The sequence below is a fragment of the Mauremys mutica genome, unplaced genomic scaffold (assembly GCF_020497125.1).
Source record: "Mauremys mutica isolate MM-2020 ecotype Southern unplaced genomic scaffold, ASM2049712v1 Super-Scaffold_100089, whole genome shotgun sequence".
Classification (NCBI taxonomy): domain Eukaryota; kingdom Metazoa; phylum Chordata; order Testudines; family Geoemydidae; genus Mauremys; species Mauremys mutica.
The window spans coordinates 927,525-997,216 of record NW_025423261.1 but is presented as its reverse complement, the minus strand read 5'-3'; the positions used below and the strand labels follow the sequence as shown (position 1 = coordinate 997,216).

Sequence of the window (69,692 nt, the reverse complement as noted above, 5' to 3'; positions counted from 1 at the left end):
AACTGTGATTTGCTAAAAGTAGCTCAGTGTAGTGAAAAGAGCAGCAGCTTATCTGTTGGGAGTGGCAATGTGCCTGGTAGGGAAAGTTTGGAGGAGCCTAGGCAGCCTTGTGAGCTGATGGCTTTGTCTAGTCAGCAGTTTGGGAAGGGAGGGATAGTGGAAGATGAGTGTCCATATCCCTTACCTGTTTCCTGTGTGGAGAAGTGTGACAGTGAAGGGAATGTGCCTGTGTCGGTCAGGGGTATTGACTTGCCTATGAAGGAAGCTATCTCGGTCTCCAAGCAGTTGTCTGTGAACAGCCCTGTGTGCTGGGACAAGGGAAGTGAAATCCCAAGCTGTGTGCCTGGTGAAGGAGAATGTGTCTCCGGCTCTTCTGTGTCTGTGGAGCAGACAGAAGGGGCCTTTCAGCCTGTGATGGTTGAGGGTGATTCAGTTGTCTCGAAGTTGGTTGTAAATACAGCTAAAGCCCAGGAAGGGAATAGTCCTGAGTTTGTGTCTGCTGGGGAGAATGGCACTGTGACTAGGTTGCATCCAGTTAGTGTCTTAGCAAAATCCCAGAGACCAGACAGTTCTGGTGCTTGTAGTTTGCCAGTTGCTAATGTGTGGTTGGAAAAGGGTGCAGCAACTCTGTCTGATCAGGGTGATACCCTAGCCAGGGCACAAGGAGACCATGAAGGTGATTTAAGTGTGTTACCTACTGACAGTTTGACAACTTGTAGCAAGAAGGAAAAGATTCCTGAACTTGTTCATGGCCAAGGGAAGGAGACTGCTTCGGACCTGTTATCTAGAAAGTCTGTAGGTGTGCCTAAAAGGGGATTGTGTAGAAATCCGCCTGTGGGGCCTGAAGTGAGTCTAAGTGTAAGTGAGACCCAGAAAGCGGCTGTGGTTGCTCAGGGAAGTGTTCCTGTAGAGCAAGCCCTAGGTGAAGAGGGGAAGGGCAGAATTTCTGTGAGGGGTGAATTGCTGCTTAGAGAAGCTCCTAGTGAAAGGAATCCTCATGGTAGCCTGTGCAAGCAGTTTACTGCAACTGAAGGGTGTAAAAGTGATTTAATCAAGGAAGTTTCAGTTCCTAACAGCCAGAAATTTTCTGTTGTGAATGGATCCACTGACTTTCCTTTTGAGAGATCCAATGTGGGCAGCTTTGAAAAGGTCTCAGGTGGAGTAGAAGCTGTTAAGGAAGTGGAGCAGCCCTATAACCACCTGGCTGTGTGTAGCCAGCTTGTTGGGGAGACAATGGTGGTGGGACAGGAATGTCTCCATGCTGAATCTGTAAGTGAGCAGTCTGTGCTTCAGGATCTAAGGACAGATTCAGTTACTGGTGTTTCAAAGCAGAACAGTTTTATGGCTGAATGCTTGAGGAGGCAGGGGAGAGCAAGCCAGCTCTCACCCTCAGACTCTTTGGATTTGTGTGGTATCTCTGTAAGACAAAGTCCAGCCGTGGAATCCATAGCAGCTAAGAAGTTAAAAGCTAGTGTTTGTGTTGATGCGAATTACTTGGCTGGCAGGGAGAAGAAAGACTTGCTAATAGCTGTTAGCACAGAGGGCCCACCCCATCAGCCAGTGATCTCTGTTAAGCAAGAGAAATCAGGGTTTAATCCTGAAGGACAAGAAGGAAAGAGAAGACTGAATTTTGCAAAGGGAACCCACAGGTTAACCCTAAAAGGCCCAAACTCCAATGGTATTGAGCCAAGGGTGTGGCATGACAAACATGTTTGTAGATGGACACTTGCAATCAATTTGTTGTTATTGCTAATGCTAACTGTAACAATGTATAATGTGCCTAATCTTTTGGAAAATCCCTTGAACATGTTGAAAGGAATACATGAAAACACACTTTATGTTAAAGGGCCTTGCTATACTGATGTTTCACAGTTAATGCCTGTAAACAGTGTTGGAACTTTTCACAGGGGAAAATACATTCCAGACCTGATGTGCTGTATGAAAGGGGAAACTGAGGCACACTACCATATTGCTTTCATGGCTAAATGCCAAAAGTCCTGTACTATGAACAACATCAATATCTACTGGTTTAATGTTAATTGGGTTCAAAACATTGGCCAAAGCTGGTATGGATAAAGTAGCTGTTTTCTTTAGCTCTTGGCAAGATCACATGAAACATACAGGAACTATGCTGCAAAAGCTAACCAAGTTATACCTTAAGTTTGTAAAGTGATCCATTCATGTTATTGAACATGACTTTGATAAACCATTTCGGTTATACACTGGTACGGCCTCTAGCCCAACACTAGCTGTAGTGAGACAGACCCAAGGAAAGGGGGCTCTTGGGATGCAGTCAGCGATGTTTTGTCATCCCTTCCTGCATCAATTTTGCGTTGGGGGTGTGACGTTATTGATATAAATGGGAACCATATAGAACATGGGTTGCAACCAAGGTCCTGTGGTGGCACCAAATCCTAAGTAAAGGGGGTCATATAAGGTGTCTAAGACCAGGTTCTGGGTTGCTGGTTATGGTTATGCTGTCTGTATGTCTGTGTATCAGTTTGTAGTTTAAGTATAAGTATTGGCTCTATACTGTCTATATTTTGTATTATGCTCTGCCTCTGGGAAGTGTCCCAGACAAAGCTGATGTTAGCCCTGCATAGCTGGCTTGATGGCCCATTAAAGGGCCATCAGCTACACAATTGACCCATGGAGAGAAGGCAGACACGCCTTGTGACTCAGCAAAGTATGCCGGGACTGGCCCATGTGACTCCAGACTCCATATTTTTGCTGTAAGTTTCCACCGTGAGGACAAAGGGATTCTTACACCTGGAAAAGTCTATATCATAGAATCATAGAATCATAGAATCTCAGGGTTGGAAGGGACCTCAGGAGGTCATCTAGTCCAACCCCCTGCTCAAAGCAGGACCAAACCCAACTAAATCATCCCAGCCAGGGCTTTGTCAAGCCTGACCTTAAAAACCTCTAAGGAAGGAGATTCCACTACCTCCCTAGGTAACCCATTCCAGTGCTTCACCACCCTACTAGTGAAAAAGGTTTTCCTAATATCCAACCTAAACCTCCCCCTCTGCAACTTGAGACCATTACTCCTTGTTCTGTCATCTTCTACCACTGAGAACAGTCTAGATCCATCCTCTTTGGAACCCCCTTTCAGGTAGTTGAAAGCAGCTATCAAATCCCCCCTCATTCTTCTCTTCTGCAGACTAAACAATCCCAGCTCCCTCAGCCTCTCCTCATAAGTCATGTGCTCCAGCCCCCTAATCATTTTTGTTGCCCTCCGCTGAACTCTCTCCAATTTATCCACATCCTTCTTGTAGTGTGGGGCCCAAAACTGGACACAGTACTCCAAATGAGGCCTCACCAGTGCTGAATAGAGGGGGATGATCACATCCCTTGATCTGCTGGAAATGCCCCTACTTATACAACCCAAAATGCCATTAGCCTTCTTGGCAACAAGGGCACACTGTTGACTCATATTCAGCTTTTCGTCCACCGTAACCCCTAGGTCCTTTTCTGCAGAACTGCTACCCAGCCATTCGGTCCCTAGTCTGTAGCAGTGCATGGGATTCTTCCGTCCTAAGTGCAGGACTCTGCACTTGTCCTTGTTGAACCTCATCATATTTATTTTGGCCCAATCCTCTAATTTGTCTAATATATAAGGCTGAGGCATCATCTCCATCTTGTCTTCAATCCTGCTTCTGACCTCTGGAGGAACTTTGCTACAAACTGAAGCTCTACACCAGGGACTGAGGGCCCATCCCAGCGGGGGATGCATTCCAGAGACTTAAATTGAATCTGCAGTTTACTCCAGCACTGCTGCAAGCCTGAACTAAGAACTTTGCCATTACTGTATGTAATTGATTCCATTTAACCAATTCTACCTCTCTTCTCTACCTTTTTCCCTTTGTAAATAAACCTTTAGATTTTAGATTCTAAAGGATTGGCAACAGCGTGATTTATGTGTAAGATCTGATGTGTATATTGACCTGGGTCTGGGGCTTGGTCCTTTGGGATTGAGAGAACCTTTTTCTTTTTTGGGGTGTTGGTTTTCATAACCATTTATCCCCAGGACGAGTGCACTGGTGGTGATACTGGGAGACTGGAGTGTCTAAGGAAATTGCTTGTGTGACTTGTGGTTAGCCAGTGGGGTGAGACCAAAGTCCTTTTTGTCTGGCTGGTTTGGTTTGCCTTAGAGGTGGAAAAACCCCAGCCTAGGGCTGTGACTGCCCTGTTTGAGCAATTGGTCCTGATTTGGCACTCTCAGTTGGGTCCCGCCAGAATCGTTCCGTCACACAGCCACATGCAGATTCCCAGAAGCTGTGGCCATTTCCTGGAGAGGTTCCTTTCCTCAGGAATCAGGAGAGAGGCCACATCCACAGGAGCAGGTTTAGAAAGCGTAGTCTCTGGCTGCCAGGAAGCGCTGTGCCAACATAGCGTTCTCTACAATGGCACTTAGATCGGGATAATTTACGTGGCTCAGCACCCCCAGTTCCAGCACATCTGCCCAGGCAGCTCCCCCAGCCTGACACACACACACAGCCCCTGCACCTGCCCACCCCAGGTCTCCTCAGCCCAGAGGGGAGCCACCCGGCTGAGTGGGGAATCAGAACCCCCCAAAATTACCCTGGGCCCAGCATGATCTGCCTCCGCCCTGCCCTGCTCCGCATGTATTCGGAGTGAGTCAGTTTCCCTGTCCCAACGTGTGTCCTGCCCTGTGTCTCTTCTCCTCCCCAGTTCCCTCCAAACCAGCCCATTTCCCCTGCACCTCGGGCTGGGTCTCTGCCAACCCCCCTTCTCCCCTCCTGCCCCCAATATCTCCCTGCCCCTTCAGGTCTATAGGGCTGGATCCCTCCCTCCCCCCTTCTCCCCTCATTTCCTGCCTCTGGGGGTGTATTGGGCTGGGTCTCTCCCCTGCCATCCCCTCTCCTACCCCCCCTTATCCCGCTGCCCCTATGGGTCTATGGGGCTGGGTCTCTCCCCCCATCCCCTTATCCCCTCCCCCAATATCTCCCTGCCCCAGGCTGTGACGTGCTATGACGTGTGCTGGGGCTGTGACGTGTGCTGGGGCCAGAGCCAGCTCCAGGGTTTTTGCCGCCCCAAGTGGCAGGGAAAAAAAAAACTGTGATCACAATCGGCAGCAGCGCCACTGCACCACTTTCTTCTTCGGCAGCAATTCAGTGGCAGGTCCTTCCCTCCGAGAGGGACCGAGGGACCCGCTGCTGAATTGCTGCCAAAGAGCCCGATGTGCTGCCCCTTCCCCTGGGCCGCCCCAAGCACCTGCTTGCTGAGCTGGTGCCTGGAGCCGGCCCTGGCTGGGGCTGTGACCTGCTCACTCCCCGCGGGCAACTCACTCACTTGAAACCAGCAGGACAGAAGGTGTCACGTGTCCATGGGCGGGGCTATGCAGATGAGCAGTGTCTGGCGGCAGGATGGAGAGCAGCGAGAGGAACCGCAGGAGCCTGGCGGAGAGAATTCTCTGTGTGTGGACAGAATCCCACCAGTTTTCTCTGTGTTGTGGGGGCGGGGGGGCAGGTTTCATGATGTCACAGTCCTTGGGGGAGGGGTTTGAATCATAACTCCAAAGTGGGAGAACAACTCCCCCCACTTGTACTCAGTCTCCAGTAGGGGGCTGGGCTGGGATCTCTAGGGAGGGGAGCACAGGGAAAAACAGTCTCCCCTATGGAACCCAGGAGTCCTGGCTCCCAGTCCCCTTGCTCTAGACCCTCTCCACTCCCAGAGCCAGGGATAGAACTCAGGGGTCCTGGTGCCCAGCCCCCTCCCTGCTCTGACCACTAGACCCCACTCCCCTCCCAGGGTGGTACAGGGGGTCACTGGGTCTGTGTCCCAGCTCTGCTAAGGGCCTTGACGGATTTTCCCAAAGTGCTTTCTTCTAAATCCATCCAACGAAGTGGGGATTCACCCACAAAAGCTCATGCTCCAATATGTCTGTTATTCTATAAGGAGCCACAGGATCTTTGCTGCTTTTACAGATCCAGCACATCTGCCCCCCCCCCTTTGCCCGGTCACTGCCCACCCCTGTGTGGGGGCACCAGCACTGTGCCGGGTTGTGATGGGAAATTGTCTAAGCTGGCCCAGGAGAGACGTGTGTGTCCCTGCTGCCCCCTGATGGTGGGGCTGAGCCCTGCTCTGTGTGTGTGTGTGTGTGTGAGTGTGTGTGTGTGTGTGCGCGCACACATCTGTGACACTGTTTGTATCAGTGTGTTGCTGGGTTAACCAGTAGGAAATGGCTTTGCAGGACTTTGTATTCTGCAGCAAGTCTCTCTCTCTCTCTCTCTCTCTCTCTCTCTCTCTCTCTCTCTCTCTCTCTCTCTCTCTCTCACACACACACACACACACACACACACACACACACACACACACACACACACACAAAGGGACTCACACAATCCCAAGAACACTCACACACAACACACCCAGAGGGACATGCTAGCCCAAACCCCAAAGAGAGCAACAATCACCCCCCCAGCCACACTCACAATCACCCCCCCCACACACCATAATATTCACAATCGTGCTCAGCGATACAACTGCATGCAGTTCACTCCCACTGCTCCCAACACAAGGACCTCCTGCCCCACACAGCATGTGCCAAGGCCTGTGGAACTCACTGCCACTGGACAGCTACCAATGAGAATGATCCCCTCGTGCTGGATCATCTGCTTGGCCCCCTGCCCCCTCTTGGGGTGTGCTGTGCGGCGTGGCTGGGGATTCTGCAACGGCCCAGCACCAGGCAATGCACAACGAACACCACATGCCCTGCCCTGCCTCACCTGAGCTGCTCTCCAGGTGCATTGGAGCTCAGCACCCCACATCTTGGCACTGGGGGTGAGCTGCAGCCCCCGCCACACTCCGCAGAGGGGAGAAGGGTCAGGCCAGCCAGCCCTTGTAAAATGGGGAAATCACCATCGGGGTCAACGGTATGGGGGCTGTGACCTACGGAGAAACGGTTGTCACGCTGGCCAAGGGCAGCAGAGCATGCACACACACACAATTGCAAACATACACAAACCAGTGGTGAGCTGCAGCCGGTTCGCACCGGATCGCGCGAACCGGTTGTTAAATTTAGAAGCCCCCTTTAGAACCGGTTGTTCCTGGAGGGACAACTAGTTCCAAAAGGGCTTTTAAATTTAACTAAAGCTCTAGCAGCTCCCTACCCTTCCCCCAGCCCCAACTCACCTCACTCCGCCTCCTCTACTGAAGCTCCTCTGGCTCTCCTCCCCCTCCGCAGCTTCCCACAAATCAGCTGTTCCCGTGGGAAGCCTGGTAGGGCTGAGAAGAAGCAGCGCTTTCACCAGGTGAGCTGGGGCCTGGGGGTGGGGGTGCCAGCGGGAGGAGGGCTCCAGGTGGCGCGCTGCTCTGGAGTCATAGCGAGACTCTGGGGTCCGGCAGCTGGGCTCCTGCCCCCAGGGTCCAGCTGCGACCTCGGCCGAGCAGCATGGCTCCTCCCCGGGTCTGGGCCGGTCGGCGCGGTTCCTGGCCGCCCAGTCCGGGCCGGGCGGCGCGGTTCTTGGCCGCCCGGTTCCTGGCCGGGCGGTGCGGTTCTTGGCCGCCTGGTTCCTGGCCGGTTCCTGGCCGCCCGGGTCCCGGCCGGGCGGCGCGGTTCCTGGCCGCCCGGGTCCGGGCTGGGTCTGGGCGGCGCGGTTCCTGGCCGGGCGGCCCGGGTCCGGGCAGCGCCGTTCCTGTAGGTGAGCTGGGGCAGGGTGGGGCGCGATGAGGACTCCAGGCGCCGCCCGGCCCTGCTCCAGCCACTACCTGGCCCCAACTCTGGCCGCATGGCACGGCTGCGACCCTGGCCCCGACTCCGGCAGGGGTAAGAGGCCAGGGCCGGGACTGGGGTGGGAGAGGAGGGGTTGGATCGGGCAGAGGTTCTGGGGGGGCAGACAGGAGATGGGGAAGGGGGGGTTGGGTAGGCGCCGCGTGGGAGTTCCTGGGGTCTGTTGGGATGGTGGTGGATGGAGTCAGGGCAGTCAGGAGACAGGGAGCGGGGCAAGTTTGGCAGGGGGTGGGGTCCTGGGGGGGAGTTAGGGTTGGGGGTCTTGGGAAGGAGTGGTCAGGGGACAAGGAGCAGGGCGGGGGGGGTTATGGGTTGTGGTTTCTGAGGGGGGGCAGGACGTGGGTGGGGGGTGTACTCACTGGGCGGTTCCCTACCCGGTGTTCGGTGGTGGGTCCTTCAGCCGCCGGAGCCGTGCCGCCAAAGACCCAGTAGGGAACCGGTTCCTAAGATTTTGGCAGCTCACCACTGACACAAACACATGCATGAATCCAGCCACACAAAGACACACACACACACAATTGCTAATATACACAGACACCCACACAAATCCAGCCAACACCAACACAAGCCTGGGAGCCAGGGGAGCAGAGCAGGCTGGGGCCGGGTCACTCCACTTCCTGCAGGAAGTACCCAGTCCCCCATCCCCCACGGAGGCCTGGGGCCCCAGCCTGCTCTGCTCCCCTGGCTCACAAACTTGGGGGAGGGGGAACCGCCCCACAGCACTCGCCGGCAGCGTGGCTGGGAGCCGGGGAGTGGACCAGGCTGGGGCTGGGTCACTCCACTTACCATGCAGTGAGTGCAGGGGCGGGGGCCATGGGGAAGAGCCGGGTAGCCCCCCCTGCAGCAGCTCCCCACCCCAGCTCACCTCTGCTCTGCCTTCTCCCCTGAGCTCACCTGCGCCGCTCTACTTCTCCCGCCTCCCAGGCTTGCGGTGCCAATCAGCTGTTTAGTGCCGCAAGCCTGGGAGGGGAGGAGAATCAGAGCGGGGGCGGCGTGCTCAGGGGAGAAGACGGGGCAGAGGTGAGCTGGGACAGGGTGCGGTTCCCCTGCACGCCCCCCCCCATTGCTTGCTGCAGGCAGCCCTCCCCCCGCACCCCTCCCAGCCCCCTGCCCCAGCTCACCTCCACTCCCCGGCCTCCCCTAAATGCGTTTTTTGGTGCCCCCAACCACTTGGCACCCTGGGCGGCCGACTAGTTTGCCTAGTGGTTGCACCAGCCCTGGCCACTGCCTGTCAGCAGGATTCCTTCTCCTCCTCAGTGGACCTGAGGTTGAAAAGGATCCTAAGAGGAGCAGGTAAGAACCCTTTGGTCATCCTTCATGTGGGAACGAATGATACTGCTAGATTCTCGCTAGACAGGATCAAGGGAGACTATGCCAGGTTGGGTAAGACGCTTAAGGAAATTGAGGCTCAGGTGATCTTCAGTGGGATCCTACCTGTCCCTAGGGAAGGGCGCCAAAGGGGTGAGAGAATCCTGACGATTAATAGTTGGCTGAGAGAGTGGTGTTACAAGGAGGACTTTGGGATGTATGGGCACTGGGACGCTTTTGGGGACAGACAACTGTTCTCACGGGATGGGCTACACCTAAGTAGGGAAGGAAGTAGACTTCTAGGAGGGAGGCTGGCTCATCTGATTAAAAGAGCTTTAAACTAGACACTGGGGGGAGACGGTTGGGAGAGGCCCTGGTGCACTCCACGCCAAATTTATACATTGGGAGTGAGAACAAGAAGATAACAACAGATATAGCCAGAGGGGGACGGTTAGGTGTAAGGAAGAGGGGGGGGACAGATACTAGATCGACAGGTCATACTGGTAGTATTGTGTCCCTACCGAGCGGGGTGAGAAGAGTGAGAGGAGCCCAACAGCAAAAGGTAGGATGTTTGTTCACCAATGCGAGAAGCTTAGGTAATAAAATGGAGGAACTGGAGCTCCTGGTCCGAGAATTGAAACCGGATATCGTAGGAATAACCGAAACATGGTGGAACGATAGCCATGACTGGAGTACAGGTATGGAAGGGTATGTGCTGTTTAGAAAAGACCGATGCAAAGGTAAAGGTGGGGGAGTAGCATTGTATATCAATAATGAGGTGAAATGTAATGAAATAACTAGCAATGCAATGGTTAATACGGAGTCTGTGTGGGCAATGGTCACATTAGGGAAGAAAACTACCAGAGCCTCACCCGGGATAGTGATTGGGGTGTGCTATAGACCGCCAGGATCTAGCTTGGAGACGGATAGAGAGCTCTTTAATGTTTTTAAGGAGGTAAACACTAATAGGAACTGCTTGATCATGGGAGACTTTAACTTCCCGGATATAGATTGGGAAACAAATGCTAGTAATAACAATAGGGCTCAGCTTTTCCTAGACGTGATAGCTGATGAATTCCTCCATCAAGTGGTTGTTGAACCGACGAGGGGGGATGCCATTTTAGATCTGATTTTGGTGAGTAATGAGGACCTTGTTGAGGAAATAGTTGTAGGGGACAACCTTGGCTCGAGTGATCACGAGCTAATTCGTTTCAAAATTAATGAGAGGATAATCAATATTGCATCTGAGACTAGGGTTTACGATTTCAAAAGGGCTAACTTTACTAAATTAAGACGACTAGTTAGGGAAGTGGACTGGACCAACATATTTAGGAATCTAAAGGTAGATGACGCCTGGGGTTACTTCAGGTTGAAATTGCAGGAGTTGTCAGAGGCATGTATCCCGAGAAAGGGAAAACGGCTCGTAGGTAGCAGTTTTAGACCGAGCTGGATGACCAAGCGTCTTAGAGGGGTCATTAAGAAAAAACAGAAAGCGTACCGGGAGTGGAAAATGGGAGGGATCAGCAAAGAAACCTACCTTATTGAGGTCAGAGGGTGTAGGGATGCAGTGAGAAAGGCAAAGCGACGGGTGGAGATGGACCTAGCGAAGGGGATTAAAACCAATAGCAAAAGGTTTTTTAGCCATATAAATAGGAAGAAAACCAAGAAGGAAGAAGTGGGACCGCTTAAAACTTTAAACGGAGTGGAGATTAGGGATAATCTTGGAATGGCACAATATCTGAATGAATATTTTGCCACGGTCTTTAATGAGGCTAATGAAGGGCTAAGGAATAGTGATAGAGGGACCGATGGGAATGAAGATATGGGGGTAGACATTACGGTATCTGAGGTGGAGACCAAACTTGAACAGCTTAACGGAAGTAAATCGGGGGGCCCGGATAATCTTCATCCTAGAATATTAAGGGAATTGGCGAGTGATATTGCTAGCCCGTTAGCGATGATTTTTAATAAATCTCTAAATTCGGGGATTGTACCGTTGGACTGGAGATTAGCTAATGTAGTTCCTATATTCAAGAAGGGGAAAAAAAGTGACCCGGGTAACTACAGGCCTGTTAGTTTAACATCTGTAGTATGCAAAGTAATGGAAAAAATTTTGAAAGAGAGAGTGGTTAAGGAGCAGGAGGCCGATGACAACTGGGATAGATTACAGCATGGATTTACGAAAGGTAGATCGTGCCAAACCAATCTGATCTCCTTCTTTGAGAAAGTAACAGATTTTTTAGACAAGGGAAATGCGGTGGATCTAATATATCTGGATTTCAGTAAGGCGTTTGATACGGTACCGCATGAGGAATTATTGGTTAAATTGGAAAAGATGGGGATCGAAATGAAAATCCAGAGGTGGATAAGGAGTTGGTTAAAGGGGAGACTGCAGAGGGTAGTACTGAAAGGGGAACTGTCGGGTTGGAGGGGGGTCACCAGTGGAGTTCCTCAAGGTTCGGTTTTGGGTCCTATTTTATTCAATCTATTTATTGCTGACCTGGGAACCAAGAGTAGGAGTGGGCTGATAAAGTTTGCGGACGACACCAAGTTGGGAGGTATTGCCAATTCGGAGAAGGATCGGGATATCCTCCAGGGAGATTTGGATGACCTTGTAAACTGGAGTATTAGTAACAGGATGAAATTCAATAGTGAGAAGTGTAAGGTTATGCATTTAGGGATGACTAACAAGAATTTTAGTTATAAGCTAGGGACGCACCAGTTGGAAGTAACGGAGGAGGAGAAGGACCTGGGAGTCCTGGTTGATCGTAGGATGACTATGAGTAGGCAATGTGATGTGGCCGTTAAAAAAGCTAATGCGGTCTTGGGTTGCATTAGGCGGGGTATTTCTAGTAGGGATAAGGAAGTGCTAGTCCCGTTATATAAGGCGTTGGTGAGACCTCATTTGGAGTATTGTGTGCAGTTTTGGTCTCCCATGTTTAAGAAGGATGAGTTAAAACTGGAACGGGTACAAAGAAGGGCCACTAGAATGATCCGAGGAATGGAAGGCCTGTCGTATGACAGGAGACTTGAGGAGCTCGGTTTGTTTTCCTTAACCAAAAGAAGGATAAGGGGAGATATGATTGCACTCTTTAAATATATCAGAGGGATAAATACCAGGGAAGGAGAGGAATTATTTCAGCTCAGTGCTAATGTAGACACGAGGACAAACGGATATAAATTGTCAGTCAGGAAATTTAGGCTTGAAATTAGACGAAGGTTTCTAACCATCAGGGGAGTGCAATACTGGAACAGCCTACCGAGGGAAACAGTAGGGGCGAAGGACCTCCATGACTTTAAGATTAAGCTAGATAAGTTTATGGAGGAGATGGTATAATAGGATAACGGGCTTAGTTAATAGGTCAATTAAGTGCCAAACTGGTACTTAATTGGGTCAAATTGGGTCAATGATATGATATTCTTAACCTCTTTCAGAGGGTATGGCTGGAGAGTCTTGCCCGCATGCTCGGGGTTCAGCTGACCGCCATATTTGGGGTCGGGAAGGAATTTTCCTCCAGGGCAGATTGGCAGTGTCCCTGGAGGTTTTTCGCCTTCCTCCGAAGCATGGGGCAGGGGTCGCTTGCTAAAAGAGTGGGTAGATCGGCTAATGTGGCCTGCATCTTGCAGGAGGTCAGACTAGATGATCATAATGGTCCCTTCTGATCTTGAATTCTATGATTCTATGATTCAGTGAGACTAAATCTCCCCACCTAGACAGCCGGTCCGTCCGCTGCACCCCAGTCCCCCATGCCTGAGCCTCCCTGCCAAAGCCCTGCACCTGGCTCCAGAGAATTAAGTCTCACATCTGGCTGGGAACTCGACTTCTTGTGCCCAGAGAGTCTCGGCCCCCCTCAGTAGCTGACCTGAGAAACACAGTGTCTGCAAAAGCAGCAAAGAGTCGTGTGGCACCTTATAGACTAACAGACGTATTGGAGCATGAGCTTTCGTGGGTGAATCGCCACTTCATCGGATGCGTCAGTGTCGGCCTTTTCCAAAGAAGTGCCTGGAGGGCTTCTTTTTTTTTCCTGTGTGACCACGTGGCCTAACGGATAAGATGGCACCAGCAGAGCTGTGAGTCTGGAGGTAAGGAGTGGGATAGCAGGGGCTGCGGGTCGGGAGTGAGGGGCACAGTCAGAGCTGGAGGGAGCCCAGGGGGCTGCGGGTCGGGAGTGAGGGGCACCGGCAGCGCAGTGACTGGGGAGCTCAGCAGGGAGCCCAGGGGGCTGCGAGTCAGGAGTGAGGGGCACCGGTAGAGCTGGGGGAAGCCCAGGGGGCTGCAGGTCGTGAGTGAGGGGCACCATCAGAGCTGGAGGGAACGCAGGGGGCTGCGGGTCGGGAGTGAGGGGCACCATCAGAGCTGGAGGGAACCCAGGGGGCTGCAGGTCGGGAGTGAGGGGCACCGTCAGAGCTGGAGGGAACCCAGGGGGCTGCGGGTCGGGAGTGAGGGGCACCAGCAGAGCTGGAGGGAGCACAGGGGGCTGCGGGTCGGGAGTGAGGGGCACTGGTAGAGCTGGGGGAAACCCAGGGGGCTGCGGGTCGGGAGTGAGAGGCACCGGCAGCTCAGTGACTGGGGAGCTCAGCAGGGAGCCCAGGGGGCTGCGAGTCAGGAGTGAGGGGCACCGGTAGAGCTGGGGGAAGCCCAGGGGGCTGCGGGTCGGGAGTGAGGGGCACCATCAGAGCTGGAGGGAACGCAGGGGGCTGCGGGTCGGGAGTGAGGGGCACCATCAGAGCTGGAGGGAACCCAGGGGGCTGCAGGTCGGGAGTGAGGGGCACTGTCAGAGCTGGAGGGAACCCAGGGGGCTGCGGGTCGGGAGTGAGGGGCACCAGCAGAGCTGGAGGGAGCACAGGGGGCTGTAGGTCGGGAGTGAGGGGCACCAGCAGAGCTGTGAGTCTGGAGGTCAGGACTGGGATAGCAGGGGCTGCGGGTCAGGAGTGAGGGGCACTGGTAGAGCTGGGGGAAAGCCAGGGGGTTGCAGGTCGGGAGTGAGGGGCACCAGCAGAGCTGTGAGTCTGGAGGTCAGGGCTGGGACAGCAGGGGCTGCGGGTCAGGAGTGAGGGGCACCAGCAGCGCAGTGACTGGGAAGTTCAGCGGGGAGCCCAGGGGGCTGCGGGTCGGGAGTGAGGGCGTGATGCAGTAGTATCTGTTTGTGTGGGGGATGGGAGAGCAGGGGGTGACTTTAGGTGATGGTCTGTATCTGAGCCTGTAACCTGAGTCAGGCAGGAGGAGTAAACAGCTCTGCTCGGGAAGCTGCACAAAGTGAAGAGAGCCTGCTGGAGAGGGTTTGGGTCAGTTTCGGTTTGGGGCTGGGTGGTGGAATTCAGGGAATCCCAAGCTGGGATCTGTGCTCCCTGAATCTCCATAAGGACCAGATTGAGGGGTCCTGGCTCTGCCCACAAGCTCTGCTGTAGCCTGTGCTCCTGTCTCCAATAAACCTTCTGTTTTACTGACTGGCTGAGAGACACTGTGAGTCCCAGGAAGAGGGGTGCAGGGCCGGACTCCCCCACACTCCGTGACAACTGGTGGCAGCGGCGGGACCTACTGCGCCCCGTGGATGGCGCTTCCTGCAGTAAGTGACTGGGGAGCAGCAAAACGAAGGGACGATTGCAGGGGCGATTAACCCCTGGGAGTGTGTGACCAGTGAGAAGGACTCTGCAGTAACAGGGTCCCCCGGGGGATTGCAGGAGCAGTCCCAGGGGCGGAGGAGTCTGTGGCTTGACCCTGGCAGAGAGATGGTGACCTCAAGAAGGGCTGGCACACTAGGGGTCTCCCTGGAAACCGTGGGGAGCGGTGAGCACCCAGGCCTGCGAGTGGCCAGCAGGGGATCATCCCGGTGCCATTTCTTCCTGGCCTGCACCTTCCTGCCCCATTCCTCTCCCTCCCCCACCTCTTTCTGTCTCTGCTCCTCCCCCTCCCTGCCCAGTGCCTCCTGCACCCCACTGAACAGCTGATCACTGGCAGGCAGGAGGTGCTGAAGGGGAAGAGGAGGAGCTTGTCAGCAAGGCCTGTAGTGGCAGGGCGGGGGGAGCTGGCTGCCAGTGGGCGCTGAGCACCTATTTTTTTCTCTGTTGGTTCTGCAGCCCCGTAGCTCCCATGGAGTCGCTGACTTGGCTCCTTTCGCACTCTAGAGAGAGGAGCAGAACCAGGACTATGGCTGATCTATGGGGCACCAGGTGAGTGGCAGAGGCTTCAGGCGCTGAGAGTTTGCCTGACCCCTCAGGGACACAGTGTGAGGGGGTGTCCCAGGGATCTCTATGAAAGGAGCAGAGCAGGATTTACTTGGGGTGGGGAGAGAATTGAGAGTGTCTCAGGGGGTTGTACAGAGATGTTGCCCGGGTGAGGGACTGGCTAAAACACAGGCCTCGCTGTGAGCAGGATTTGAACCTGCGCAAGGGAACCCTATTGGATTTTGACTCCAACACCTTAACCACTCGGCCATCACAGCTGTGAGCGCAGACCTGCCCCAACGCCAGAGAAGCTGGTAAAGAATCACAATTCCCAGGCGTGAAGTCATCTGAACTACAGAATTCCCACCGCAAACCTGGCTCCCAAAGCACAGGGGGGATTGGGGGTTTGTTCTCTTTGCTTAGCCATGTGCAGTCGCACAGAGAGCGCGTTTAACAGTCTCCCCTCCCACAGAGCGGGAAGGGGAAATGATTCTCAACTTGAAGCCTGATGTAGGGTGACCAGACGTCCCGATTTTATCGGGACTGTCCCGATATTTGCTTATTTGTCCCGTGTCCCGACTGATGTTTGGTCGGGACACTGGACAAACAAACAATTTTGCCCTCTGCTCCGGCACACAGGCAGAGCCCTAAGGGACACTCACCCCCCTGACTCCGCCCCCATCCTTCCCCCATTGGATCCCTCCCCAAATCCCCGCCCTGACCCTGCCTCCAGCCCCACCCTCTCACTGCCCCATTGGATCCCTCCCCAAATCCCCACCCTGGCCCTGCCCCCAGCCCCACCCCCTCACTGCCCCATTGGATCCCTCCCCAAATCCCTGCCCTGACCTTGCCAGGGACAGGTGCACACTTGGAAGAGGGAAACTGCTCCACACACTAGCCCGGGCAGCCGCCCATTTTCTTTGGCAAGTCAGGAAGGGCAAAGGTGAGACTGGAAGCACCTGGGGCTCATGCCCCAGCCTTTGTAACACCCAACCCCCAACTCCTTCCCAGGGCTCGAGCTGAAGCCAGAGCATTGGCCTGAGCGGCCAAGAAAAGGTTCCAGCCCTGAAGGGAGCAGGACTTGCAGCACAAAGTGAGCACAACCACGAGGGGACTCAAATCCTGAATCATCCGATCCACAGGGAGATGCCTCATCCTTTAGGCCACATGATGAGGGGGTCTAAGCTCTTCTTTGGAAAAGGCTACACTGTGTTTCTCAGGTCATCTACTGAGGGGGCCGAGACTCTCTGGGCACAAGAAGTTGAGTTCCCAGCGAGATGTGAGACTTAATTCTCTGGAGCCAGGTGCAGGGCTTTGGCAGGGAGGCTCAGGCATGGGGAACTGGGGTGCAGCGGATGGACCAGCTGTCTAGGTGCGGAGATTTAGTCGCACTGAGGCACAGGAGGGAGGAGGAATCCTGCTGATGGTCAGTGGCTGTGCAGAAAAAAGGGTGTTGATTTCCCCATCCTAAATGGGCTGGTTGGCTTGACCCTTCTCCCCTCTGCAGAGCCTGGTGGGGACTGCAGCTCACCCCTTGTGGGGCAGGAGGGCACAGGTGCAGGGCGCTGGGCTCCGATGCACCTGGAAGGCAGCTCCAGTGCGGTGGGGCAGGGCAGGGCCTGTGGTTTACGTTCTGCGTTGCCTGGTGCTGGGCCATTGCACAATCCCCAGCCACGCTGCACAGCACGCCCCGAGAGGGGCGGGGGGCCAAGCAGACGATCCAGCACGAGGGGGGTGAGGATGTGTGGTTGGGGGGAGGAAAGGCCTTGGGCTGCACTGGGGGAGCACAGAGCAGGGGTGACACCCCAGAAACCTGCAGCAAAGGGATGGACAGGTGGGCTGGGTGGATAGAAGAGGCAGTGAGCCTAAAAGGGGAGTGGAGTCTAGTGGTCAGAGCAGGGAGGGGGCTGGGTGCCAGGAGCTCTGGGCTCTATCCCTGGCTCTGGGAGTGGAGGGGGGTCTAGAGGTGAGAGCAGGGGACTGGGAGCCAGGACTCCTGGGTTCCATAGTGGCGGCTGATTTTTCCTGTGTCTCCCTCCCTACAGATCCCAGCCCAGTCCCCTACCAGAATTTGACTGGGGGGGTTGCCCTGCCACTCCAGACTCGTGATTTGAACCCCTCCCCCCATGGGCTCTGACATCACAGAATCTCCTCCCCCCCCCAAGTCAGAAAGTAGGAGCCCCTCCTCGCATGCGGAGGAAACTAGTGAGTTTCTTGGGGGTCTCTGGCAGAAGTGACAGCACCCACCAGACACCCACTCATGGTTGCAAGGAGACCCCCCTGCACCCCTCTGCACAGACCCCTGCTACGAGGGGCCGTGGGCGCCCAGCCAGGGTCAGGAGGTGAGATGGGATGGCAGTGGCAGGAAGGGGGCAGAGCCGGGGGTGGTGCCAGGTCTGGTGCTGGCTACATGGGGAAAAACCACACTGCTCCCCAGCAACACACACACACACACACACCCCTCCTGGTGTTGGGAGGGGAACAGGTGAAAGGACAAAAGAAGCAAGAGACAAAGAGAAAGGAGGCGAGGGATGGATGGAGGAAAAGGTGAAAGAAAAAGAACAAACCCTAATGTCCCCAGTGATTCTAAGGGACAAAATCCCAGGTGCAGAATAAAATTCTGCCTCCTTAAGCTCGTGGTTTCCATGCCTAGAATTCAACGGTCACCAGATGGATCAGAGTGAACAGGTTTCAAACCTCGAGGAGGCTTCAACCTTCTAAACAGGGACGGCTGTTTTCTAGTAAAATCAGGAAAAGGGGAGGAGAAAACTCAAAAGAGGCTCCTCCTGGCACTCACGTCCGTGAACCCGAATACTCTCTCAGTCCTCAAAGAGAGACCTGGAGAAGGAGACTTACTGAAGCAAAGCCACAGGGGTCTCTGAGGTTCCCTGGCCCCTCACCTATCCTGCCTGGCTGATGTCAGCATCTCTCTGTGAGGTCACCACCTCCCCACCTCCTTTGACCAATAGTCTGAGGTCCTGCAAAAGGCCTTTGTGATGTCACTGCCACACCCCTCCCTTGCTGTGCTAATGTCCTGCCCCTGCCCAGGCACTTTGGAGGTTTGAGCTACTCCCTGTGGTCACCCCACTCAAGGAGCGTTCGTTCTAGGCAGCAAGCCGGCTAGACAGGAAAACATCAGACGCTGCTCCCAATGCTACACTCAGTTTTTCAGAAATTAGTCGACTTTATGACCAGAAGAGACCATTAGAGCATCTAATCTGCCCCCCTGCATATCACAGGCCTCCTGTATGACACAAGAGCTACTTTTGGGGCAAACACATTCCAGAAAGGCATCTAGCCTTCATAAAATGACATCAGGAGATGGAGAATCCACCACTTTCCTTGGTAGCTTGTTCCTGTGGTGAATCATCCTCACTGTTGAATATTTGTGCCTTAGTTGTAATATGAATTTGTCTCTTTTCACCTTCCAGCCATTGGGTCTTGTTAGGCCTTTTTCCGCTGGATTAAAGAGCCCTTTAATACTCAATCTTTTCTCTCCATTAAGGCACTTCAACACTTCCTTGAAGTCACCTGCCAATCTTCTTTTGATAAGCTAAGCAGGTTGAGCTCTTTCAATAGCTCACTAGAAGGCATTTTTCTCCAGCCCTCAGAACATTTGGTGGCTCTTTGCTGCCCCAGCTCCAATTTCACAACATCTTTTTCAAATGAGGACACCAGAACTGGAGGCAGTATTCCAGTATCAGTCTCACTGATGCCGTGTCACCTCCTGTGACGTTATTGACATAATCTGTAACTGTATAGATCACCGTTGTGACCACTGTTCTATATTTGCAGCCAATATGGTAGAAAGGTTGTCGTGTAAGGGGTCTATGGAGAGGTTCTGATTGGCTGATTATAATTATGGACCAATGGGATAGAGAAACCTGCATCACTGAAAGTACAGCCATGAAGAAACCACACATCAGCCTTGCCTAGCTGGCAAGAATCAAATCTCCACAGAAAAACCCCTATGGTGTCATAGCCCAGCTCCCTAAGCCCTCATCACACCCACTTTCTACACTATGGCTCTGTTCTCACTGAAGGGTCATTTCCAATTGCTTAGACCAGCTTCCCCAGCACACTCACTGCTGTGCAGCTCTGTACGTGTGGCCATGGCTGAACAGCAAGAATTCCTGCCCATATCCCTACTGGCTGGAGCATGGCTAGAGTGTGTCTGTGGTTAATGATGCTGCTGTAGATTGTTCATTCCCTGCCTTGGCAATTCAGACAGTCCCTTTTCCCGTCGTATCGCCAGCACCTCTGTGAGTCCAATAGCAGGGCAGGTTTTCTCTGGGCACTGAGATTTTTCAGGGAGTTGGTGGCTCCTTTCTTTCCTCACCCTGGAGTAAACTCAGCTTTTCATTCCATCCTTGATGACTCATGGAATAACAACAGCAGCATGAAGAGGAGAGGGAATATCTCACTGCTGGGTGAGGAAGGTGGACGCATCCCCTCTGTTTGACCATTGCCATTGCAGGAGAGAAGGTTTCAATGGAATCGAATGCCCTGGCTCAGACAAGAGACACAGGGAGGTTTTGCTGTTCATGGATCCATGCAAAGGAAATTGTGTCTCTGTGTGAAAATGGGGAGGGAAATGAAACGCCCACATGGTGGTGCCTAAGGCAGAAGGGACCCCTATAGCATTAGAACAGGACACGTTCTCAAGCAGCATGTTTCTTACTTTGCCCATCTGTAAATTTTGATTATTATTGATGGAAATATTTTGCCATTGGGTCGTGTGTTTCCACAGAAATTGACATTTACCAACAAACACGTAATTCTTACAAGCCTGCCGAGTCTGCCCTTGGTGAGTTTAGAGGGACACATTCCCTCTTCCCACTCCGCATACCAGGCCTGGACTCTCCATGCTGCCCACTTCCCACACTGCTGGGATCCTTCCCTCATCTCCCCTCAGAGCTCTGCTCCCCACTCCCACTTCTGGGATCCCCTCCCAAGACTGTCTAATGCCCTGTTTCCAGGATCCCTCTCCATTCCCTTCCTCCCCTCTGAGCAAAAACTCTGCATTATTCCCACACTGGGAATTAAACCCAGGCTGTTTTGGTGAAAACCAGGAATCCTGACCACTAGACCCTATGGGACAGGGATTGGGATGTTTGTCTGCTAAGACAACTCCTCAGAAGAGCAGCAGCGCCACCCAGTGGGGGTTGCACACAGGGATGGATTAACCCTTCAGGTGCTGAGGTTTCCCTCTCTCCATTCCCAGTGCCTGTGATCAGGAAACAGACATCAGGGCTCCCAGGTGCTTCACAGACCATGACTGAGATCGGGACCCCATATTGCGCTAGGTGCTGTACAAACCCTGGCCAACACTGGGACACCCAGGGGGTTCCCCGCAATTTCTCTGAGCCTCTGCTGCCCAACTTCTTCTGACTCCCCCTGGATCACCCTCCCCCCTCGCAAAAAACCCACCTTTCCAAACAGTCCTTCTTTCCCTGCCCCCTAATTCTGCTTTCACACCCTGGGACCATCTACTCTCTTTGTCTCTCCCCCCTCAGGTAAAGCAGAGATGGAGGCAACTTCAGCCACTGGAGACAGCCCCAGCGAGGGCTGCAGCCCGCCCGGGGGCGGGGTGTGTTTGCAGACACAGGAAGGGAACAGCTGGGAGCGGTGGGTGCTGGGAAGAAGGAGGCAGGAGAACTAAGCCCAGAGATGGGACATTGGGCAGCTCCTGGGGGCGGGGCTCTGGCACAGACCGGGGGTGGGGCAGCTCCTGGGGGCGGGGCTCTGGCACAGCCCCGGGGCGGGGCAGCTCCGGGGGGTGGGGCTCTGGCACAGCCCAGGGGCGGGGCACCTCCTAGGGGCGGGGCTCTGGCACAGCCCGGGGGTGGGGCAGCTCCTTTGGGCGGGGCTCTGGCACAGACCGGGGGCGGGGCATCTCCTGGGGGCGGGGCTCTGGCACAGCCCGAGGGCGGGGCAGCTCCTGGGGGCGGGGCTCTGGCACAGCCCGGGGGGGGGCTGCTCCTGGGGGCGGGGCTCTGGCACAGCCCGGGGGCGGGGCAGCTCCTGGGGGCGGGGCTCTGGCACAGCCCAGGGGCGGGGCAGCTCCTGGGGGCGGGGCTCTGGCACATTGCGACGCGGAGCCCGGGCGGAGCAGCTGTTCCCCGGTGGCCACGTGCTGCCAGCAACGCTGGAGCCGCCCGAGCCGGAGCGGAGCCGCTGTTCTCCGCTGCAGCCGGGATCTGCCCCCGGCCCCGCTGGGCTCCAGTTGGGGACAGAGCCTGGGGCCCCGGGGTTCCCCGTTGTGTGGCTGGCGGGGGCGGGCGGGGAGTGGAGAAGCCGGAACTGCAGGCGGGGGAAGGGCAGTGGGGCAGGTGGGGGTTGAGCCTGCCAGGGGGAGAGTGTGTGTGAGTTTGGGGGGGGGGGAGATACCTGCATCCTTCTCCTGTCTGTGCCACTTCCCTCCCAAGTACTGGTGACAAGTCTCTCTGGTTCTTCCCCTTTTCTCTCCCCTCACCACACAGGACTATCAAACCCAAGGAGATTCCCTCGTTTTTCCTAAAATTATTTACTCTCTAGTCTCTTATTTTTCCTGATTTTTTTCTATAATTCTCAAATGTCAATTTAAATTCTCCTCATATTTGGGGGGCTTCCCCCACCCCCCATTTCATCTGCAGCAATTCGTCCTTGTTTGGGTGGGAAATTGTTGCCCTGAGTCATTCCCCAAAAGGGATGGGGGTTCCTGGGTGCTGTTTGGGGGAGCCCTGAGACACAGCTCCCTCTGGGGTGGAGATGGGGTGGCCATTCTCTGCCAGCCACAGGGCATGGCTGGGGCACCGGTGGGGAAGGAGGAACCAGTGTCCCCTATGGAGCCTGCCCAGCCCCTTTGGTTCTGCTCCTTTCTAGCATTTTGTCCAGAGAGTTTATTACTGCGGAGGCTGAAAAATGTCTGTGGATTTAGCCCTGGCAGGAGGGGTCAGGTCTACACTGTAATAAAGAGATCGAGCATTTCCCAGCAAGGCCAGGTAGTATATATTGTGTGGATTCTGCTCACATAACAGAGAAAGTTGCCTGTGCAGCTCACAAGAGTAAATAGGGTCAGATCAGAAGATATCTTCTTTCCAAGTGGGAATTGTGCAGGGATGAACAACAGACCTAGTGCAGCTGTGTTGCCACTGTCTACTAGCACTGAAATGGTTCACAATGCCTTGGTTCAAGTGGCACCAGTTCTAAAAGTAAGGGTGATTTAGTGCTGTGGTTCTCAAACAGGGGTATCCAATGGTCTTCCAGGGGGTACAGCAACTCATCTAGATATTTGCCTAGTTTTACAACAGGCTACATAGAAAGCACTAGCAAATTCGTAACAAATTAAAATTCATACACTGGTTTGTTTATACTGTTCTCTATACTATACACTGAAATGTAAGTACAATACTTATATTCAAGTGATTTATTTTTATAAATATTGCATCTGATTTTGTAAGCAAGTAGTTTTTAAGTGAAGTAAAAAATGGGGGTATGCAAGAGAAATCAGACTCCTGAAAGGGGTACAGCTGTCTCTAAAGGTTGAGAGTCACTGACTTAGTGCAGGTACCACCGGTAACATAGAACCCTGCAAAAACTTCTAGTGCAGATGAATTTGAGAGCAAGCCAGAGAGAAACAGCTGCGGAGCATGCTAGAAAGGGCTGACCTGTCCGCATTGTCTGTGCCTGACAAGCTGTCATGTGGTACAGAGGCGCCTGTGAGAGGTAGGGCAAAGCAAGAGGGTTTGATTGGTCGGTAGGAGCTCCACATGCTAATCAGGAGGTGTGTTTCTGTAAATAGCGACATAAACATCTTCTAATGGCCAGTGTGCTAAAGCTGCCTCGATTGTGCTTTAATGAAATGGGAACCTGGTTTTAGATTTTTGTTCTTTAATTCACTGGGGGTGAAACCCGTTGTATGAAAACATTCACCATGGGAAGAAAGCTTGTGCACATTAACCTGGGTGTGTAACTGAGTGCAGTATGTGGAGTGTCATAATCAATGAAGTTAATCTGAGGTGTGATTATTGCTACTTGAATGCTTTCAGGGATCATTTCTATAGTTTGTAACTAGAGAAGTGTGGTTGAAAGTGTCTGACCTTGCTAACCACAATGAGAAGTTAAAGTGTTCTCTTCTGAGCATGAAGTGTGTGGACAGTGTTGCTTTAGTGCATCTGCTGTCTGCTATTAATGACTGTTCTTGCTTTCCTTTTGGGAAGCTGGAAGGAAGAGAACACAGACTGAGTGGTTAGTCCTTATAAAGCAAGTTTAAAAATAAATGTTTTGGTTTTCTTTTCTGTCATCTGAATTTTTTTGAAGCTTCTGTGCAGTTCTGTTTAGTTGCAAGTCTTAATTTGATTTAGTAGAATTTGGAAGAGAAGTAAAGTTGTGAACATGGTGTTTTAAAGGTTTCTAGTTCAGTACTTACTGAAAGATTTTTAAAATTTCTTTATGCTGCTCTCTCTCTTTTTTTCTTGTAATCTATTTAAGAATTTAGGTAGGGTCCTGTGTCTGCACGTTCTCTTCCTTTTCCACTTGCTTTTCTCTTCTTCCCTTCCCATTTTTCAGGAAGCCCCTATTTTTTTTTACTTCTCCTGCTCTGGCAGGGGGCACTCAGTTTGCTCTTGGCCCCAAGCCCATCAGACAATCCACACAGGATCTGAGAGTTGCTGTCTCTTGGCCGTATAGTGGGTAGAGGGTTCTAAAGCTGTCTCAGGGTATGTCTACACTATGGGATTATTCCGATTTTACAAAAAACGGTTTTTGGAAACAGATTATATAAAGTCAAGTGAACGCAGCCACACTAAGCACATTAATTTGGCGGTGTGCATCCATGTACCGAGGCTAGTATCGATTTCTGGAGCGTTGCACTGTGGGTAGCTATCCCATAATTCCTGCAGTCTCCCCCGCCCATTGGAATTCTGGGTTGAGATACCAGTGCATGATGGGGCAAAAACAGTGTCGTGGGTGATTCTGAGTAAATGTCGTCAGTCAATCCTCCCTCCGTGAAAGCAACGGCAGACAATAATTTCATGCCCTTTTCCCTGGATTGCCCAGGCAGATGCCATAGCACGGCAACCATGGAGCCTGTTCAGCCTTTTTTTCACCGTCACTGTATGTCTACTGGATGGTGCTGACAGACGCGGTACTGCAAGTTAGCAAAGATGGTTGCCAGCCAAGCCATACCATACTATGCCATCTGCTGCTTTGCAAATTGACAATGACAGTTACAAGTTATACTGTACAGGTGAGTAGTCTCTTGGTCTATCTAAGGCCGTGATCAAGTGTCTTGGTGTTTTTGGTCTTTTGGCCTCAAGATGAAAACCTTGTCTGTGTCTTGGGAACCTTGAGGTAAAAAATTATCTAAGTTGTATCTGCTGCTGTCATGGGTGCTCTTGGCTAGCCTTGGTGAGGTCAGCTAGGGGTGCATGGATGAAAATGGGAATGACTCCCCAGGTCATTCTTTCCTTACATTTTGTCTAATGGAGAGTAAGTCCTGTCTAGACTATCAGGCAAGCCTACTAAAGACCCAGAGAGGCAAATGGTGGCTCCAGGTCAGAGCCCCAGACATCCAGCAGAAATGATGAACTGCATGTCATTCTAGGGGGTGCCCCTGCAACAACCCCACCCATTGCTTCCCTTCTCTCCCACTGCTTCTGGGCTAACATTATCCCCCATTTGTGTGATGAAGTAATAAAGAATACATGAATTTGAAACAACACTGACTTTATTGCCTCTGCAAGTAGAGCTCAAAGTGGGGAAGGGAGAACAGCCTCCAGCTACTATGATATTCCAGGCAGGACTGAATCTCCAGGAGACAAAGCTTAAAGAAGAGAATTACCTGGGAGTCATTCCCATTTTTGCCCAGGCATCCCTGGCCCACCTTACCAAGGCCAGCCAGGAGCACTCACAGGACGATGATGACAGATATCAGTCCTACTATAACGTCTGCCCTTGGGAAGGGAAGGAAAGTGGATGCTGTTGTGTAGCGCTGCTGCACTGTGTCTGCCAGCAGCATCCAGTGGACATACGGTGACGTTGAAAAAAGGCAAGAAACAATTTTTTTCCCTTCGCTTTTGGGAGAGGCAACATAACCCTGAACCACCCGCAACAATATTTTTGACCCTTCAGGCTTTGGGAACTCAGCCAAGAAATCAAATGGTTCTCGGAGAGTGCGAGAACTGTGGGATAGCTACAGTCGTCAGTCGTCCCTCCCTCCGTGAGCGTCCATTTCATTCTTTGGCTTTCTGGTACTCTTGTCTCAGCTCCTTAAGTTTCAGCACTGTGTTGAGTCCCTGTTGTGGCCTCTGTCTATCATAGCCTTGGAGATTTTTTTTCAAATGCTTTGGCAGTTTGTCTTTTAGAACAGAGTTCTGATAGAACAGATTCATCTCCCCATACAGAGATCAGCTTCAGTATCTCCCCTATGGTCCATGCTGAAGCTCTTTTTTGATTCTGGGACTGCATGGTCACCTGTGCTGATGAGCTCTCCATGCTGGGCAAACAGGAAATGAAATTCAAAAGTTCTTGGGGCTTTTCCTGTCTACCTGGCCAGTGCATCTGAGTTCAGATTGCTGTCCAGAGCGGTCACAATGGTGCACTGTGGGATAGCCCCCGGAGGCCAATACCATTGAATTGCAGCCACACTAACCCTAATCCGAAATAGTAATACTGATTTCAGCGCTACTCCCCTCGTCGGGGAGGAGTACAGATACCGGTATTAAGAGCCCTTTATATCGATATAAAGGCCTTCGTTGTGTGGACGGGTGCAGGGTTAATGCGATTTAACGCTGCTAAAATTGATATAAATTCGTAGTGTTGACCAGGCCAGAGAGAGCAGCAGGTTTCCCCTATTGTTTCCTGCTGTTGTTTTCTTGACTAGTTTCTCCTCTGCACCAACTTGCTCTTTTGCTTTGTGAGCCTGGCTAGCTCAGTTGGTAGAGCATCAGCCTTTTAATCTGAAGGTTCAAGTCCTGGGTCAGATGATAAATTACTCACCAAGATCTTAAAGTGTGTTTCTCACATCCTCTTTGATGTTACTTTTTTGTCTTCAGGATTTTCCCTTTCCTCAGAAGGGCCTTTTTGTGTGTGGGTTTGAAGGGGCAACTTCCTGACAGCCCCTCTGTCCTTGCAGCCTGGAGGAATAAAGGCCTCTGGGCATAGAGCATGTTCCTTCCCTGCACACACACACACACACACACACAGAATGTCCCTAGGGAATTAGAATCACCTGCTGCCTTCCCCTGTCCTGTTGGATCCCCAAATGAAGATGCTCTTCAGCCTAAACCCATGTCCCCTCTTTTCCCAGTGCCCCTCAGACCCAACCCTCAGTCCCTCCTATGCTCACTGCTCCTCACTCCCAACCAGAGCCTGCTCCTCTTCACCCTTCTCCTCTGTCCCAACCCACGGCCCCCTCCTATTCCCGGTGCCCCTCAATCCCAACCCACAGGCCCCTTCTCCACACGCTGCTCCTCAATCCCAACCCACAGCTCCCTCCTTCCCTCCAGCAGCAGGTGCTTCAGACCCCCTCAGGAAGATTTTCTTGCAAGGTTTCGTGTATGAGTCTGCATGTGGATTTTACAGTATGTTGGAAATAGGTTGGGTTGCTTGACGAAATGATCACTTTTGGCTGGTGTTGGATTCCCAGTCTCCATGTTATTGGGGCAGCAGAAACAAAGGGTTGTTATCCTTGATGTGTGAATCAAGGACTCAACCCTGGGTGCAAACTAAATGAGCTGCCCACAGATTCTGGCAGCCACAATAAGCATTTGGTGCAAGAGCTCAGACCTGTCCCTGTCCCAGAGGGAGGGGGTCATCCGCGTGGGGCTTGGACCACTGACCTATCAGCTCTTAACTCCCAAACTTTCAGTAACTCTGTTATCAGTGCCTGCGAGTGTAATTTAAACCATAAGAAAAACCACACTGGGCTAGACCAAAGGTCTGTCTAGCTCTGAACCTTGTTTTCTGACAGTAGCCAATGCCAGGTGCCCCAAAAGCCACTCCCCAAGGCACCACTGGGAGTTGAACCCAGGATCTCCTGTTTACAAAACAGGTACTTTAACCAGCTAAACCAGGGTGCCTGTCTGTGACTAAGGTACAGCATCTGCTCACAACTGACTCCCTGCATCCCCACCTGGGCCCCACAAAGCAGAGCAGCAGGTGAGGTTTTTCTTGCAAGGGGTGTGTGTGTGTGTGCGTGCGTGCGTGCATACACCTTTGGCCAGGTCTGCACTACAAAGTTATTTCAGCAGAATTATATTGCTCAGGTGTGTGAAAAACACACTATGCTCCCTCGGTTGGCACTGCAATGCCACATCTGGTGACAAAACTGCCCTGTTTTGGTGACCAAATAACACCACTTCGATGAGCTTTTTGCAGCAAACTTAAAGTGACAGAGTGTCAGTGTAGACGCTGCTGTTCATTATATCACCATAACTGGCCTCTGCCAGTATCCCACAATGCCCTCTGTGAACTCGCCTGCCCTGCATTCCTGCTACAGAGCCATGGGCCCCTCCCCTTTCATCACTCCGGGAAGTTCTGACAGCTGAGCCTGCTGCTCTGCTCCGGCAGCCAGGAGCAAATCACTGCCGTGGATGCTGCTCTCTCCCACCCTGCGAACACAGAGCAGGGTGGCGGGAACTTCCTTACATGGGGGGGGGGGCACCGGCATCCGAACTGTGACACCCCCAGGACACCCCTTCCCTAGAGGAGGCTCTTACCTTCTAAACAGGGACGGCTGTTTTCTAGTAAAATCACTAAAAGGGAAGGAGAAAACTCGAAAGAGGTTCCTCCTGGCGCTCACGTACCTGAACCCGAATACTCTCTCTGTCCTCAAAGAGAGACCTGGAGAAGGAGACTTGCTGAATCAAAGCCACAGGGGTCTCTGAGGTTTCCCTGGCCCCTCACCCCTGTCCTGCCTGGCTGATGTCAGCATCTCTCTGTGAGGTCACCACCTCCCCACCACCTGTGACCAATAGTCTGAGGTCCTGCAAAAGGCCTTTGTGATGTCACTGCCTGTCACGGACTCACAGATCGTGCCCACTCTTGGCCCCGTGCGGTCCATGGGGGGTGCCCCTTTCAGTGCGACAGCCCTTCTCGGGGGTCCACTCTCTCTCGGGGTCAGGCCCCTCCACCTGGAGCCGCACCTCTCTGAGCCTTAGCACGTCTGTCTCTCGCCGTGGGCCCCCTCAGGGAGTCCATGCGCTCTGGACCCCCTGGGCCTCCTCACCTGCGAAGGGGTTGATGCCCCCTGCTGTCTAGCCCGGAGTGACTCTCAGCCAGCATAAAACAGGAGGGTTTATTGAGAGTTGAACACAGCACAGGAAACTCTCAGGGCCTCAGGCCTGGCCTCTCACAATAACAGCACATCCCAGTCCCCCTGCAGCCAGGTGGGCTCTGCCTGCTTCCCCTCGCCAGCCCCGAGCCCCCCTGCTCCCCAGCTAGGCCTCCAATATCCCCGGCCCCAAGCCCCATGTCTGTCCATTGTCTTCTCTCCAGGTAAACAGGGTCGTAAACAGGATGTCCTGGGTCTCCTCTCCTCTCAGCTCTCCTCTGGCCCCTCTGGCTGGAACCGGCTGGTCAGGTCACCGGGATCCTCTTCCCGCAGCCCATTGTCCTCCCAACGCCAGAACCGGCTGTGTCTCCTGAGCCCGGTCTCTGGGTCACCAGGTCACCAGTCACCGGGGTCTCCATCCTCCAGGCCATCAGCTGGGGTCCCTCGTCCCTCTCTGGTCCTCTGTAACAACAAACTCCCTCTCCCCTCACCTCATTAAACCAGTAACACCCAGGGACACTGAGTCCCACCCCCTGTGCATGCAAACCACTGGAAAACACAGAAAACCCCAAGAAACCCCCCCACTTCGTCACATCTCTCCCCCCTTCATGGCTGAATGGAGCAGGGTCACTTAGCCAGTGACCTGGGGAAGTTCAGGGCCCCCACGCCATGATAAAGCATCCACTATAACATTGGCCTCCCCCTCACATGAACCACCTCCATGTCGTACCCCTGGAGAAGCAGGCTCCATCTCAGCAGCTTGGCATTATCCTCTTTCATTTGATGTAGCCACGTCAGGGGCGAATGGTCCGTGTACACGGTGAATCGCTGCCCAAATAGATACGGCTGCAGTTTTTTGAGGACCCACACCATGGCCAGGCCTCCCTTCTCTATGGCCGCATAGTGCTGCTCCCGGGGCAGCAGCTTCTTGCTCAGGTACTCAATGGGGTGTCTCTCCCCCTTAGTGTCAGTTTGCATCAGCACCGCCCCCAGCCCGGTGTCCGAGGCGTCAGTGAACACCAGGAAGGTTTGTTAAAATCCGGGTTTACCAGCACCGGGCCCTGGATAAGTGCCCCCTTCAGCGCACAGAGAGGCCTCTGGCACTGCTCCAGCCAGACCACCTTGTCCAGCTTCCCCTTCCTACATAGCTCTGTGAGGGGAGCTGCCAGGGAGCTAAAGTGGGGCACAAACCTCCGGTAGTACCCCGCCATCCCAATGAGAGCCTGGACCTGCTTCTTAGTCTGGGGAGCGGCCAGTCCTGGATCGCCTCCACCTTGGCCGGCTCCGGCTTCAGGTGGCCGCCTCCCACCTTGTGGCCCAGGTATGAAACCTCCGCCATCCCCACCTTGCACTTTTCAGCTTTTATGGTCAGTCCTGCCGCCTGGAGGCAACCAGCACCCTCTTCACCTGGGACACATGTTCCTCCCAGGTCTGGCTAAAGACTCACATATCGACAATATATGCCAGAGCAAAGGGGGATGGAGGACTTTGCTCTGGCATCATGGTGATGGCATTGAGCTTCCGATAGTCCACACAAAACTGGATCGACCCGTTCTTCTTGGGGACCAGCTCCACCGGTGAGGCCCAGGGGCTGGCGGACGGCTGGATCACCCCTAAAGCCAGCATATCCCCGACCTCTCTCTCCAGGTCCTGGGCTGTTTTCCCAGTGACCCTGAATGGGGAACACCTGATGGGAGGGTTGGTTCCTGTCTCCACCCGGTGGACAGCCAGGTTCGTGAGCCCAGGCCGATTGGAGAACAGCTGCTGGTGTGAATGCAGCTCCTCTCTGGTCTCTGCCTGCTGGGCAGGGGTTAGCTGGTCAGAGAGGGGGATTGATTTCAGCGGGGGGGTTAGCCCCAGCCTCAGGGAGGAGTCCCACCAGGGGATCCTCGCCCTTCTCCTCCCACTGCCCACACCCAGCCAGCACCAACTTCTCCCTGTCCCAGTACGGCTTCAGCCTGTTGTCATGATACACCCGGTGGCTGTGTGCCCGGCTGGACAGTTCCACTACATAGCTCACCTCGTTTACCTGTCTGATGACCTTGAAGGGGCCGTCCCAGGCAGCTTGTTCTTCCTCACGGGGATGAGGCGCATCACCTGGTCCCTGGTAGCATGGGAGCGGGCCTGGGCTGAGCGGTCGTACCAGACCTGCTTCCTCTGGGCCCTGGCTAGCTTTCCCCTGGCCAAGCCCATGAGCTCCACGAGCCTTTCCCAGAAAGCCAGGACATGCTTCATCACTGATTCCCCGTTGGGAGAGGCCTTTCCCTCCCACTTGGCCCTCATCAAGTCCAGGGGTCCCCTCACCTTCCTCTCATACAGCAACTCGAATGGGGAGACCCCTGTGGATTCCTGGGGCACTTCCCTATATGCGAACAGCAGGTGGGGTAAATACTTGTCCCAGTCCTGCGGATGCTGGTCCATAAAGGTTTTCAGCATCCTCTTAGGGTCCCACTGAATCTCTCCACCAGCCCGTTGGACTGAGGGTGGTAGGCTGAGGCCCAGGTGTGTCGGACCCCACACTTCTCCCACAAGCACTGGAGCAGGGTTCACATGACGTTAGACCCCTGGAATGTAAGGACCTCCTTGGGGAACCCCACTCTGCTGAAGAGTCAGCAGGGCGTCTGCCACAGTGTGTGCCTTGATAGACGACAAGGCCACCGCCTCGGGGCAGCGTGTAGCGAAATCCACTACCACCAGGATGTATTTCTTCCTTGCCCAGGTCACCCTGCTGAGGGGCCCCACTATGTCCACGGCCACCTTCTGGGAAGGCTCCTCTATGATGGGCAAAGGTCTCAGTGGTGCTTTACCTTTGTCCCGGGCCTTCCCCACCCTCTGGCAGGGGTCACAGGACCTGCAATACTGTCGGACAGCGTCACAGACCCCAGGCCAGTCAAAGTGCTGCAGCAGACTTTGCCTGGTGCACCGGATGCCCTGATGCCCTGACAGGGGAATATCGTGGGCCAAGTACAACAGTCTGCGGCGGCACCTCCGGGGAACCACCAACTGCCTCCCACCTGTCCAAGGTTCAGTTTGCCCTGAACCAGCCCATTCCCGGTACAGGAATCCCTTCCCCCACAGGAATTGCTCCCGGCGGGCCTCCCCCTGGGACCCTGCCCCGCCGTGGCCCACCAGGGCCCTCAGTTTCTCCAAGGAGGGATCCACCTGCAGCTCCGTTTGGAATTCAGCAGTTGGGTTTGAGGATACAGCCCTGGCTGGCGGTGCCTCAGTTTCCCCACCCTGAGACGGAGGTGCCGGCCCAGCCCTGTCGAGCTCTACCCTCAGCGCTTCGCCCCCCCCCCCCCCCCCGTCGGGAGGTCCCACGACCCTCACTGGCTCTGGCTCCGGGTAAGGACCAGGGTGCTCTGAGTGCCATCCGGCCAGTTCTCCAAGTCATTACCCATTAGCACCTCAGTAGGCAGGTGATTGTGCACCCCGACCTCTTTGGGTCCCTCCTTAGCCCCCCATTTCAGGTGTATCCTTGCTACAGGCATCTTGGCGGGGGCCTGAACACTCCCCTCAGGGTCATGTAGGCATCGGGCACTAGCTGGTCTGGGTCCACCACCTTGGACTGCACCAGCATCACCTCCGCGCCCGTGTCCCGGAATCCCTGGACATGCCTTCCCCCCACCTCAATGGGGATGATGTGGCGATTGTCCCCGGGGCCTGTCCCACGCTCACCCGGCGGATGGAGTACGGCCGCTCTGGACCTGGGGCCCTGCCTTCCCCTGCTGGCCTGGCCTGGCGGTCCTCTCCCCCTGGCACAGCCCTCTCGACTGCGGCCCCCTGGCCCGGCAGTGCCCCCTCTTGGTGGGCTTCCACCCAGTTAACACCCCTCGGGTTCTGCTTGGCCGCCATTTCCTTCATCTTCAGGCACTGGGCCACCTTGTGCCCCTTTTGGCCACAGTAATTACATTTCAGGTCCCTCAAGTCCCATGCGGGGGGTCGGCCCACCCCGGTGTTCCTGGCAACCCCTGAGCTGGACTTCCTGGAGTCCCACCTTGGAGAGGTCTCTGGGTGACTCCCCTTCTGAGCCCCCGATGTGGGTCTCCCTCCTGCCCCTGATCTGCTGTCCACAAGCTCATCTGCCAGTGACCCCGCCTCATGGAGCCGCACCTCTCTGAGCCTTAGCACGTCTGTCTCTCACCATGTGCCCCCTCAGGGAGTCCCCTTGCTCTGGACCCCCTGGGCCTCCTCACCCCCGAAGGGGTTGATGCCCCCCCCGGCCCTGTTCTCTAGCCCGGAGTGACTCTCAGCCAGTGTAACACAGGAGGGTTTATTGAGAGTTGAACACTGCCAGGGCTGGCTCTAGACCCCAGCGCGCCAAGCGTGCGCGTGGGGCGGCATTTTCCCGGGAGGGCGGCAGGTGGGTCCAGTGGAGCTTCCGCAGTCATAACTGCGGGAGGTCCACCGGAGCCGCGGACCAGCTGCAAGCGGTCCCTTGGAGGCGCGGGACCGGCGCCCGGCAGTGCGCCCCCTGCAGCGTGCTGGCCTGCTTGGGGCGGCCGAATTCATAGAGCCGCCCCTGAACACAGCACAGGAAACTCTCAGGGCCTCAGGCCTGGCCTCACAATAACAGCACATCCCAGTCCCCCTGCAGCCAGGTGGGCTCTGCCTGCTTCCCCTCGCCAGCCCCAAGCCCCCCTGCTTCCCAGCTGGGCCTCCGATATCCCCGGCCCAAAGCCCCACCTCTGTCCATTGTCTTTTCTCCAGGTAAACAGGGTTGCCTGGGCCTCCTCTCCTCTCCGCCCTCCTCTGGCTGGAACAGGTTGGTCAGGGGGTTCTCTCTCTGCAGCCCATTGTCCTCCCACTGGCCAGAACTGGCTGTGACTCCTGAGCTGGGTCTCCGGGTCACCAGTCGCTGTGGTCTCCATCAGCCGGGGTCCCGAGACCCTCTACGGTCCTCTGTACCAACAAACTCCCTCTCCCCTCACCTCATTAAACCAGTAACACCCGGGGACATTGAGTTCCACCCTCTGTGCATGCAAAGGACTGGAAAACACAGAAAACGCAAGGAACCCCGACACTTCGTCACAAGGGGCACCGTCAGAGCTGAAAGAGAGCCCAGGGGGCTGTGGGTCAGGAGTTAGGGGCACCAGAAGAGCTGTGAGGCTGGAGGTCAGGACTGGGCTAGCAGGGGCTGCGGGTCGGGAGTGAGGGGCACCAGCAGAGCTGTGAGGCTGGAGATCAGGACTGGGATAGCAGGGACTGCGGGTCGGGACTGAGGGGCACTGTCACAGCTCAAGGGAGCCCAGGGGGCTGCGGGTCGGGAGTGAGGGGCACCAGCAGAGCTGTGGGGCTGGAGGGAAGCACTGGGATAGCAGGGGCTGCGAGTCGGGAGTGCGGGACACCGTCAGAGCTGGAGGGAGCCAAGGGGGCTGGGGGTCAGGAGTGAGGGGCATCAGCAGAGCTGTGAGGCTGGAGGTCAGGACTGGGATAGCAAGAGCTGCAGGTCGGGAGTGAGGGGCACCAGCAGAGCTGTGGGTCTGGAGGGCAGGACTGGGATAGCAGGGGCTGCGGGTCGGGAGTGAGGGGCACCAGCAGAGCTGTGGGTCTGGAGGGCAGGACTGGGATAGCAGGGGCTGCGGGTCGGGAGTGAGGGGCACCGTCAGAGAAGTGAGGCTGGAGGGCAGGACTGGGATAGCAGGGGCTGCAAGTCAGGAGTGAGGGGCACCAGCAGAGCTGTGAGTCTGGAGGGGAGGACTGGGATAGCAGGGGCTGCGAGTCCGGAGTGAGGGGCACCAGCAGAGGTGTGGGTCTGGAGGTCAGGACTGGGATAGTAGGGGCTGCGGGTTGAGAGTGAGGGGCACCAGCAGAGTTGTAAGGCTGGAGATCAGGACTGGGATAGCAGGGGCTGCGGGTCAGGAGTGAGGGGCACCAGCAGAGCTGTGAATCTGGAGGTCAGGACTGGGATAGCAGGGGCTGCGGGTCAGGAGTGAGGGGCACCAGCAGAGCTGGGGGGAACCCAGAGGGCTGAGGGAGTGAGGGGCACTGTCAGAGCTAGGGGAAGCCCGAGGGCTGCAGGTCGGGAGTGAGGGGCACCAGCAGAGCTGTGGGGCTGGAGGTCAGCACTGCGATACCAGGGGCTGCGGGTTGGGAGTGAGGGGCACCGGCAGAGCTATGGGGCTGGAGGTCAGCACTGGGATACCATCCAGCCTGATGGTAAGATGCCCAGCTGAGCCCATGGCCAGTACGTCCTGCTCCACCCACGGCCGGGCTGGGAGTCAGGACTCCTGGTTCTTCTCCCCAGCTGTGGCAGGGCAGTGCAGGCTAGTGGTTAGAGTGGGGGTTGGGAGCCAGGGTATCCGGGTCCCACCGCTGGCTCTGGGAAGGGAGTGGGGGCCAGTCTTGTGCACCCCCTGGCTTGAAGTGGTTTCCATGCTGTGCAGGGTTTACAGGTTTGTTCACTGGCTCTCAGCACCTCTCACTATACAAATTGTCCCAGTGCCGCGGGGTCTAGTGGTTAGAGCCGGGGAGGCCGGGAGCCAGGCAGGGGCGGTGGGTATAAGGGGCCCGGGGAGGCACCTGGCCTGTGCTCCACCCAGAGGCCCTGCTCCCACTCGTCCTCTCCCCCGCAAGGCCCCATCCTCACTTCGCCCTTTCCCAAGCTCCATCCGGCCACATGGGACTGCGGGGGGAGAGGCCGGGGGTGCAAACGGCAGAGAGGCAGGCGGGGGGGGGCCTTGGGGTGGGGGCAAAGAGGCACAAGTGGCAGGGCCTGGGGGAAGAGACGTGAGAGGTGGGCGGGGGGGGTCAGGGGAGTGGAACAAAGGGGTCCTGAGGGGGGCGTGTGGGCGGGGCTGAAGGGGCGTGTGGGCGGGGCTGAAGGGGGAGTGTGGGCGGGGCTGAAGGGGCGTGTGGGTGGGCTGGAGGGGGCGTGTGGGCGGGGCTTTGGCAGGAGGAGGCTGAGTGGCACCAGGCCTGGGGGCAGGGCCACAGTCCGGGCCCGCCCAGCCTCCCCAAGTGGAGGAGTCCCAAGCTGCCCATGGAGCCAGGACTCCTGGGTTCTGTTCCTGGCTCTCCCACAGACTCCCAGTCTGAGCTGGTGCAGCCCATCTCGCCCTCCCTGGTGCCTCAGTTTCCCCCGTGTGAGACGGGTCCCAGTGTGAACGGCTGCAGCGCCGTGGAGAATCTCCTCCCTTCTCCTGGCGGCTCCTTGGTAGCCCTGGGGAAGCAGCCAACTGCTGCAGCCCCTGGCTCCCGTCTGGGCAGCCCGGGGTGGGGGCGGGATCTGGGCCATGGGAAGCAGGAATCCCCCCTTCCCCCACCCCACCCTGGGGACATGGGGGGAGGCTGGTGCTGCGGGGGCAGGGAGTCCTGCAGCCCTCGCAGGGGAGAAGGGGCAGGTTCCCGGCTTGGCTGCTGATGGGGGCGGGGTGGGGGGCACTGCTGGACTGGGGGCTCCTCCCTGCGGGGTGGAGATGGAGCACGGCCTGCTGGGAGCGGACGTCTCCTCTGGATGGGGGAGGGTGACACTGGCCAAATTGTGGGAGCCCCTGTCGTCCCCCCCCCCAGACAAGGGAGGGGCCTCTCAGCCTTGCCGGCTCGTCTCTCTTTCACCAGGATCGGCCCAGCACCTGGCCTGGCCCAGCCCCCCCTTCCTCAGCGCCAGCAGCTGCCCATTGTGGGGAGTGGAGCAGCTGGGGGGTGGGGGCCTCTCAAGCCCCCCGGGGAGCAGGGCCGGGGCACTGGGGGGCAGAGGCTGCGATGGGGGGAGGTGGGTTGGAGAGATGTCGGGGGGTGAAGCTGGGACTCAGGGGGGGAATGGGGCAGGCTGCAGGGAGGAAGTGTGGGGGGGCCACCGGAGGGGAGCTGGGGGGCTGGGAAGCTGCGGGGGGGACACAGCCGGGGGGGTAGTGGTGACACCGCAGGGGGGGCTGCTCAAGAGGCAGTGGGCTGGGGGGCAGGGCGGGAGCTCGGACAGGGGTGGGGGGGTCAGGCTATTGCAGGTCTCCCTGTGAATGGCACCAGACTGCAGGGAACCCCACGGCCGGCAGCCCCCCTTCTGGGGGGTCTGGTCAGTGCAGCCCCCCCCGCTGCACCCTGCTGGGGGCTCTGGTCACTGCAGCCCCCCCCCCGCTGCACCCTGCTGGGGGGTCTGGTCAGTGCAGACCCCCCCCGCTGCACCCTGCTGGGGGGTCTAGTCACTGCAGCCCCCCCCCCGCCCGATGCACCCTGCTGGGGGCTCTGGTCACTGCAGCCCCCCCCGCTGCACCCTGCTGGGGGCTCTGGTCACTGCAGCCCCCCCCCCCGATGCACACTGCTGGGGGCTCTGGTCACTGCATCCCCCCCCCCGCTGCACACTGCTGGGGGCTCTGGTCACTGCAGCCCCCCCCCGATGCACCCTGCTGGGGGCTCTGGTCACTCCAGCCCCCCCCCCCGCCTGCACACTGCTGAGGGCTCTGGTCACTGCAGCCCCCCCCCGCCCGATGCACCCTGCTGCGGGCTCTGGTCACTGCAGCCCCCCCCCGCTGCCCCCTGCTGGGGGCTTTGGTCACTGCAGCCCCCCCCGATGCACACTGCTGGGGGGTCTGGTCACTGCAGCCCCCCCCCGATGCACACTGCTGGGGGCTCTGGTCACTGCAGCCCCCCCCGATGCACACTGCTGGGGGGTCTGGTCACTGCAGCCCCCCCCCCGATGCACCCTGCTGGGGGCTCAGGTCACTGCAGCCCCCCCCCCCGCTGCCCCCTGCTGGGGGCACTGGTCCCTGCAGCCCCCCCCCCCGATGCACCCTGCTGGGGGCTCTGGTCACTCCAGCCCCCCCCCCCGATGCACCCTGCTGGGGGCTCTGGTCACTGCAGCCCCCCCCCCGATGCACCCTGCTGGGGGCTCTGGTCACTGCAGCCCCCCCCCGATGCACCCTGCTGGGGGATCTGGTCACTGCAGCCCCCAACCTCACACTGGAACTGAATTTGTCTCTTTTCACCTTCCAGCCACTGGGTCTTGTTATGCCTTTCTCTCCTAGATTCAAGAGCCCTTTAATACCCAATCTATTCTCTCCATGAAGGCCCTTCAACACTTCAATGAAGTCACCTTTCAATCTTCTTTTGATAAGCGAAACAGGTTGAGCTCACTAGAAGGCATTTTTCTCCATCCCTCAGAACATTTATTGGCTCTTTGGTCATCAGACTCCTGAACTGTAGCTGGATGTGGCTCTTGTTCTTCTGCACAACACAGCTCCTGGAGAAGAGGGATCTTCAAATGTACATTCCTATGATACCTTTGTTTAATTGATGAAAACATAAACTAGACAGAGGATTGGAACTGATTTCAGCTGATGGACAGCTTTGCTAGGTTTTTGTGCATTTGGACAGTGAAATGTTGAGTGTTTACATTCATATCAAGCACCCCCGTATAGTGGAGCTCCTGAACATAATGAAGAATGGAAATGAAAATGTTTTCCTTTTTTAAAAAAAAAGAAAGAAGGTTATAAGAGAACACTGGGGCTTGAATCAAGGATCACTTGATCTACCATCAAGCACTGTACCACTAAGCTATACCCCCATGACCATGGACTCATGATCTCCAAGACTTTGAAGGACAGACCCTGTTTCCTCGAGATCCTTTGCCATTCCCAGACCAGAAGTGGTTTTAAAAATGGGGTTTGATTAAACTTCTTAAATGTGGTGAACACCACAGCTTGCGCACCCACCGATATAGCTTCTCCCACTGACATAGCTGCCACCTCTTGGGGAAGTGGATTAACTGCACCCACATGAAAACTCTCTCCCCTCAGCACAGAGCAGTGGTTCTCAAGCTGTGGGTCAGGACCCCAAAGTGGGTCATAACCCTGTTTTAATGGGGTCACCAAGGCTGGCATTAGACTTGTTGGTGCCTGGGGCTGAAGCCAAAAGTCTGAGCTCCACCACCCAGGGCTGAATGCCTCAAGCTCTGGTTTTGCCCTTCCCCAACTGGATAAGAGGGCACAGTGTGAAATGTTTGGGGACCACTGTTTTAGGGTGACGTTCTCAATCACTTCTATGAAGTCCAATGAAAGCTATTCCTCACCCACCTACCCCTCCATCAGGACGGACTAGGTATGTTCTGCTGCCCTTCACTCATGCAGGAAGGATAACAACATTTCATTCCACTCAATCCTAAAGTGATTTGTAACCTGCCACCAGCCAAAACTGGTCATTTTGGGAAAGTGGCCCCATCATGCTGCATAGCTAGGCAGAGTAGGTGTGTCTGTGCAAACACGGTCTGTTCCTGAATTCTTTCCCCCAGATCCTCACTAGATGTGAAGGGGGAGCTCATTCAGCCTCTGCTTCCGCTTAGTATTTAAAAACTCCTTATTGTCCCTATCTCTGCTGACATTAGATTTCTCCTCCTGTCTTTTCTTTGATAGTTCTGATGAGGTGGCTTAGTGGTTAAGGTGATGGACTGCTAATCCATTGTGCTCTGCACGCATGGGTACAAATCGCATCCTCATGGGATGCATTTAGTCATTACTCCTCCTTTGTAGACAACCATGTCCCCGTTTGGTATGATGTTGCTTCTTGCAAACAAAAACCTTCTCAGAAACTCAGAACTCTCTTGCTTTAAATAAAATGTCTAAATCCCAGATTTCTTAAAAAAAGAAAAATTCTCTAGTCCTGTATTTCTTAATTTATATCTCAAAAGGTAACATCCTCGTCATCTCCTCCAATCACCCTGGGACCTGCCCAAATTATTAAAATACCCTCAACCCGAGCAAGGCCAGAGCAGTGAACCAGAGCTAGTGTCTAGGCCAAGCTGTTCTGAAGGAGGCAACTCAAACATTTTCTCCCTGCTTCCCTTGGCAAGGTCTGACTGGGAAAAAAAAATTCCCCAAACTGAAAAACCAGTACTAATCTGTTTGGGGACTTTGGTTTGAAAGTATTATTGTTATTATTCTCTTCTGAATCAGTTCAGTTGAGACTTTGTCCTCCAGGTGTGTTTCCAGCTAAAACCATATTGAGGGTACTGGACCACTGACCTATCAGCTCTTAACACCCAAACTTTCAGTAACTCTATTATCAGTGCCTGCGAGTGTAATTTAAACCATAGGTTCATCTAGCTCTGAATCTTGTCTTCTGACAGTAGCCAATACCAGGTGCTCCAAAAGCCAGTCTTTAAGGTACCACCGGGAGTTGAACCCAGGATCTCTTGTTTACAAAACAGGTCCTTTAACCAGCCAAGCCATGGTACCTGCTCTTACTTATGTAAGCAGAGTCAGGATGAGATCTACCCTGACATCTGGTGGTACATTATGAGGAGTGGGCAAAGGAATTTTAGGAATGTGCATTTGCATTGGTAAACCCACTCCACTTAGCATAACACACAGCAGCATGGGATGGTTATTTTCACACTGTGGAATCCCCAATTTCTTTGTTATTGGGGCAGGAAGGAAAAAAAAGGGCTGTTACCTTAATTATGTGAATGAGGAACTATGAGACTGCTTTATGACAGAAATGACTCAACCTACATTAAATAGTACTTGCTAGACAAGGGACATGGGTTCCAAAACCCAGTGAAGGGAGAGAGGCTGGGAACTGGTGTGTGTACCTGATGGTATGTGCCCCTTTTGAGGGCCTGGAACACCGATTGTACATCCTTCTTTATCCACTGTTAAAAAGCAGAGTTAATTTTGAATCCTTTAGGAGTCCATCTGGAGGCTGCTGACCTGAATTCACGTTAGGCCATGGTGGCACTGGTGCTTCTCTACTACAAGTTGAAACCACTAAGAGCTGAAATCACTAAAAGAGCTAAGCTTACTGAGCTGAGATCACTGAGTGGGGGAGCCTGAAGATCAATTGCTAAGCAGCTGGCAGAGTGGAGCAGTCTGCAGCACGTTGGCGCAGCCCGTGGAACAGTAAGCAGTGTGGCGCAGTTCGCGGGGATGGCTGATGCGGTTCACGGGTTGGCTGGAGGAGCGGCACAGCTGGTGGAGTGGAGCCAGTCGTGGTGAAGGCTGCAGCAGAACTCCACGGAGAAGCAGGGCAGTCGGCCCTGGCCCATGTAAGGTGTCCCTTAACACCCTGTGTGTGCCCCCACCATTTCCACCCAGGCTGGGGGGGGGGGGTAAAACTCTGCAGATAAACTTTTGAACTCTGGGGTGGCACTGACCAGAGACAGAGACTCTTGGGTTGTTGGACTTTGGGGTGATTGGACGTAAGACTCTAAGGGGGAAAGGACAGTGCCAAATGTGCTTGGAGGTGGGTTTTTTTGCTTATGGTGTGTGTATAGTCCTGGTTGTGGTGTCTCTCCAACGTGATGCCGCATTGTTTCCCTCCTTTATTAAAAGGATTTTGCTACACTCGGACTCTGTGCTTGCGAGTGGGGAAGTATTGCCTCCTAGAGGCGCCTGGGGGGGGGTGGTAGGTAATTGTCCCAGGTCACTGGGTGGGGGGCTCGAGCCGGTTTTGCATTATGTTATTGAAACGGATCCCCTGGATACTGAACCCGGCCCTTGTTGCTGCCAGCTCAGAGGGGCAGAAGGGTTACACTTGTCTGGGACCAACCTTTTCACCTGGTATAGCCCTTGTTCCAGCTCAGGTGGTAGCTAGTGCAACGTCACAGCAGGGAAAGGGTTTTACTGCGGCACTTGGGAGCAGTTGAGTTTCATGTTCAGGCTGTGGTATGAGTTCCTTCAGGTTTCTCGTAAGCACACAGGGACCTTAGCGGGTACTCTCGATACAGGAATGGCCCAGACATGATAAAGTGATGTAGTTTGCATTTTCCTTTTTTATTTTTGTATTTCCAATGACATTTGTGTTTGTGATTTTGTTTTGCTTTGTATAACTGTGTTTTCTCCTGGATTTGTTATTTAACTAAAAAAAGAATAAGGCCTCAGGGCACTGGATGGAGGAGCAGGCTGGGGCTAGGACTGCTAAGAGAGCCAGAGTAGCAGGTTTTCTGTACTGTTTCCTGCTCTCATTTTCTTGATTAGTTTCTCTTCTGCATGGAATTTGCTTCTGTCAAACATGAGCCTGGCTAGCTCAGTTGGTAGAGCATCAGGCTTTTAATCTGAGGGTCCAGGGTTCAAGTCCCTGGTCAGGTGAAAAGTAACCTCTCCCTGTTGGATATTTCCCCCAGAACTGATGAAGGCATCTCTCCAGGACATTATTTGAATCACTTTTTTCCCCCAGGAATTCACCTTTCACTAGGAAGGGCCATGTACTGCCTGGGACTGAAGGGGAAACTTCCTCACATGCCCACTGGCCTTTCCCAGTCTGGATTAAGAAAGGCCTCTGGGAGGTGCAGCAAACTGCTGCATGACAACTTGGTGAGCAAAGGCAGGGCTGCCCACACAGGGTCATACACACCAGAGCTCAGCAGAGGTCTGGGGGTTCCCTATTGGTCCCATGGTGTAAGGGCAGCACTTGGGACTTTGAATCCTGCAATCTGAGCTGAAGTCTCGGTGGGATCTGAGGACAATTCCTGTGCCACAAACCCTGCTGGGTCTTCCAAGGCTCTGTCTTGCTCTCTCCAATGCCATGAATGCCTGTCTTTTACCCGCTAGCTGTTGTGACTTGAGCACAAGAGGGGATGTTTGATCCAGAAGCCTGGCCGTGCCTGGAGTCCTGTAGGTAGGGATACGAGCTCCATTTCCTGTGAGTCCTGAAGCTGGGCTGCAGCCTGGCCTAGCAGGCAGCCCTGTTGGTTCACCTACTGGCCCAAAGTCACTTGGGCGGTGTTGGTCTTTCCCCAGGGATGCTGAAGGGCCTAAGGGAGGGAGGCTCAATACTCCCCCCCATCAGTCAGGGCGGAAGAGGAGGGCTGCAAGAGTGGGCAGGTTGATGGTTGGGCCTTCTAGCGTTCCATTGGGGACGAGGTGGGGAACGCGAACTGGGAGAAATGGTTGCTGGCCTGTGAGGAGTGGCTCAGCCAGTGGCGTAAGTGGACCTTGTCATTACCTACAAGGTTGTCATGCTCAAGACCCATCTGTGGGGAATTTCCTCAGCCAGGTATTTCCCCCTGCTCCACGAGTGCTGCTGAGACCGAACACGATGGCCTTCCACTTCTTGTGGGGCCATAGGACGTCCCTACCTAGTCAGGAGAACTGTGGCTTTTCTGCCGTATTAGAAGCGGGGTTGGTCCTGGTGGGCTTTGAAGCCTTTTACGGTTCTACTGTTTTGTTTTTCAATTTTCAGTGGTGGCTCAGCTGGAGAGCAGGTCAAAGCCCAAAGCCCTGCCCCCGCCCCCCTCGCTCCACCCTTCCCCCAAAGCCCTGCCCCCCCGCTGTGCCCTTCCCCAAAGCCCTGCCCCTGCCAAACCCCTTTCCCCAAAGCCCTGCCCCTGCCCCCCCTTCCCCCGAGGTCCTGCCCCCGCCCCACCCCGCCCCTCCCCCAAAGCCCTGCTCCTGCCCCCCCTCACTCTGCCCTTTCCCCAAAGACCTGCTCCCACCCCCCGAGGTCCTGCCCTCACGCTGCCCCTAACCCCGAGGTCCCCTCTCACATCGCCTGTTCCCCCTAATCCCTGCCCCTTTCCCTGAAGTCCTGCCCCGCCCCGTCCCTTCCTCCAAGGCACCACCCTCCCATTGCCCCTTTTCCCCAGCACCCCACCCTCACTCTGCCCCTTCCCCCGACTCCCCACTCCCACATTGCCCCCCCAATACACCCCTCCCCTGCACCCTTTCCCCAAGGACCCACCCCCACATGGCCCCTTCCCCCGAGTTCCCACCCTTGAGCTTCCCTTTCTCCTCGAGACCCCGCCCCTGCACCGCCCCTTCCCCCCTGGAACCGCATGCCTGCACCACCCCTTCCGCCTGAGACCCCGCCCCTGCACCGCCCCTTCCCCTGGGACCCCGCCCCTGCACCGCCCATTCCCCCTTGGAACTGCATGCCTGCACCACCCCTTCCCCCTGAGACCCCGCCCTGCCCCTTCCCCCTTGGAACCGCATGCCTGCACCACCCCTTCCCCCTGAGACCCCGACCCTGCACCGCCCCATCCCCCTGGGACTCTGCCCCTGCACCGCCCCTTCCTCCCTGAGACCCCCACCCTGCACCGCGCCTTCCCCCCTGGGACCCCGCCCCTGCACCGCCCCTTCCCCCTGAGACCCCGCCCCTTCCCCCTGAGACCCCGCCCCTGCACCACCCCTTCCCCCTGGGGCACCGCCCCTTCCCCCTGAGACCCCGCCCCTGCACCGCCCCTTCCCCCCTGGGACCCCGCCCCTGCACCGCCCATTCACCTGGGACCCTGCCCTCACATTGCCCCTAGACTCCGCCCCTGCAGCACCTGTTCCCTCTAATCCCTGCCCCTGCATCGCCCCTTCCCCCGAGACCCCACCCACATGCTTTCCCTTTGCCCCGAGACCCTGCCCTCACAGCACCTCTTCCCCCAAGTCCCCAGTGCCACACTGCCCATTTCCCCCTGAGTCCCCGCCCCCACACTGCCCCTATGACCCCACCCCTGCACCACCCATTCACCCGAGACCCCGCCCTCACATTGCCCTGAGACCCCGCCCTCCCACTGCTCCTTCTCCTGAGACCCCGCCCTTGCACCACCCACTAATAGGCCAGACCCCGGCGGGGGAGGGGGAGAAACATGCTGTGCTCTGCCACAGACTTCCCGAGTGTCCTTGGGCACATCACTCAGCCTCTCTTCTCCCGTCCAGGAAATGGGGCTGGTGGCGCTTCCCGCCCTCGCACAAGCTGGGACGAGAACTACCCTGTGAATTAGGAAGATGCTCCCAGTCCCCCTGCTCCCACCTCTAGACCCACCTCTGCTCCCAGAGCCAGGAATAGAATCCAGAGGTCCTAGCACCCAGCCCCCTCCCTGTTCTGACCACTGACCCCCACTCCCCTTTTATGCTCACTGCCTTTTCTATCCACCCACCCCACCTGTCCATCCCTTTGCTGCAGGTTTCTGGGGTGTCACCCCTGCTCTGCACTCCCCCAGTGCAGCCACAGGCCTTTCTTCCCCCAACCACACATCCTCTCCCCCTCATGCTGGATCATCTGCTTGGCCCCCTGCCCCCTCTCGGGGTGCGCTGTGCGGCGTGGCTGGGGATTGTGCAATGGCCCAGCACCAGGCAACGCAGAACGTAAACCACAGGCCCTGCCCCACCCCACCGGAGCTGCCCTCCAGGTGCATTTGAGCCCAGCACCTTGCATCTGTGCTCTCCTGCCCCACGAGGGGTGAGCTGCAGTCCCCACCATGCTCTGCAGCAGAGAGAAGAGTCAAGCCAACCAGCCCATTTAGGATGGGGGAATCAACACCCTTTTTTCTGCACAGCCACTGACCATCAGCGGGATTCCTCCTCCCTCCTGTGCCTCAGTGCAACTAAATCTCCGCACCTAGACAGCCGGTCCGTCCGCTGCACCCCAGTCCCCCGTACCTAAGTCTCCCTGCCAAAGCCCTGCACCTGGCTCCAGAGAATTAAGTCTCACATCTCGCTGGGAACTCGACTTCTTGTGCCCAGAGAGTCTCAACCCCCCTCAGTAGATGACCTGAGAAACACAGTGTCCGTCTTCTCTAAAGAAGTACTTGGAGAGTGTTTTCTAGTGTGACCACGTGGCCTAATGGATAAGGTGTCTGACTTTAAATCAGGCAGTTAAGAATTCAAGTCCCTTTGTGCTTGTGCAGTTTTACCTTTGGGCTGAACGTCCTGCTCCCTTCAGGGCTAGAACCTCTTTTTGGTCACTCAGGCCAATGCTCTGGCTTCAGCTAGAGCCCCGGGAAGGAGTTGGGGGTTGGGTGTCACAAAGGCTGGGGCATGAGCCCCAGGTGCTTCCAGTCTCGCCTTTGCCCTTCCTGACTTGCCAAAGAAAATGGGCGGCTGCCCGGGCTAGCGTGTGGAGCAGTTTCCCTCTTCCAAGTGTGCGCCTGTCCCTGTGCTGGAGGGTACTTGCTACATAGCACCTTGGGAGCCTGGGTGTTTCTCTGCTTCTCGCCAGCTGGGGAAAAGCCTCTCGGGGTAAAATCTCCTGCCCCACTGCCAAAGTGAGCACCTTGAGTGGGAACGGTAAGAGGCCCCACCGGGGGGGCTGGCCCTGCTTTCCTACCGTCTTCTGGTGTTGGCCACAGAGCATCAGCAGCCGCCCTGCATGCTGGTCTGTGGGTGGCCTTCAGTGGGTATTTGGCATGGCAGGGAGCAGGCTGCCTGGGGGTCTTTGTCGCTGTCTGCTGGCCACGCACAGGCATGGTCCTGCCCTCCTCTGAACAGCCAGAGTGAGTCTGTGCTTAGAAAGCAGAGACACAGGAGACTGGAGACAAGAGGGTGAGAAAGATTGAGAAAGGGCCTATGCAGACAGCCCACACGACAGGGACGCTGCCTGGTTAAGGGATGTGGAGGCACCAAATTGCCCCAAATTTCCCGGTGCCCTGCGCAGCTGCGTACTGCTCCAGCGGGGAACCCGATCCCCCGGCTGGCTGAGCCGGCCAGGAAAGCTGCCCCTGCCCCTGCTCCACCTCTTCCCCACAGCCCCCACCCCTGGTCTGCCCCCACCCCCCTCTTCCCACCCCTGCTCCACCCCATCCCCCCCCACTCCGCCCCTTCCCCTGAGCTACACCCCGGTGGACGGCAGGAGGGATCAGGCGCACCCGGCACTCACTGGGTGGTGGGAAGTGGAACGACCTGGCCCCAGCCTGCTCTGCTCCACTAGCTCCCAGCCGCGCCACTGGTGAGTGCTGGGGGGGCGTTTCCCCCCCAACTTCCAAGGCTGGGAGCAGAGTGCAGCAGGCTGGGGCCGGATCACTCCACTTCCCGATGCCCCGTGAGTGTGGGGTCGGGCCTGCCCTGCAATTACCGGGCAGCGGGAAGTGGAGTGACCTGGCCCCAGCCTGCTCCGCTCTGCCAGCTCGGGCTGGGGGACGGGGGTGCCGTGTAGGGCACCAAAATGTCTAGGGACAACCCTGAATAGATCATTTTCCCACAGGGACCGATGGCTGTTAGACTAGAGATATTCAGGCTGCCTGTACAGGCCTAGACTTTAAGAACTCAGGTGTATTTTTATCACTTAGCTAGTGACAGGGCTATAAAAGAAAGACCCAATATCCCAGTCTGCCTGCGTCTGGGCCTTCTCTCCCTAGGAGAGTCTGAGCCTTGTTCGTAGGCGAAGGCCTTTGGCTGAGCAGCAGGGGCAGCCATAAGCTGGGAAGCGAACGGTCCCATCCTCACCTCCCAAACCCATCACACTGAACTAAGGTGGGGTTGTGCTGTTAGGAAGACGATCCTGTCCCGATAGTGCCCATCACCACCAGATAACGAAACAGATCATAAGGGAGCATCCGCTCTGGCAAGAAATCCCTTCTCAATGGTTGTGGTTGTGAAACCCTCATTTCTGTAGGGTTTAGCTTTCTGGCCCCCACTTTTCTATTGTCAATCTGTCTGGTTCGCTAATTGTTTCTGTCTGCTGCAGAATTAATTTTGCTGGGTGTAAGTTAATTAGGGGAGTGGGATGTAATTGGTTAGAGAATTCTGTTACAATAGGTTAGAATTGGTTAGTTACAATGACTGGTTAAGGTCTAGCTGAGAATATTACTGTATAAACTGGGGTCAGACAGGAAGTGGAAGAGGAAATTGGAATCATGCTAACGGGGGGATGGGAATAGGGAACAGGGACACAGACAAGGCTTTGCAGTGTCACAGCTGGGAAGGGGGATGTGGGGTAAACACTCTGCAGTGTCAGAGCTCATAGACTCATCGACTTTAAGGTCAGAAGGGACCATTGTGATCGTCTAGTCTGACCTCCTGCACAACGCAGGCCACAGACTCTCACCCACCCACTCCTGTAACAAACCCCTGGCCTATGTCTGAGCTAGTGAAGTCCTCAACTCGTTGTTTAAAGACTTCAAGGTCAGAGAATCCTCCAGCAAGTGACCCGTGCCCCATGCTGCAGAGGAAGGTGAAACCCCCCAAGGGTCTCTGCCAACCTGCCCTGGAGGAAAATTCCTTCCCGACCCCAAATATGGCGATCAGCTAAACCCTGAGCATGTGGGCAGGACTCACCAGCCAGACACCCAGGAAAGAATTGTCTGTAGGGATGTGGGGTAAACGCTCTGTGGTGTCAGAGCTGGGAAAGGGGACACTGGGGAACAGACTCTGTTGGTCTATAGAGATAAGCCCGACTGGTGTGAAGGGCTTTGGAATCTGCCTGCTTGGAAACTTGTAAACATCCCTTTGTCTGCGCTTCCGACTTCTGGTCTTTTGCTGCTTGCTGCCTGCGTGACAAGAGCCAGGGAAGTGGGCAGGGGAAGGGAAAGCCCTGTAACAATGGCTCCTTGCTCCTCTCCCTCCAGGCTCAGGGGTCAAGGATGGGCAGGACTCCAGGCTGTGCTTGAGGGATCCTGGCACAGGGGCTGGTGAGGGAGAAAGGATGGTAGATTCTCATCGGCGCTCTGAAGAGGAGGTAATAAATGAAGGGGGCATTTTTGACTCCTCCCCTCCTCAGTGTCCCCAGGGCTGGAAGTCTACATTACGCAGGGGAAAATGAGGGGGTGATGCCACTTGGTTAATGAAAACCAGTGCTCTAGGTGAGGTTTGAACTTACAACCTCAGCATAACTTCTCTCAGCACTGCCCTATAAGTACTGTGCGCTAACCAATTGCGCCACTAGGTTGATACAGGTGAGGGGTGACCCCAAAACATTCTCAGTGGGGCTGAGAGCAGGTAGCGACAAGTGTTGTACTCGGTGGGGTGGATTCTTCTTAAGGGTTCCAGGCACCATTTGACCCTTTTGTTCTTCCCTGTGTAATAACAGAGCTGATTAAGACTCAATGGAGAGTCTTGCTGCAGACCAACAGATCTGAAGTCACTGATAACCAGCTCTAAGCATTAGTCCTGCTTTGGGACAGTGTCTCTCATGCAAGGAACTGCCCAGTCTGCACTAGCAGTGAGGCTCCCTCACTAACAGCTGAAATCAGGGAGAGCTGTGTGAAGTGCAGGGCCCCAGGGGTGCCGGAACAGGGGGGAACAACACCCCAGGACTTTAAAAAATGGGAGGGCTCAGCCTTGCCACTTTGTAAAGACCGTAAGGGTGAGTGAGGGGGGGAGGGGACGGAGAGCAGTGAGCGGGAGGAAGGATCTTGGGGTATGAGGCAGTGTAGGAGCGGGGCCTTGGGGAGGGGGTGGTGCAGGGGCGTGGCCTCAAGTGGAAAGGGTGGGGCTACTGCTTGGGCTCTGGTGGCCGCCACTTTTAGGCAGGGACACCCGGGGGGGGGGGAAAGTGGGGCAAAAAACCCTCAGCTGGTGGTCCAAAGAGCGGGCTGGATGCCATTCAGAAACCCATCTGCCAGCAGCCGTGCCGGAGGCTCAGGCTTAATCCTCAAGGCCGAGCACAAAAACTTTCAGCCGGGAACATTTCGCTCCCTTCCCGCCTCCGCCCAAGCGGCAAGGGAGAAGCGGAGGAGACACGCCGGCTCAAAGACGCCTCCCTCCCACTTCCCTGTACGCTGTGCAAAGCTCTTGGCCTGCCTCATGCCTCGTCAGGAAAGCACGGCCATGCGGCCCAAGCCTGAGTCACGTCCGCAGCCTGGCCCGCCCCGGCTGACGGCCGCGCAGAGCCACGCGAGTCAATGGCAGGTCGAGTCCGGAGCCTCGGCTCTTTCCCCTGACAGCCACACACACAGTGCTGCCTAGCGCCCCCAGAGCCTCCCTCGTGTTCTCCCGCAGCAGCCGCCTGCCGGGGTGGTGGGAAAAGGGGACCAGGAAGCACTGCAGCCTCATTCCAGGACAGGAGGCCCTCACCACGCCTAGGCCTGCCTCTTGCCTTCAGCCCAGGCAGCCAGAGGTGCCGGGGAGCTCCCTGGCAGGCCGCTTCGCCTCAGCCACCTCTTGCCTCATGGCCTAGGCTCTTGGTGCTCTGCTGGTCACCAGCTCGCTTGAAGGCCCAGAGGGAAAAGAAACAAGCGCACGCGTAGCAGAGGATGGTTTCGATCCATCGACCTCTGGGTTATGGGCCCAGCACGCTCCCGCTGCGCCACTCTGCTGCTTCATCATACCCTCCCCCTGCCACCTAGCCGTCACTATCCGGATTAGTGCCTTACGCGCTCTCGTGCTGGCAGGCAGATGCGCAGGCTGCTAGGCAGCTGCCCTGGTCACAGGATTTTACAGCTTCTACAGGGTAAAAGGGATCTATTTGGGGTTTGGACCCCATTGGGAGCTGGGTAGCTGAGTGCCGGAGATGGGAGCACTTCTTAAACAGTTTTCAGTTAAGCTTTCAAGCTTGTGGGGGATGAGGTTCAGCCTTGGATCCGTGTCTGCAGCAGGCAAGCGCGTCTGGCTCAATCGCCCCCCCCCCCCCGCTGTATTAGCAGACTAAAACCCGGAGCAAACGCACACGCCTTGCAAAGGAACAGGAGCCGGGATCTCGAACAAAAGTCAACTTTTTATTAAGATGACGTTCAAAGAAAAAAAAAGTGTACAGTACAGAGTTTCGGCATAGAAGTTTCTGGTGCTCAGGGAACAACGTACAGCTTACACAAGGGATGCAAAATTCAGTTTAAGATCGGGTGGCATAAGGAATACATAATCTACAACAGCCCTGACTGGGGGGTAAAAGGTTAACGTACAGATACTGAGTTAGGAGGGTATGTTGTCCATATGAGGGCTACGTTCGGGTGTGGAATATAACGAGCGGTTACGACGATGAGGATGGATTGACCCGCGTTTGGTGAGTTTTAACGTTCGGTGTTTTGGAATCTTTGCCACAATCTAGTTGAAGCAGGGTCAGTATGAAGTCTGCCCTGCCATCTGTTGGTGATGTGTTGTCAAGGCCTTTTGGGGCTGATGTCATTTGCATGGTTACACCCACCCCGGATTGCATGATGGGAGTGCTTGTCCAAACGGTCATTTCAGCTGCTGCGATATCCCCAGTCTCTTTGTTATTGGGGCAGGAGTAATCCAGTGTATTTTCCTGTTGATTTTGGATCAAGGACAGAGTAACTGTACCTGGCATTTGAGGCCTGAGAGCGTCACCCTCTCCTGAAAAGTACTCACCATTTAGGGGTATGGGTTCCTAACGGCCGCTCAGGGCCGTCCTTAGGATTTTTGGTGCCCTAGGCAAGATTATTAAACTGGTGCCCCTGTGCCTGATCTGCTCTTAGCAACACAAATATAAGCATACAGTATTGGAAAACTTGCCACATTCAAGTTATTAAAACCAGTTTAACTTAATTAAGCACACTGTAATGCTGATGCACTAGCACTAAAGAAGTAGCACTATAGAAAAAATTCTGATTTGACAGAATGATGCAAATAATATAATTTTTTTAATTTGTCAAAATTTTATTGGAAATTTCTATGAAGAGGTATTGAAACAAAGGTTTGTTTTTTATTAAAAGCAATCTTTCTGGCTTTTTTGGCTGCAAAATTAGTTTAATAAGCTGGGTTTCCAAACAGTGGGAAAATATAACCCTAGTTTTACTGCTAGGTAAAGCACAAAGTGACCAAAATGAAGTCAGCACAGAATCATCTCATCTAGATTAAGGTAGCACAGAAATGTTACAGAAGTCCTATTGTACCTTATTTTTGTTTGGAAAGACATTAGCAGTAGCAGCACATTCACATGATAAAATACATGATAAATCACTGCCTCTAAAGTTCCATCAAAAACTGACATTTTCACAGCTCTAGCATGATCTGCTGTACAGATTCTTCACAAGGAAGTGTCCCTGGCCTTTTTAACTCATATTAACTATGTATTTACTTTATGAAAGTTGGAGAAAACATTGTGAAAACGTAAAACCTTGGCTGCCCAACTTCTGGGCTGGCAAAAGCTATACTGACTCACAGGAAAAAAAAAAAGCAGGAGAATCTTAGTACAACATATGGTCAGTCTATACCAGGGGTAGGCAACCTTTCAGAAGTGGTGTGCCAAGTTCACTGTAATTTAAGGTTTCTCATGCCAATAATACATTTTAACGTTTGTAGAAGGTCTCTCTCTATGTGTATATTATATAAATAAACTATTGTTATTATCTGAGGTCCTACTCAGGCCACTGCCAGCTGAGTAAATGGAACCCCAGACCGGCAGCGGGCTGAGCGGGACTGGTGGCTGGAACCCTAGACAAGGATCCCAGGCCCTGCTCAGCCCACTGCTGGTCTGGGGTTCTGACCACCAACTCCTGCCAGCCAGGATCCCGGCCGCCAACCCCCCTCAGCCCGCTACCAGCCTGGGATTCTGCTCACCCAGGCTGGCAGGAGGCAGAGTGGGGCCGGCGGCTGGGCTCCTGACTGGCAAGGGGCCAGCAGCCGGAACCCCGGAGTAGCAGCAGGCTGAGTGCTGCCGGCACCCCAGACTGGCAGCAGACTGAGCCACTCAGCTCCCCACCGGCCCTGCTCAGCCCGCCACCAGCCCACTCAGCCCGCTGCCGGCTGAGTGAATGGAACCCCAGGCTGACAGCAGGTTGAGTGGTTCAGCCGGCCTGCTCAGCCCGCTGCCAGCCTGGGGTTCCTTGGGGGTCCCCAGGCCAGCAGCGGGTGCTGAGTGGGGCCAGCGGCCGGTATCCCAGCTGGCAATACGGCAGCAGCCGGAACCCCAGAGCAGTGATGGGCTGAGACGCTCAGCCTGCCGCTGCGTACCATCAAAAATTAGCTCACCTTCCACCTTTGGGACGTGTGCCGTAGGTTGCCGACCCCTGCTTTATACATTAGTAAAGAGATGAGCATATTACAGTTGTTGGAGGGCTCTTATCAGGAGTAACAGGCTATGGGAAAGTCAGTCAACATTTTTTGTTTCTCTGATGAGAACTGGCCCACTCCCTGCCTCAAACCAAACCTGTCACTAATAATTGTCAACAACTTAATTTTCTGTTTTTGGCTAAGATATTGATTTTAAAAAAATATATTGAAATTGGATTCAGGATTGTTAGCAAGAATTTTTGGCAAACAAAGTTGTTAAATGACAATCTAAATGGCAACACAGTACTGCTTTCATGCTTGGCTCACCCCCCAGCCTGCTGGTCCAACAGCTGCAGTAGACCCCAAAATCCACCTCTTGGGGTGCAGAATAGCAACAGCAGCAGCAGCAAACCCTCAGGTCCAATCACACGCCAATGGGCACCACCACCAGCCTTACGGACCATGGTGAAGTTAGCCCAGCATCTGATCTCAGGGACAGGTCACCCATGGAGCCACAGCAGCTCATCCTGCCTTTGCAGCTCCCCCCCGGATGAGATGGATCGGTGGCAGCTGCCAGCCCGGGGGAGAGGCGCTCCCCAGCTAGGGTGACCAGATCCAGATGCCCTGATTTTATAGGGCCAGTCCCGATATTTGGGGCTTTGTCTTATATAGGCACCAATTACCCCCACCCAGAGTGACCAGACAGCAAGTGTGAAAAATCAGGACAGGGGGTGGGGGTGGGGGGTAAAAGGAGCCTATATAAGAAAAAGACCCCAAAATTGGGCCTGGTCCTATAAAATAGGGATATCTGCTCACCCTACCCCAACCCCCTGTCCTGATTTTTCACACATCTGGCTAACCCCATCCCAGCCCCGTGTGACATTCCAATCCTGGCTCACTGCCCAGGAAGTGAGTTACTTTCACTGTCATTCCACAGCAGGCAGCCAGCCAGCCTCCCCCCCACCTACCCCCCAGCACCTCACCCAACCCAGCCCTGACGGAGGGGAGGGAGGAGAGAGAGAGGGATGCTCCTGGGGAGGAGGGAGAAAGGAGGGGGTGCTCCATGGGGCAGGGGGGGAGAAGAATGGATGTTATGGGGGACAACAAAGGACACTGGTTCCAGAGCTGCAGAGCCTGCCTCACCTCACCTCAGCCGGGGGGAAAGAGTCACACTCACAGGTGAGCTCCTTCCCCAACCCCTACCCCCTCCCTTTCCCAGAGACCCCAGCAGCCAATCCCCTCCCTCAGACTGTGCTGCATTCGGCTCTCTCTAGGACTCAGCAGCCCTGCTCTTACATGCTCCACTGCTTCCCGTCTGTCCAGATTCCCAGCAGAGCAGTGCCCCCAGACCTAGTGGTGCCCTAGGCAGCTGCCTATGGCTAATGATGGCCCTGGAGACATGAGAGAGAGAGATCAGGCTAGAGCAGAAAGTGGTTGGGGGTGTGTGTGTGAAGGGTTTGAAATGCAAGGAGAAGAAAAATCTTTCTCCTGCTCCCTCTCATCAGAGCATCTAAAAACCAGATGAGAGATACCTCTCCCCCACTGCAACATCAACTCTGGTGGGCTCGGGCTGAGGAAGGAACTTCTCTCCCCAGCAGCTCCAGCACGCCTGGGCTGGGCCATAGACACCTCCCCGCACAGATCTGGTGTGCCTGGCCTGGGACAGGGGAGGGGCTCCTCTCCTCTCCATTGGGGACATGGCGGGATGAGAGATGTGACAGGGCTTTACGGGAAATCATTATTTGCCTGATTCATGTGCCAGTCCTAGTCCTTGCTGACCCAAACGAACGGTTTATCATGCATGCTGATGCCAGTTTGGAGGGTCTGGAAGCACTCGCCTACCAGGAAGTGGAAGGTAAATGTAAATCTGTGGCCTTTGCCAGCTGAGGACTGTCTGATAGCGAAACTCGCTATCCCATCCACCAGCTGCAGTTCTTGGCCTTGAAATGGGCCATCACTGAGAAATTTCCAGACTACTTGTCCGGTACTCAGTTTCAGCTATGGACAGAGAACAATCCACTGACTTCTGTGTTAACAAGGGCTAAGCTGGATGCTACAGGGCAGAGATGGGTGGCTACTTTTGCTAGCCATAACTTCAGCATTCAATACCAATGAGTTGGTATAACAGGGAGTGTGATGTATCAGGACCACCAATTCTTGGCTGGGGGGGAGGGTGTAAGCAGGGTCAGAATGAACTCTACCCTGCCATCTGTTGGTGATGTGATGCAAAGGCATTTAGTTGCTGATGTGCATGGTCACACCCACCCTGCATTGCATGATGGGGTTGCTTGTCCAAAGGGTGATTTTGGCTGCTGTGGGATCTCCAAACTCTTTCTTATTAGGGCAAGAGTAATTAAGTGTAGTAATCCTGGTGACATGAATCAAGAACAGTAGAACGGTACTTAGCAGTTCTTGATTTCAGAACTCACCCAAACCAACATAAAAATCTTTAGACAAGACACATGGGTTCCAAACAATAGCAAGTTAAAAGAGATTGAAAATCAATATTTGTGTTTTGCACCATGGGATTCTTTAGCAATCTCTAAACACATATTTTATGGTTTTCTTCTCTTTAGTTTAAAAATAGACTTAATTATTATTCTTTTTTAAATAATGTGTTATAGCATACACTGAAAATCTTCAATGCAGAAGCAGGAATTTTAGTTATACTTAAACAGGTTGTCTTTGATGGTACTTAAAAGCTAAAGTTGGTAGAAATATACTTCTGTATAAGAACATGGTAGAAAAGTTTTGCTGGAAGAGTTAGCAGAACGAGATTGTTAGTCACAGGTCAGTAGGTGGGTTTATGGAAATACTGGACTCTTGGACAGGAGCAGGGGCGGCACACGACTTCTGTGGCACATGCACCACCTCTGCAACTAACGTTTGCTACCTCACTCCCTAACAACACACCTTTTACCTCAGGACTAAAATACACCGTGAAAGAGATCTAACGGCATAAGCTTAGGGTGAGCAACTTCAGCACTAACAACAATTTGAAGAGATTCAAAACTGCCTCTGCCTCTGTTTTTCCACACCAGGGACAGCAGAAAGGACATCAACAGCACCTGCAAGACACCAACAAACATCCATTTCTACCTCCCTCCACGAGCGGCCGTTAGGAACCCATACCCCTAAATGGTGAGTACTTTTCAGGAGAGGGTGACGCTCTCAGGCCTCAAATGCCAGGTACAGTTACTCTGTCCTTGATCCAAAATCAACAGGAAAATACACTGGATTACTCCTGCCCCAATAACAAAGAGACTGGGGATATCGCAGCAGCTGAAATGACCGTTTGGACAAGCACTCCCATCATGCAATCCGGGGTGGGTGTAACCATGCAAATGACATCAGCCCCAAAAGGCCTTGACAACACATCACCAACAGATGGCAGGGCAGACTTCATACTGACCCTGCTTCAACTAGATTGTGGCAAAGATTCCAAAACACCGAACGTTAAAACTCACCAAATGCGGGTCAATCCATCCTCATCGTCGTAACCGCTCGTTATATTCCACACCCGAACGTAGCCCTCATATGGACAACATACCCTCCTAACTCAGTATCTGTACGTTAACCTTTTACCCCCCCGTCAGGGCTGTTGTAGATTATGTATTCCTTATGCCACCCGATCTTAAACTGAATTTTGCATCCCTTGGGTAAGCTGTACGTTGTTCCCTGAGCACCAGAAACTTCTATGCCGAAACTCTGTACTGTACACTTTTTTTTTCTTTGAACGTCATCTTAATAAAAAGTTGACTTTTGTTCGAGATCCCGGCTCCTGTTCCTTTGCAAGGCGTGTGCGTTTGCTCCGGGTTTTAGTCTGCTAATACAGCGGCGGGGGGGGGGGGGTGATTGAGCCAGACACGCTTGCCTGCTGCAGACACGGATCCAAGGCTGAACCTCGTCCCCCACAAGCTTGAAAGCTTAACTGAAAACTGTTTAAGAAGTGCTCCCATCTCCGGCACTCAGCTACCCAGCTCCCAATGGGGTCCAAACCCCAAATAGATCCCTTTTACCCTGTAGAAGCTGTAAAATCCTGTGACCAGGGCAGCTGCCTAGCAGCCTGTGCATCTGCCTGCCAGCACGAGAGCGCGTAAGGCACTAATCCGGATAGTGGCGGCTAGGTGGCAGGGGGAGGGTGTGAAGAAGCAGCAGAGTGGCGCAGCGGGAGCGTGCTGGGCCCATAACCCAGAGGTCGATGGATCGAAACCATCCTCTGCTACGCGTGCGCTTGCTTCTTTTCCCTCTGGGCCTTCAAGCGAGCTGGTGACCAGCAGAGCACCAAGAGCCTAGGCCATGAGGCAAGAGGTGGCTGAGGCGAAGCGGCCTGCCAGGGAGCTCCCCGGCACCTCTGGCTGCCTGGGCTGAAGGCAAGAGGCAGGCCTAGGCGTGGTGAGGGCCTCCTGTCCTGGAATGAGGCTGCAGTGCTTCCTGGTCCCCTTTTCCCACCACCCCGGCAGGCGGCTGCTGCGGGAGAACACGAGGGAGGCTCTGGGGGCGCTAGGCAGCGCTGTGTGTGTGGCTGTCAGGGGAAAGAGCCGAGGTTCCGGACTCGACCTGCCATTGACTCGCGTGGCTCTGCGCGGCCGTCAGCCGGGGCGGGCCAGGCTGCGGACGTGACTCAGGCTTGGGCCGCATGGCCGTGCTTTCCTGACGAGGCATGAGGCAGGCCAAGAGCTTTGCACAGCGTACAGGGAAGTGGGAGGGAGGCGTCTTTGAGCCGGCGTGTCTCCTCCACTTCTCCCTTGCCGCTTGGGCGGAGGCGGGAAGGGAGCGAAATGTTCCCGGCTGAAAGTTTTTGTGCTCGGCCTTGAGGATTAAGCCTGAGCCTCCGGCACGGCTGCTGGCAGATGGGTTTCTGAATGGCATCCAGCCCGCTCTTTGGACCACCAGCTGAAAGCACTGAGGCCAAGAGGCAGCAAAATGGGACCTTTGAGGCTCCCCCACAGGCCTCGGGGAAGCAAGGAAGCAGCACAGGCTTAGCGTCGTCCCTGGGCGGGCTCGAACCACCATCCTTTCGGTTAACAGCCGAACGCGCTGACCCATTGCGCCACAGAGACACGGAGGGGCAAGGCTGTATTGAGCACAAAAGCCGGGCATCAGCTCAGGGTACGGTATAGCACATGCATGCAGTGGATAGACAAGCAACAGCAAGGAACTGGACTGGTATGGAGCGAAAGTTCTGTGGGAAGGAACCGAAAGGAGCAACGGGGCTGTGGTACAGCGCTTGCATACACTTTCTTTGGCCTGGTTTGCTGGAAGAGTTAGCAGAGCGAGATTGTTAGTCACAGGTCAGTGGGTGGGTTTATGGAAATACTGGACTCTTGGACGGGAGCGGGGGCGGCACACGACTTCTGTGGCACATGCACCACCTCTGCAACTAACGTTTGCTACCTCACTCCCTAACAACACACCTTTTACCTCAGGACTAAAATACACCGTGAAAGAGATCTAACGGCATAAGCTTAGGGTGAGCAACTGCAGCACTAACAACAATTTGAAGAGATTCAAAACCGCCTCTGCCTCTGTTTTTCCACACCAGGGACAGCAGAAAGGACATCAGCAGCACCTGCAAGACACCAACAAACATCCATTTCTACCTCCCTCCACGAGCGGCCGCAGGGCCGTCCTTAGGCATAGGCAGAATAGGCAGCCGCCTAGGGCACCACTAGGTCTGGGGGCACCGCTCTGCCGGGAGCCCAGGCCAGACAGATGGGAAGTAGTGGAGCATGTAAAAACAGGCTGCTGGGTCCTAGAGAGAGACGAATGCAGCACAGTCTCAGGGAGGGGATTGGCTGCTGGGGTCTCTGGGAAGGGGAGGGGGAGGGGGTTGGGGTTGGGGAAGGAGCTCACCTGTGAGTGTGACTCTTTCCTTCTGGCTGAGGTGAGGTGAGGCAGGCTCTGCGGCTCTGGAACCAGTATCCTTTGTTGTCCCCCATAACATCCATTCTTCTCCCCGCCGCCCCATGGAGCACCCCCTCCTTTCTCCCTCCTCCCCAGGAGGATCCCTCTCTCTCTCCTCCCTCCCCTCCGTCAGGGCTGGGTTGGGTGAGGTGCTGGGGGGTAGGTGGGGGGAGGAGGCTGGCTCCCTGCCTGCTGAGGAATGAAAGTGAAAGTAACTCACTTCCTCGGCAGTGAGCCAGAATTAGAATGTCACACAGGGCTGGGCTGGGGATAGCCATATAGCCAGATGTGTGAAAAATCAGGACAGGGGGTTGGGGTAGGGTGAGCATATATCCCTATTTTATAGGACCAGGCCCAATTTTGGGGTCTTTTTCTTATATAGGCTCCTTTTACTCCCCACCCCCTGTCCTGATTTTTCACACTTGCTGTCTGGTCACTCTAGGTGGGGGCAATTGGTGCCTATATAAGACAAAGCCCCAAATATCAGGACTGGCTGTTTAAAATGAGGACATCTGGATCTGGTCACCCTAGCTGGGGAGCGCGTCTCCCCCGGGCTGGCAGCGATTCATCTCATCCGGGGGGAGCTGCACAGGGCAGGATGAGCTGCTGTGGCTCCATGGGTGACCCGTCCCTGAGATCAGATGCTGTGCTAACTTCACCATGGTCCGTTGGGCTGGCGGTGGTGCCCATTGGCATGTGATCGGACATGAGGGTTTGCTGCTGCTGTTGCCACTCTGCACCCCAAGAGGTGGATTTTGGGGTCTACTGCAGCTGTTGGACCAGCAGGCTGGGGGGTGAGCCAAGCATGAAAGCAGTACTGTGTTGCCATTTAGATTGTCATTTAACAACTTTGTTTGCCAAAAATGCTTGCTAACAATCTTGAATCCAATTTCAATATATTTTTTTAAATCAATATCTTAGCCAAAAACAGAAAATTAAGTTGTTGACAATTATTAGTGACAGGTTTGGTTTGAGGCAGGGAGTGGACCAGTTTTCATCAGAGAAACAAAAAATGTTGACTGACTTTCCTATAGCCTGTTACTCCTGATAAGAGCCCTCCAACAACTGTAATATGCTCATCTCCTTACTAGTGTATAGAGCAGGGGTCGGCAACCTACGGCACACGTGCCAAAGGTGGTAGGTGAGCTAATTTTTGATGGTACGCAGCGGCAGGCTGAGCGGCTCAGCCCATCACTGCTCTGGGGTTCCGGCTGCTGCCCTATTGCCAGCTGGGATACCGGCCGCTGGCCCCACTCAGCACCCGCTGCTGGCCTGGGGACCCCCAAGGAACCCCAGGCTGGCAGCGGGCTGAGCAGGCCGCTGAACCACTCAACCTGCTGTCAGCCTGGGGTTCCATTCACTCAGCCGGCAGCGGGCTGAGTGGGCTGGTGGCGGGCTGAGCAGGGCCGGTGGGGAGCTGAGTGGCTCAGTCTGCTGCCAGTCTGGGGTGCCGGCAGCACTCAGCCTGCTGCTACTCCGGGGTTCCGGCTGCTGGCCCCTTGCCAGTCAGGAGCCCAGCCGCCGGCCCCACTCTGCCTCCTGCCAGCCTGGGTGAGCAGAACCCCAGGCTGGTAGTGGGCTGAGGGGGGTTGGCGGCCGGGATCCTGGCTGGCAGGAGTTGGTGGTCAGAACCCCAGACCAGCAGTGGGCTGAGCAGGGCCTGGGATCCTTGTCTAGGGTTCCAGCCACCAGTCCCGCTCAGCCCGCTGCCGGTCTGGGGTTCCATTTACTCAGCTGGCAGTGGCCTGAGTAGGACCTCAGATAATAACAATAGTTTATTTATATAATATACACATAGAGAGAGACCTTCTACAAACGTTAAAATGTATTATTGGCATGAGAAACCTTAAATTACAGTGAACTTGGCACACCACTTCTGAAAGGTTGCCTACCCCTGGTATAGACTGACCATATGTTGTACTAAGATTCTCCTGCTTTTTTTTTTTCCTGTGAGTCAGTATAGCTTTTGCCAGCCCAGAAGTTGGGCAGCCAAGGTTTTACGTTTTCACAATGTTTTCTCCAACTTTCATAAAGTAAATACATAGTTAATATGAGTTAAAAAGGCCAGGGACACTTCCTTGTGAAGAATCTGTACAGCAGATCATGCTAGAACTGTGAAAATGTCAGTTTTTGATGGAACTTTAGAGGCAGTGATTTATCATGTATTTTATCATGTGAATGTGCTGCTATTGCTAATGTCTTTCCAAACAAAAATAAGGCACAATAGGACTTCTGTAACATTTCTGTGCTACCTTAATCTAGATGAGATGATTCTGTGCTGACTTCATTTTGGTCACTTTGTGCTTTACCTAGCAGTAAAACTAGGGTTATATTTTCCCACTGTTTGGAAACCCAGCTTATTAAACTGATTTTGCAGCCAAAAAAGCCAGAAAGATTGCTTTTAATTAAAAACAAATCTTTCTTTCAATACCTCTTCATAGAAATTTCCAATAAAATTTTGACAAATTAAAAAAATTATATTATTTGCATCATTCTGTCAAATCAGAATTTTTTCTATAGTGATACTTCTTTAGTGCTAGTGCATCAGCATTACAGTGTGCTTCATTAAGTTAAACTGGTTTTAATAACGTGAATGTGGCAAGTTTTCCAATACTGTATGCTTATGTTTGTGTTGCTAAGAGCAGAACAGGCACAGGGGCACCAGTTTAATAATCTCACCTAGGGCACCATAAATCCTAAGGACGGCCCTGCTGGTGAGTGCGGATCTCCCTCAGCCTCCCCCGCAATGCTGGTCAGTTTTATTGTCACTGTGATAGTCGGTGCTTCCCTTCAGGGGCGGCCCTAGAGGGGTCTGTGACAAATCCCCCCTTTCCTCCCCAGGCCCTGCCCCCACCCCACCCCTTCCCCCAAGCCCCCACCTCTGTCCCATCTCTTCCCAGCTTGCACCTTCCTGCCCCATTCCTCTCCCTCCCCCACCTCCTCCAGTCCCTGCTCCTCCCCCTCCCTGCCCAGCGCCTCCTGCACCCCACTGAACAGCTGATCACTGGCAAGTGGAAGTCACTGAAGGGGAAGAGGAGGAGCTTGTCAGCAAGGCCTGTAGTGGCGGGGCGGGGGGAGCTGGCTGCCAGTGGGCGCTGAGCACCTATTTTTCCTCTGTTGGTTCTGCAGCCCTGTAGCTCCCATGGAGTCGCTGACTTGGCTCCTGTCACACTCTAGAGAGAGGAGAAGAACCAGGGCTATGGCTGATCTATGGGGCACCAGGTGAGTGGCAGAGGCTTCAGATGCTGAGAGTTTGCCCGACCCCTCAGGGACACAGTGTGAGGTGGTGTCCCAGGGATCTCTATGAAAGGAGCAGAACAGGATTTACTTGGGGTGGGGAGAGAATTGAGAGTGTCTCGGGGGTTGTACAGAGGTATTGCCCCAGTGAGACACCTGCTAAAACACAGGCTTCGCTGTGAGCAGGATTCAAACCCGCCTACTGGATTTCGACTCCAACACCTTAACCACTCGGCCATCACAGCTGTTAGCACAAAATTGCCCAATGCCAGAGAAACTGGTAAAGAATCACAATGCCCAGGCGTGAAGTCATCTGAACTACAGAATTCCCACCGCAAACCTGGCTCCCAAAGCACAGGGGGTATTGGGGGTTTGTTCTCTTTGCTTAGCCATGTGCAGTCGCACAGAGAGCGAGTTTAACAGTCTCCCTTCCCACAGAGCGGGAAGGGGAAATGATTCTCAACTTGAAGCCTGATGTAGGGTGACCAGACGTCCCGATTTTATCGGGATTGTCCCGATATTTCCCTGTTTGTCCCACGTCCTGACCAATGTTTGGTCGGGACACTGGACAAACAAACAATTTTGCCCTCTGCTCCGGCACACAGGCAGAGCCTGGAGGGACACTCGCCCCCCCAACTCCACCCCCTCTTTCCCCCATTGGATCCCTCCCCAAATCCCCACCCTGGTCCTGCCCCCAGCCCCACCCCCTCACTGCCCCATTGGATCCCTCCCCAAATCCTCGCCCTGGCCCTGCCTCATCCCCAAGCACGCGGCATCCTCCTCCCTCCCAGGTTTGCACACAGGCCATGGCCATGGCCAGGAGCGCAGCACGGAGGCTTGGGTGGAGACGGGGCTGTGCCACTGCCACCTGGCGGTGTGGGGGGAGCCTCTGGCTTTTTTTTTTTTGCTCCGCCCTCCGTGTCCCAATATTTCATCTTTGACATCTGGTCACCCCAGCCTGGTGTGAATGAGGATGTCTGGACCAAGGGGCCAGGGACTGGCCTTTGCTAGAGAAACCACTGTCAAGTTTGAGCCAATTAGGACAAGTCAGCAAATAAGAACAACCTCAGGTCTCAGTAACTGCTGCAGGTAGCAAAGTCCTACAGGGAGCAGTTTCTGGCACTACACCAGTGCAGCTCTGCTCCCCGGCTCTTCTCGGGCTCCTGCTCTCTCCTTAGCTCCGTCCCACTCTGGCCCAGGCAGTTCCAGCTCCCACGGAGGATGGGACCCCCTGGCCTGGTGACTCCCTCATTACACTGCCTGGCCTGTCAGTGCGGCTAACTTGGAGCTTTGGCCTCTCCCCATTGCCCAGGGGACTGTCAGTCCCTGGGTCCTGATTTCCCATTGGCCCTTCCCCCTTCTATTGGGACTGGGAACTAGCCAACCAAAACCCCCACTAAGTTTTAGTAAGGGGCCAACAGTCCCTTACATGAGCCAGTCCCGTGAGGGTCACCAATGTGCAGAAAAAGCAGCAGGGGCTGGTCCCATGGTGTAACGGGCAGCACTCAGGACTCTGAATCCTGCAATCTGAGTTCAAATCTCAGTGGGACCTTGTGTTGCTTTGTGGTGAAACCCTGGAGCTCACAGTGCTCAACTTTCCTGTCTCCAGTTGTAGGAGAACAAGTCTTTCCCTTCTGGCTGTGGTGGGTCAGGGCTCTAGAGCTGAGTACTGGTGTCTTAGGGTTGGGATTCTCATGGCTTCACCTGGTGCCCACAAGTCTGGCACTTGCCACTGTGCTTGAAGGAAGCAGGGCTGGGCAAGTGGGAGCCCAGCACCTTGAGCAGAGGCAGCTGGTGCTGACAGCTCCAAGGGAAGGCTTAAAAGCAATTGAGGGGAGGGCAAGAGGAGGGGAGGACCATGCCTATGTGTGGCCAGCAGACAGCCACAGAGACACGGGGCCAGCCTGCTCCCTACCATGCCAAACCCCTGCAGGGCAGCTGCTGATGCTCTGTGGCCAACATCAGAAGAAGGTAGGAAAGCGGGGCTGGGCCTCTGATGGTTCCCATTCCAGGTGCTTACTTTGGCAGTGGAGCCGCCCAGTTTCTTTGGCAAGTCAGGAAGGGCAAAGGCAAGACTGGAAGCCTGTGGGGCTCATGCCCCAGCCTTTGTGACGCCCAACCCCCAACTCCTTCCTGGGGCTCTAGCTGAAGCCAGAGCATTGGCCTGAGCGGCCAAGAAGATGTTCCAGCCCTGAAGGGAGCAGGACTTGCAGCACAAAGTGAGCACAACCATGAGGGGACTCAAATCCTGAATCATCTGATCAACAGGGAGATGCCTTATCCTTTAGGCCACATGATGAGGGGGTCTAAGCTCTTCTCTGGAAAAGCCGGACACTGTGTTTCTCAGGTCATCTGCTGAGGGGGGCCGAGACACTCTGGGCACAAGAAGTCGAGTTCCCAGCGAGACGTGAGACTTAATTGTATGGGGCCAGGTGCAGGGCTTTGGCAGGGAGGCTCAGGCATGGGGGATTGACGTGCAGCGGATGGACCGGCTGTCTAGGCACAGAGATTTAGTCTCCCTGAGGAGGAATCCTGCTGACAGGCAGTGGCTGTGCAGAAAAAGAGGAGGGGTTCCTGGGACTTTTTTTGCCTCTCGTTTGCCTGCCTGCTCACTCTTGGGGTGAATGGTGAAGATGTTTCCTAACAAGCCCAGGTAGCTCAGTTGGTAGAGCATCAGGTTCTTGATTTGAGGGTCCAGGGTTCAAGCCCCTGTCTGGGTGCTCAGCTTTAAAGTTGCCTTGTGTGCCAGGAGCCAAACTCTGTTCACAGCCACACAGGGATTCCCAGAAGCTGTGGCCATTTCCTGGAAAGGTTCCTTTCCTTAGCAATCAGGAGAGAGGCCGCATTTGTAGACAGCACAGTCTCTGGCTGCCAGGAAGTGCTGTGGGACCAGGTGCTGAGAAAGCCCAGAGGGGGAGCAGCAGAGAGAGGGGGAAGGGAGAGAGAGAAGCAATGAGTACAGAGCACAAGTGTACAGGGGGCATCTGGTCTGGCTCTTGTGGGGAACTTCCCTGGTTTATACACGACAGTGGTGGAATTGGCCAGGGGAAGGATCTGAGTCCCCACCCCCTTACCCAGAGGCTGCCTGACCTCGAGGACTGTTAGGATACAGATATTCAGGCCTGTACTTTAAGAATTTAGGTGTATTTTTATCACTTAGCTAGTTATAAAGGTATAAAAGACAGAATAAAAAATCACTGTCTGTCTGTGTAATGGCCTTCTCTTACTGTGACAGTCTGAGGCCTGGTTCTTCGGCTAAGCAGCAAAGGAAGCCATAAGGTGGGAAGTGTATGGTCACATTCACACATTCCCAACTAGTCACATTGAAATAAGGTGCTATTGGGCTGTGAGGAATACAATCCTGCCCTGATATTCCATCACCTCCAGAGAAAGGGAAACTTAGTTTGGTAGCATCCTGTCTGGCAAGAACTCACTTATCAATAGACACAGCTGGAAAACCCTTATGTCTGTATAGATGTAGTTGTGAAATCCTCCCTTCTGTATTGTTTTGTATGTTTATTTGCATGGTCTCTGTCTGGTTCTGTGATTGTTTCTGTCTGCTGTATAATTAATTTTGTTGGGTGTAAACCAATGAAGGTGGTGGAATATAATTGGTTAGATAATCACGTTACAGTATATTAGGATTGGTTAGTTACATTTCAGTAAAATGATTGGTTAAGGCATAGCTAAGCAGAACTCAGGTTTTACTATATAGTCTGCAGTCAGTGAGGAAGGCGGGGGGGAAATGGGAACAGGGACTGGGGATGGGGGAATTGGGATCATGTTTTGCTACAGGGGGAAATGGGAACAGGGGATGGGAACAGAAACAGGGACACAGGCAAGGCTCTGTGGTGTCAGAGCTGGGAAGGGGACACTAAGGAAGGAAACTGGAATCCTGCTTGCTGGACGTTCACCCCAATAAACATCAAATTGTTTGCACCTTTGGACTTCGGGTATTGCTGCTCTCTGGTCATGCGAGAAGGACCAGGGAAGTAAGAGGGTGACGGAATAAGCCCTCTAACACTGTCATTTGTGGCTCTAGGCTCCATTCACATCCCACTCCTGACACAATCACTGTCTTCTATCTGACGAAATAGCCTAATTTCAACCTCTCCTGTAACATTACACCACCAACTATTCAGCATTTGTAGGAGAGAAGTTGGAGGGAATTCAAACATCTTCAAATGGCAAAACTTTCCCCCCGGCCTGGTCACTGAATCCTATGGTGAGAAACTTTCTGTGCATTTCAGTTTCTTGTATTGTTGGATGGGGCCTGAGGTGCTGGAAGGGAAATGTCCATGGAAAACCTGGACATCACTGTTGTCCAAAAAAAGGCAGGTGTTAGACACAATCGCTTCTCGTATTCTCGTGGAATCTGAGTCTAGCTGAAGAATTTCTGTCTATCCTAGAGAGAATCATTGCATTGTAAATACAAATGAAATGAGATCTTCAGGTCGAGTCAGCACCTTTTAAAAATATTTACTGAGAAAAAAGCCATTCTTTGCCTTGTTGATAAGGAGAAGAAGCCCTCTTTTCCTTTCCATTTCAAATGCAAAATGAATGGAGATTTTCATTGAAATCTTCTGGTTTTTAGGGGGAATTGAACCCAGGCCATGGCTGTTAAAACACCAGAACCTACTGCTTAAAGCACTAGGGAGGGTTGTTTTTTTCTGACAGCCAGTGTTGTTTTTCTCAGCCTCCTACTTCACCAATGTCAGACTCTGAGTGCAGTTAAGCTCTGGAATAGGCTCCCAAAGGCGTCTGTGGTGTCTCTGTCCTCAGAGGTTTTTAAGAACAGGTTGAACAAACCTCTGTCGAGGATACTCTGCATATACTTGGTCCCATAGACAACCTGCTCTGGCTCTATCTGCTACCTTCATCGTGTTTGGATGTAAAGGTGGGAAATGATGGGGAAATTGGCCCCTCTTTCAAGTTTAAATGTTGTAACTTCTACATCTAGACCGGGGTGGCCAACCTGAGCCAACGTAACTGCCAAACGTGCACCTTTGTATGCAACTGCTGAGTCAGTTGTGAACCTTGCTACCATTATCATTATCCCTTTGAAATGATGATGGTGATGGACACTTGGCTGTATATCCCAGAGTGCCCTGGACGTCTGCAGACTGCGTTAGCCAATCCAACCATTCGGCACTTACAGATGGGCACCTGTGTATTGTGCCTGAGTCTTGTACAGCTATGAATGGCTGGTAGATGCCGATATTTTCCCATCTTTTTAACCAGCACTAATACCCAGCCAGGCCAGGGCTGGCAAGAGAGAGAGGGCAGCAGGTTTCCCCTATTGTGGCCATCTCGCTTTTTCTTGACTAGCTTCACCTGTGCACCAACTTGTACTTTCCATATGTGAGCCTGGCTAGCTCAGTTGGTAGAACATCAGACTTTTAATCTGAGGATCCAGGGTTCAAGACCCTGGTGAGATGAAAAACTTCTCACTGTGGTTATAAAAATCTGTCTCTCTGGAGTATTGTTCAGTGTTACTCTTTCTCTCCAGGATTTTGCCTTTCCTAAGAAGGGCCTTTCTTTGTGGGGGAGTGAAGGAGCAACTCGTTGACATCCCCTCTGTCCTTGCAGGCTGGAGGAATAAAGTCCTCTGGGCAGATGGCATGTTCCTCCCCTGCAGACACAAACACACAGAATATTCATAAGGAATTAGAATTAGAATCCACCACTTTCCTTGCTAGCTTGTTCCTGTCGTGAAGCAGCCTCGCTGTTGAATGTTTGTGCCTTAGTTGTAATATGAATTTATCTCTTTTCACCTTCCAGCCATTGGGTCTTGTTATGCCTTTCTCTGCTCGATTAAAGAGCCCTTTAATACCCAATATTTTCTGTCCATTAAGGCCCTTCAACACTTCAGTGAAATCACCTTTCAATCTTCTTTTGATAAGCTAAACAGGTTGAGCTCGTTCAATAGCAAAGAGCCACCAAATGTTCTGAGGGCTGGAGAAAAATGTCTTCTAGGGAAAGTGGTGGATTCTCCATCTCTTGATATCATTTAATGAAGACTAGATGCCTTTCTGGAATGTGTTTGCCCAAAAGTAGCTATTGTGTCATACAGGAGGCCTGTGATATGCAGTGGGTCAGATTAGATGCTCTAATGGTCTCTTCTGGCCATAAAGTCAACTAATTTCTGAAAAACTGAGTGTAGCATTGGGAGCAGCATCTGATGTTTTCCTGTCTACCCGGCTTGCTTCCTAGAACGAATGCTCCTTGAGTGGGGTGATCCACAGGGAGTAGCTCAAACCTCCAAAGTGCCTGGCCAGGGGCAGGACATTAGCACAGCAAGGGAGGGGTGTGGCAGTGACATCACAAAGGCCTTTTTTCAGGACCTCAGACTATTGGTCAAAGGTGGTGGGGAGGTGGTGACCTCACAGAGAGATGCTGACATCAGCCAGGCAGGACAGGGGCGAGGGGCCAGGGAAACCTCAGAGACCCCTGTGGCTTTGCTTCAGCAAGTCTCCTTCTCCAGGTCTCTCTTTGAGGACTGAGAGAGTATTCGGGTTCAGGCACGTGAGCGCCAGGAGGAACCTCTTTCGAGTTTTCTCCTTCCCTTTAGTGATTTTACTAGAAAACAGACATCCCTGTTTAGAAGGTAAGAACCTCCTCGAGGGAAGGGGTATCATGGGCGTGTCACAGTTTGGATGCCAGTGGCCCCCCTACACTGTCAGGAAACTCCCACCACCCTGCTCTGTGTTCACAATGTGGGAGAGAGCAGCATCCACGGCGATGATTTGCTCCTGGCTGCCGGAGCAGAGCAGCAGGCTCAGCTGTCAGAACTTCCCAGAGCGATGAAAGGGGAGGGGCCCATGGCTCTGTAGCAGGAATGCAGGGCAGGCGAGTTCACAGCAGGCATTGTGGGATACTGGGGAAGGCCAGTTATGGTGATATAATGAACAGCAGTGTTTACTCTGTTACTTTAAGTTTGCTGCAAAAAGCTCTAGCCCTCTCATTGAAGTTGTTTTATTTTGTCAGCAAAACAGGGCAGTTTTGTCACCAGACGTGGCATTGCACTGTGTACACCGGCCACAAGCTGCTGACCGAGAGAGCATTGTGTGTTTTTCACACACCTGAGCAATATAATTCTGCTGAAACAACTTTGTAGTGCAGACCTGGCCAAATATTCACTCACACACAGCTTGCAAGGAAAACCTCACCTGCTCCTCTGCTTTGCAGAATCCAAACACAAGCAAAGCTTGTTAGGCCCTGGTGGCGATGGTAGGGAGTCAGGTGTGGGCAGACAGTGTGTTCTTGCTACCCACAGGCACCATGGCTTAGCTGGCTAAAGCCTGTTTCATAAACAGGAGATCCTCAGTTGAACTCCCAGTGGTGCTTTGTTGACTGGTTTTTGGGGCACCTGCTCTTGGCTACTGTCAGAAGACAAGGTTCAGAGCTAGATGGGCCTTTGGTCTAGCCCAGTGTGGTTTTTCTTATGGTTTAAATAACACTCACAGGCACTGATAACAGAGTTACTGAACGTTTGGGAGTTAGGAGCGGGTAGGTCAGTGGTCCAGTCCCCACACAGATGACCCCTGTCTCCCTCTGGGACAGGGGCAGGTCTGAGCTCTCACCCAAATGCTCATTGTGGCTGCCAGAATCTGTGGGCAGCTCGTTTAGTTTACGGCAAAGGTTGAGTCCTGCTTTGTGCACCGTGTGTGAGACTGAAAATCCTAAACCGCCCTTTGAAATAACGAATGCAGCAGGACGTGTTATTGTCCCTGCCCCCAAGCAGACAGACCAATGGAGAAATGCCGTCGAGTCCAAGGTAATACTCCACTGCCATTTTACCTTTTTTGTTTGCTAAACTCCTTCTTATCTGCCCGGCCCAGGCTGTCCTCTGCCTCAGCTGCTGCTCCCGGCCTGCTCTAGAGTCAAACACGCAGGGCCCCCAGGGGAACAGAGGCTGGGACAGGGCAGCAGCCTGGGCTGTGCTGGGCAGATGCTGGGAGTTCTCGTTCCCTGAGAACTGGCCCGGCTCCCTTCTCAACAGCAAACAAATCAATTCCACGTCCCCTCCCCAGAAAAACCAGCCTGGAGCCAAGGGCAGCAGGGGACGATTCCCTCCAGTTCCCAATGAGGCAGGAAATTTCTAGCAGAGCTTGTGGAACTGACATGGTAAAACCAGCCTTTAATAACAGGCAGTTCCAGTTTAAGCTAAGTGTTTTTAACAATTTCTACAACATTAAATAACCCTTCAATCATGGTGTCACCATTCATAAAATTGCTTCAGCCTTATAGGTTCGTAAGTGCACAACTAAACATCTCTTCAAATCCAAGGGAGTGGAGATCAGTCAATGTTCAGAGTCATCCCACATAGAAGAACCATGTTGTGGTACATACTGGCCCCATCATGGGGCCATGGCCTTTCCCTCCTTCTCCAGAGTCAGAATGTGATCAGCTCACAGCGAGGGGGAGCAACACCGCTCCCTTGGTCTCTGTGTCAGGGCTCGTATCAGCTCAGTGTCCTTCCCGCAAGAGTTGGCTGCTGAGAGGGTTGCAATGGGGTAAATGAAGGCAGAGGAGGATTGTT

At 54.2% G+C, this 69,692-nt stretch overlaps 9 non-coding genes across 9 annotated transcripts; 5 read left to right on the top strand and 4 right to left on the bottom strand.

Annotated features, from left to right (window-relative positions):
* Positions 1 to 15,425: 15,425 nt before the first annotated feature.
* Positions 15,426 to 15,507, bottom strand: TRNAL-CAA. The gene has a single exon. It is a non-coding gene; the product is annotated as a tRNA-Leu (tRNA).
* Positions 15,508 to 23,245: 7,738 nt separating this feature from the next.
* Positions 23,246 to 23,460, top strand: LOC123358548. Its single transcript, XR_006575751.1, has one exon. It is a non-coding gene; the product is annotated as a small nucleolar RNA U3 (small nucleolar RNA).
* A 17,970-nt stretch (positions 23,461 to 41,430) lies between these two features.
* TRNAK-UUU lies at positions 41,431 to 41,503 on the top strand. The gene has a single exon. It is a non-coding gene; the product is annotated as a tRNA-Lys (tRNA).
* Positions 41,504 to 49,302: 7,799 nt separating this feature from the next.
* TRNAM-CAU lies at positions 49,303 to 49,374 on the bottom strand. Its single transcript has one exon. It is a non-coding gene; the product is annotated as a tRNA-Met (tRNA).
* Positions 49,375 to 56,159: 6,785 nt separating this feature from the next.
* TRNAM-CAU lies at positions 56,160 to 56,231 on the top strand. The gene has a single exon. It is a non-coding gene; the product is annotated as a tRNA-Met (tRNA).
* A 764-nt stretch (positions 56,232 to 56,995) lies between these two features.
* Positions 56,996 to 57,069, bottom strand: TRNAN-GUU. The gene has a single exon. It is a non-coding gene; the product is annotated as a tRNA-Asn (tRNA).
* A 4,255-nt stretch (positions 57,070 to 61,324) lies between these two features.
* TRNAS-CGA lies at positions 61,325 to 61,395 on the bottom strand. The gene has a single exon. It is a non-coding gene; the product is annotated as a tRNA-Ser (tRNA).
* Positions 61,396 to 62,630: 1,235 nt separating this feature from the next.
* Positions 62,631 to 62,702, top strand: TRNAQ-CUG. Its single transcript has one exon. It is a non-coding gene; the product is annotated as a tRNA-Gln (tRNA).
* Positions 62,703 to 63,797: 1,095 nt separating this feature from the next.
* TRNAK-CUU lies at positions 63,798 to 63,870 on the top strand. Its single transcript has one exon. It is a non-coding gene; the product is annotated as a tRNA-Lys (tRNA).
* Positions 63,871 to 69,692: the final 5,822 nt, after the last annotated feature.